Genomic DNA, 72,089 nt, shown 5'->3' on the forward strand with positions numbered 1-72,089 from the left:
CTGTTTGAATGTTGACCAAAAGTATGCAAGGGTAGAAGCATCGCGTTCGATCTGGGCTCGTTTTGAAAACTTCTTAAACCGAATTGTTAGTATGGATGAGACTTGGGTAGATTTCTATGATCCAGAAACAAAGCAACAATCGATGGAATGGCGACATCTGGTTTTCCAAGACCTAAGAAGTTTCGGGTCCAAAAATCTGCTGTAAAACTTCTTGCTTCAGTTTTTTGAGATTGCCATGGAGTAATCATGATTGATTTTTTGGATAAGGGTCGAACAATAACTAGAGATTACTATTCGACATTACTGACCACTCTACGGGAAAAAATTAGAGAAAAGACGCGGAAGCTATCCAAAGGTGTTTTGTTTTTTCAGGACAACGCCCCTGCACACAAATCTCATGTCATGCAAAAAATTTGCATGATTTAGGGTTTGAATTACTAGAACACCCCCCTTATTCATCAGATTTGGCTCCGTCCGACTACTCAACTGAAAAAAAGTTCAAAAGGTCGCATTTTTTTTCCAACGAGGAGGTAATAAAAGCTGTGGAGGTCTAGTGTGCAGAGGAAGAAGAAACATTTTTTTTAAAGGTCTAGAGACGTTGTAGGTTCGGTGTACTAAATGTATCTAATTAAGAGGGTAATGTTGGGTAATAAAATATTTTGACATTGAAATTTTGGTTGGTTCTATTGAAGGCTAAGAATTTTTCAATATATCTTCGTATATCTGTTAGTAATTGATAATTATGTTTCATACTATGAATAAATTATAACAACACTCAAAATTATAAATGATTAAAATTAAAAATGTTTGTTTCTCTTTTATAAGTATGGTAATAATATTTCTCAAATAAAAAAGTGAATCTGACCACAACAAAATACAACAATACAACAACAAAAATCCAATAATTTAATAATGGATTTGGAAATTCTGGACTCAAAGATTGCAGAAGCACCCTCATTAATACTTGCAAACTTTCTGGCTGACAACATTTGTAGAAATCTAATGATCCTATATAGATTTCGAATATGGAGATTATATTGTGATCACTCCATATAACATTCCCTAATTTCCCCAAATTTGTTGTTGGGAATAATGCCAATGAGTTAATTTACGTTAAGTAAATATTTAAATAAATACCTAAAAGAGATTTTTCGGATAACACATTACTACAGGTGAAAACTTGAAATTTCTGAAGAAAAAATATTCAAATATTGAAATTATCTAGATAATACTGTTCAAGTAAAAAATTCATTTCTCAATTGTTCATATTTCACCATGACATTCAAGTGGAGTTCCCAAATTTTTTCGCTTTCTTTCATCAATCAACATCCTGTGGTGAACGGTACATTTTAGATGAGAAATGTTTCATTAATATTGTCTATTAAACAGCTCTGACAAAGAATAAATCAGCATACACGCGAGAGATATAAATGGCCCTTCATGAATATGAAGACAACAAAATGTGCTAATGAATAGTAGTACATATGGTATACTGGAAAAAAGAATCATTGGCATAAATGATATACAGCAACAAGGCAATTGTATAATTACATCAAACACATAAATATCAAAATAAAATCACTTCTATCCATACCAAAATTCTACCCTTAGTTGTCATATCACAAAAAACCAACTTTCGGGCTTAGAATTGAAAATAAAATTTCAAATAATAACTCCTCAAACTATGAAAACAGACTTAGTTAACTTAGCTTTAAAACAGTGGAGAAGGGGAGGTTCACAAATACTTATACTGAAAAATTTTTGGTCTCTTCTGTTTTAAAATTAGTTTCTTTTTATTAATATTACCAAACTGGCTAGTTCGTATGCATTTACAATTACTACATAAAATACTACTTTTTTTTGAATTTCTAGAACAAAGACATAAAGCACTTCTGTTAGCCACATCATACAGTATATACACCTTCTTAAACGCAATCGAAACATGCAAAACAAGAATAGTCGGAACGATACTGAAACGCCAGCACCGTAGGTGTAAATAGGGCTGCCAGCACCGTAGGTGTAAATAGGGCTGCCAGCATTTGGGCTTAGAATTGAAAGTAAAATATTAAATAATTCCTCAGGCAACAAAAATATAAAACAGGAACAACAATCTCGAATGAGAAGAGGCCATATAGTTGGCGGTACATCGTAACCAAAGCACTGAAGTTAAGACGACTAATTTGACATTATTATAACCATTATTATTATTATGTTATAAGTATTAGACAAAGATTATATACTCGATAGATCTACCACTCTCAATAAAAATTTTACGACAAAGTTCGATCCTATCCACATCTCTCGGACTGGCTCCGTACCAAGAAAAAAGATTTCTATAATCAAAGATTTGATCTAAGGTTCATATCCATGCTAATTTCGCGGGAAATTTGAAAATAACTCGAGTAATTTTAAATGCTCGAAGCTCGTTGTCGCATCAAATTGTGAATGAAACAAAAGTATTATGCAAAATACTTTTATTTTACTAACATTTCAAATTTAAATATTGTTGTTTACAAGAAAATATAAATACCTGAAATTAAAATGCTGTTTAAATGAGGTATTTTGTAAAATATTTTGGTTTCATTTACAATTGACAACCTAACCTAACCAGGTCCGACTATCTAAATTTCATAATTAAATGGTTTATATTATATAAGATATAGGTAGATGGAATATTGTAACACAGGATGATAATTATATTTTTTATTTTGTTTTTGACATTTTATAATTATATCCACAAACAAAAAATTTTCCTCCACACTTTAGCAGGTTTAGGACTGTCAACAGTGAGATGTTGGTATGTTTAAAAAATGTTTCTGTTTATATATGGTACATAGAATGGTATATAAAAAACTGATTTTATAACCATTGTTAATTAATGATTACCGTTGTCTTTCTTGCAGCTTCCCTATATTTAACATATGCCATATTCGTCTTTATATTGTTGATCTTTGCCCTTCAAAATTTTATTAATAATACCTTTGTAATGAAAGATGCATATGTTAAAACTAATATTTACAAACATATTTACATAATTCTTATGATCTGAACAACACATTGAGGAAATGTCTGTCAAATCCTCCAAACGAAATATTTGCTCCTTTATGCCTAACGAATTGATTGGGGCAATCTTTTGAAAATTTTATCAGAAAAACTTATACATAAATATCACAAAATTTTGCTGAAGGCGCACATAAAACATATTTTTTATGTTACCTAGAATATATTAGTGAATTTGCCTTATTAATTTGTTTGACAATATTATAGTTTTACACAAGTGGCATTTGAGACTTTTAAATAATTTCTTCGCTACTGAACCTGCCACACAAGGAGTGACAAGATCTAATCCTGTATATTTTGAGCTTCTATTGAATGGTTTATAAATTGGGACATTAACCATTGGAGGAAATAGCCATTCTTTTCCTCTGCATAACTTCTCACTAGGATTCATAAGAGGTTTATTGTCATAATAAATATAAGTACTTACTAGTTGAATATGAATTTCACATATTCTATATGATGATAATACTGTAAATGCCAGCATTAACTTGAGGTTATTTATTCTTTGCAACCAAATTCTGCAAACGTCTTCATTCGTAGGAATGGAATGTCTATAAAAAAGTAAAATAGTAAAATAAGGATAAAATCATTCAAAATATTTAACCATTCAACAAAATGATTTCCTAAATACAATTTAATGAAGTTAGGAAGAAAAACAATATTCTCGTATAGATATGAACTTGATTTCAATTCAAATATTTTTATGTTGATAAATTGTAAATATTAATTACTCTCACCTTATAGCTTGCTTATTCCTGCATCCTGGTACACATCAGGTCTTTACTCCTATACTCATATTCAGTAAGTAAAGACAACAGCACAATTCGCAACAAATAATAACTTTTAAATGCACAAAAATGCAAATAGCTAATAAACAAACAATATCAAACACCTTTGCAAAGATTTTATTCACCGACGTTGTCCATTCAACAATCTTGGTTGTTTCTCGATGCATGATTACAACTTAGTTTCAGAATCCAGATTGACAAACATTTAAAAATAAAACACCAAAAAGTAAGCTTTTAGATGTGAGCCAGTAACAGAGATGGCGTTGAAAATTGTCCTGAACTTCTCCTACACCAGTGCACAGGCCCTGGTATTAGACGAACCTAATGTTTACTGCCGATTTCGAAGAACATATATTTTTTTTATCACATATCAAATTTATAAAAGTTTAAGGTCAAGGTCATTGGTTTCGATCAGAAATTTGTTTTTTCTTCGTGAGGTAGATGAAAAAATTACGAAAGTTCTGCATAGGTGACAGATACATTTACACCTCTTTCGTTGACCGGAACAAAATAATTCATCATTTTTAAATTCGTTGTTCTTTTGTCGAGCAAGATATAGTATTGAAATAGGTAATTACAAAACTTTTCAATTTGAGCCCCAATTTTTGAAAACATCTAATCTGCATCTCTGGATTTTTCACTCTGGAAAAAATCAAAGCTCTGCAAATCGAGCGAATAACATAGCTTGTTGATTCATGACGAAATTTTGGTTTGCAGCCAAATTTGAAGTAAGGAAATATTTGTTATTCACATCAACGCAATATAACAGTATACATAACAGTAGACTAGAATTTTTTGGTTTCAAAGTCGTCTTGTGGTGTATTCGTGATTTTCCGGTTGGGAAGTGTCTACTTCATTGTAACAATTTCCACGGCGAACTCAATTATCTAAATATTCTTAATTTTAGACCCCTTCTGTTTTAAAATCAGTTTTTTTTTGATAGTTTTTAAAAGAAAGATAAATTTTGACTTTTCGACTTTTCTGTAAGTCTTTATCAAAATATGATTTTGATATTAATGGTGCAGACGACTATTTGTAAATTTTGTATGGGATAATTATAAATTTAGAAATGTAGGTATCAACTTATCTTTTTTGTATATGAGTAGAAAAATTCTTCGGTTTTTCAGTTTTGCAATTTTGCAATATGCATCTAAATGTTCTTGATTTTAGGTCTCTTCTGTTTCACAATTAGTTTTTTTTATAGTTTTTAAAAGACAGATAAATTTTGACGTTTCGACTTCGCTTTAAGTCTTTATCAAAATATGATATTCACAATGACAATTTATCATGAATATCAAAATAAGGATGAAATCAACTTGGAACTTTGTTCCAATAAGAAAAATTAATTTTTTCTTTGGGTCCCCCATCTCAAATATACAGCGGTAATCAATTAAATTCATTAGAATTTACAAAATAGAGATATAAATTTTACTTAAATTATTTAGATCTTTTGTATCATTTATAGCTTTTTTGTTCTTATGGATGTGAACCATTTCTAAAAATTCTCTTTTTCGTTCATTAGATTCCGTTTCAAGAATTTTTAAATCTTTATAATTGAATTTATGTTTTTTTATATTCCATGGTTCGTTAATGCAGTTCTATTTTTTTTATCATATTGATGACCTCTTAGCTATTTTCTAAATACTGAGATGTTTGCCCTATGTAGACAGTGTCACAATTAGTACAAGTACAAAATGTATAGCAATAATAAAATTTTACTTACAATAATCAATTAAGATTTCTGGTGAGTTTGATATTATTTAAGCTTGTAAAAATTTTTAAACTCTTAGAATTCAATATTCAATATTCCAATTGGCTTTGATAGAAATATTGATCAATTGAAATATTTATTCTAGTTACTATAGTAATTTTTATTAATTTTTGATGGTTTGATTTAGAATGATGTTGAATTTTTATAGGTTGGATAAGGATAAGTTTATAACTAGATTTTTTTGGAAAGATCACAACTAAATGTGAAGTTTTCTTCATATTCGAAATTTGAACCGACAGTAAATTGTTGCCGATTTCACTTTTTATTACGAAAGTGACACAAATTACCTATTCGATAGGAATATTTACAATAGATAGATAGGGCGTATTTTGAAAAATGTTTCTAATAATGTTATAGCATGGATTCATCTCGAACCAAAAATAAACTTAATCTCAGTACCAAATATTTTTCACCAATTTGAATGTATAAAAAAAAGATTTTTGTAATAAGTTCGTGTAGCACTGGCAAATAATTTTTCATTAATCTCTTAATCACTTAAATTTAGGATAGAAAGGAGGATCTTTGCACAAAGGTATATAAAATATATATACTTTCCTTTGGTGACTGAAATAAAATGAATTTGCGATTTCAGAACCTCGGTCATGAATGTATTTTTGAAACATTCATATTTTGATGATATTTTGAAGAGGCGAAAAAATAAGTCCGGGCCGTGAACTACTTTATTTAATATTTCTGTTCGATATTTCTAATAAATTCATTTACTAAAACTTTGAATGTTTTATTTAGTGGAACAAAATCAAAAATATGTTTGCCAGGAAGAAAGGGGAAAATGGATAAACGACATAAATCAACAGAAAGGTAAAAAAAACATAAAATAGCCAGGACTTATTTTTTCGCCTCTTCAAAATATCATCAATTATGTCTTGAGCTAAGATTTTTGTTTTTTCAAAGTCCAATTCATTTTTTTCATGTATGTGTAAAGCAGTTGATGCATTCTTGGTGTATTTGTGACCAGTTATTCTGTTCTCCAAGTATTGTATAGTCATTCCATTACTGCTTCATCCATGATCCATCCATTATAGTTTTATGTTGATTATAGATATATAAACTATACTATATTTGTTTCATTCCTTTCTTTTATATTTTTTAATAAAAATTAATGATTTTAAATTATTATTCAAATATGAAGGATTACATACTATATTTTTATATATTTATAATTAACTTAACCATATATCGCTAATGGCAAACATTTAATTTAACAAGAAATTATTATTTTCATTCATTTTTTTTTATTTTGATGTATATCTTAACATTTGTAGAATTGTTCCGGTGATTTGTATAAATGAATAATTTCACTGACCTTAAGTTTATGATGGATTCGGCATTCTATAACCCTTCACTTTTTCCCCCAAAACGAGACACCTTAGTCCTTTCGACCGCTAAATACTTCTGAAACAAGAGAGCGAACTCACAAAAAACTTCTAAAGATGTGAATTCAAAAAATCTTTTGAAGAGAGCGAATTGAAAAAAACTTCAGAAGAGAGAGAAATGTTTTTTCCGTTTTTTCTCTTATATGTCCATATCGTTTCCTCCTTATAACTGGGATCCTTTTCTTATAACAATCTAAAGTCTTTATTTATGGTTCATATATACCATCACGTACTTCGTTAATATTTTAAATGTTCTTTTAAGACATATTTTAAAATTTTATCATCGATTTAAAGTGTATGATATTCGCATATATTAATTCTAATGACTAAATTTCAACAACCTAAATTCTAAATTTTATATATGTAACCTTCCTTATTCATAAATGTTTACGTTAAACATGAATAAACTCTTTCTCATTATTTCCTTTGAAATTATAAATCGATACATTTTTGTATAACAATAACTCTGTTTTTTACAATAGTACAAGACCGTTTTAATTTTAATTTTAAGGTTATATTGGACATTTGACGTTCATACTCTAAAATAAAAACATTATCATATTAAGAAGTATTGAGATGGTAAAATCAATTAGGTATCAAATATTCTTAATATGTGTATCAATTTGTTAATATAGATAAATTAATTATTATAGATTTGTCTAATAAATTGACTAGCATAGCTCATAAAATTTTTTGTTTAAATTGTGATAGACATTGGTCAGTCTAGGAGCTCACTCACCAAAGGTATAACCTCTCACAAAAGTAACATAACAATTTATACTCTGACAGATACTCATTAGTCGAATACGTTTTCTATAAAAGTCATTCTGTGAATTACAGAAAGTCTTGACAATCTAAAGTTATTTGTTCTCAGGACATTCACGATGTATTTGTTCAAATTTGTTTTATTCATTACGTTGCCATTGTTCAATGATATGTCATATCGGGTGTCTACTATAATATTTACTTTCTTCCTTCTGCAGGTGATCTTCTCAAAATAGAAACATGGTTGATTGTAACTATACAAATCACTACTGATACCCTCTAATGACAAAATTGGTCCAGAGTATTTGAGAGAACGTCTTCATATGGACGTTTCCCTCTACCTACTTAAGAATGATTATTTCTATTTGGATGAAGATGAATTCTCCATGATTACACTTTTGGGCATATCACAGCGATATCGAGGAGTGTTATTTTAACTATTTCAAAATTAGAGTTTCCAATGTAGATAAATCGTAGGTGCCACATGTCTACTTGTTACAAAAACCTAACCGATTGGTCTCAGAAAACACTGAGATGCTGCCATTAAGAAACCATTCATTTAGCGTGAATCAAAAGATTATTACTGAATGCTATTTTTGTTCCAATGATCTCAAAGAATAACCTGGCGTGAATTCATCGCTAGACAGTGAAACATAATGAGACAGCTATAAAACTGGCTATACAAAATTCAGCTATTATTTGTGTGAATGGATTAGTAGGAACCTTTACATATTGAGTTGAGTTTCATAAAAAACATCGTTAAGGTCATGGACCAAAATGATTCAGGGTTTCAATACTTGAAACATATATAACATTCCTTATCAAGCAATATTTAAAGTTCACAGTCATAATCCCTAATTACACGAAATCTAGTCGCCTCAACTCAATCTTGTTGAAATTCATACTAGCAGATTTTGCTGACAAGACCATATATACTGATGGATCTAAGACGAGGGTTGCAGTTGGATGTGTAGCATACATTCAGAATATAAAGCAATTTATACCAATCAAATTACCTGATATCTCTAGCATATATACTGCAGTGTTATCTTACGGGGTCTTTCTTGGTTGAAGTCAAATAAAAAAGATGGGGGTGTGATTTTATCTGACTCTAGATTAGCACTGTATGCCATAAAAGAAACCCATCTCGATAGAATGAAATGTCCTATTTTATGTGACATCAAAACTATATTGTTAAATTTGAGTATGACATTCACTTGGGTTGAATGACATGTTGGAATACATGGTAATGAAACAGCTGATCTATTAGCAAAAGATTCAGTATTAAATGGAGTTTTTTGTAACGTATATACAGGAAGAGATGTGATCAATTCAATAAAAGATAAAATGTAGGTATCCTGGCAGAAACACTAGGATACTGCCTCACGATCCTCAAATAACACCTATTTTCAAATTTATCCTACCTTACCCTCACACCCGAATTTATTTATATTTTCAAATACACAACGAAATTTCACTCAGCAAGTATACTTAAAATGAAGACTGGTCATGGGAAATATCCCGCCCATATTGCCAGGCTGGGTATTATACTGCAGTCGCATGCGGGAAAGTATCACTTTCCGTACTTGTTAAGAAAATAACTATTTTGGCTAGACAAAAAACTATTTTTAATTATGGATAAGTAAGCAGTCTTGCAGTCATGGGAGAATTTTAATATTGTGAACTTTTTTATGCTATACAACTTTCCAACGAATCTGCATCCATTTTCAAGGCTGTAATAAATACCAAAGAAACTGGTTCATGAAATAATAATTTTCTATATATTTATAACTTACTTGTATGGTAAGATTGTAAGTAAGTCGAAACCAATACCGCAACATTTCACAGGAAAACACATCATTTAGATTTTATTGCGAGCTACATTATCTTTGTATTCTTACTAATCTTACATGCCAACTTATTTAGAGTTGATTTTTGAGTCTCGTTTACGAGTCATTAAGAATTCAATGTACGGAGTGAGAGTTTGAAGAAAAGTTGTTTTTTCTTTATAAGAATCAAGATTTGAATTAATATAATAGTGGAAACGTGTATTCTACCCCAACGAAAAGGTTGAATAGTTACTCCACTGAAATCATATTTCATTATCGACAGTCGACACCTATCACTTTTGCAAAAATTAAAAAAGATATGACGAAATGAGTCAAATTGAGAAATTGACATCTATACTATAAATACTATGTTATTAAATGTTTCTTCAATTGTATAGTAGTCTCTGATATAATATTATTCTAAGATTTTGTCGAAATTGCAGTTTACCAAACAGTAAAAAGTTAAATGGGAAGTGTTTATTGATGCTACAATTAGTTCAGCTTATAATTGCAGTTCATTGATATTTGGTTAACAATAGAATTTACCTGAAATATGAGTGGAAAGCTTCTATCAGAAATTCATTTGATAAGTTAAAAGAAAAAAAAATTAATAAACAAAAGAAAAATGCGGAAGTTATAGCAGATATAAACTTTGCTGAAACCCTGTACGTATCCATGAAATAAAATTCAGAGCTCTCTTTACAACAATACCCAAAGAAACAAAAAAATATAATAAAAATTTCGGAACAAGCGAAAACTAAAAACACACTAGTAACTACCTTAAAGTTGTTAAAAGAATCCAGCAATTAACTGACAAAAAGACTCATGGCAAAACATTTTCGCAGGAAAACCTATACCATCTTCTCAAAATTCGGTGTATTCCGAATAACATATATTGTTCCGAATAATTAAAAAAATCAAGAGTCCGATTTTACACTATTATGAACACGTTTTACACATAGACTTAAATTTATTACTATTAGAAACGGACCCCTCTCGGAATGATTACCTTCATATCTTGAAAGCAAAAGAAAGCACTTTCTAATTTTCTAGTACAACTACAAAATCCATTACGGGAAATCTCGGATTTGAACTTAATAGAAAAGCACCAAATGGTACACACAAACTAGAGTAGTCACCTTTAGGGGCAAGGAATTGCCAGAAACGATTGCCGTAAATTACTTTGAGTCGATAGTACAGGTATATGTTGAACCAGTTATCCAATGCATGAACTGTTTAAGATTTGGGCACACAAAAAAATATGCCGGAGTCAGAAGAGGTGCTCCATATGTGGTAGTCAACACGAAGAAGAGGAATGTCAACTGAAGGAACCGAAATGCTTCTTCTGTAGTGCTCAACATAAATCCACAGAAACTGTAAGGAACATGAAAGACAAAAAAATATCTAAAAACTTATGACATTTGAAAATTGATCATACTTTGAAGCCAGCCAGAGGTTTCCTAGAATTGAAAGACAAAGAGATACAGTCATATTTACTGGTAGAGATTTTCCTGTATTAAGAACGCCGTGTCAAGGGCAACAAAATGTAATAGAAGTGCATCAAAGACGTAACAACTTTGAACAACTTTCTACATCAAAAATAGTAGATAGAAAAAGGAAACCACAATCTCCAACACCAGGTTATAATATGGAACTCCACAAAAGGTGCTTACTCCCACCACCATATAGAACTCTTATTCCAGAGATAGTCAATAAGTACCAACCAAACCCTATTTCACTAGTAGATTTTCTGAAAATATTACTAGAACATTCAAAAATTAAGGATATAGCAAAGAGGGAAGTACTTTCAGAAATTGAGAGAATTGCACATTCGAATATTCTAGAATCGCCTGAAGTGGCGGATATAGAAATGGAACAAAGACAACAGGATATGACTTTTGTAACGATACAAAAAATGAATACAGATGAGATGCCAATACCAAACAGCCCTGATGAATCTGACGCACAAAGTACATATTAATGACGCAAAAATGAAAAGGAGAAAAGAATTAATTATTCTACAATCAAAACATTAGAAGTTTATATACGAATTATTCGATTTAAGAGTTTTAGCCAAACATTATTCTTCTGAATGAAACATTTCTCAAACTGGATCAAAGCATTGCTTTCCCACATTATACAATCATACGGCAAGATAAAAATGACGGAAGGGGAGGCTTAGCTATCCTTATTAACATACCGTTTAGCCATAATAACATCTGTAACAGTTTACCCAACCGCTTTCAGATCTTAGGAGTAAAGGTTAAAGAAATTTCAGTAGTTACAAAACTAAAAAGTCCAAAACCAAAGTTGGGGATCAGGCACTACGAATACGAAAGGTATACACTTAATAGACGCAATTGAAGTGCAAAATCTAGTATACTTGAATACATAAGAAGCTACACGTTGTCACAACCAGGTCAAAATAGAAGTGTCACGGGCATAGCACTTGTGACTCCAGAATTAGCTTCATTTAGTCAGTGGGGAGTATTAGAAACAGCCTAAAATAGCGATCACATGCCCACAGCTACCACAATCAATCTAAGAGATGGGATCTATCCAATATATGGTAACCATTCCATAAGAAAATGAATGACAAAGAAAGCAGATTGGAATAAATACACGAAGGCACTGGAAAACGTTGAATTAGGCTTAACTTATGAGGAGTGGGAAATGAAAATTGAAGTAGGGGCTAATCCCTATAGCTATAATCCCAGAAACAAGAATCACGATGAGAACAAGAAAACAGTTACAAAAGCCAATATGGTAGGATAGTGATTGTGAAAAAGCTCGCAGCTTAAGAAGTAGCGCATTAAAGAAATATAAGAACGACTTTTCCGAGGAAAACTACGTAGAATATAAGAAAATGGTAGCCAGTGCTAGGAGACTCATGAAGAAAAGGAGAGTTTTGAATCCTCTATGCAATCATTAAGCAGAAACTATCCTATTGGAGAGGTTTGGAAGGTTGTGAGAAAATATGCAAAAGGAGGTAAAGAAAGTGGAACTCACTGTACAGAGTCGGAATAATGGCTAGAAACAATGTTGGACGAACAAGTTATTACATTTAGAAATTCAGTTCCTTCGCCACCAATTAGTGAGGATGAATTACGTTCGTTTCTAATGAAGGAAAAGAGGGATACAGGACCAGGAAAAGATCATATAACCTACTCGATGCTAGCGAACTTACCAGAGATCATGATCAAAAATTTGCTCATTATTCACAACAACACTATTAACGGACATATTCCCTTACCTGAACAATGGAAAACATCGATAATAATACCGATTCTAAAATCGGGTAAAGTCCCTAATTACCACGTTAACTACCGCCCAATCGCATTAACATCGTGCGTAAATAAAATGATAGAGAACGTAATACACATGAGAATAGATCACTTTTTAGAAAGCAACAAAACATTGAATGATCTAAGTCGGCTGCAGAAAAGGCAGAGGAATAATGGAATGCGTCACAAAATTAGCTCTACAGATTTATACGGTATTTATTAAAGGGAAAAGAACGTTATGCATATTCTTGGATATCTCTGCAGCGTATGATAATGTTCTTTTGCCAAATCGCCAAATTCTGGCCGGCTAATTGGTCCTAGACAATCTATGAAGGGGCTACTACAGGGCTCTCCCCTAAGTCCACTGCTTTCAATGTCTACACAGCAAGTTTGAGTAAGGTTGATAATTGTTCTATCAAAGTTATCCAGTATGCAGATAATATTGTACTGACTTACTCACACTCTAATATCGATCAATTAAGGTACAGTATGGAAGTCAATGAATGGCTTATCTAACATGGCATGGAAATTTCTGTTAACAAGACTAAGACGATGATATTCAGTAAGAGAAAACTTCGACCATACGTAGAACCTATTGGTCTACTAGATACTAATATAGAATGGGCTGACTCATAGAAGTATTTGGGGGTTATCTTTGATGCAAAAATGACTTGGAAAAAACATGTAAACAACAGCTGTCTGAAAGCAGGTGGAGGAATCAATGTGATGAAAGCTCTCACCAGAACCTATTGGGGAGCAGCTCTTCAGTTCTCCTCAATATCTACAGGGGAATTGTAAGACCACATCTTGAGTTTGGTATGGGAATAATCTGCAAGGCTTCAAAGGAGATATGGAAAAAGCTAGATGGGGTACAATATCAGGCAATTAGAACAGCCTTGGGATTTATGAAGTCAACCCCAAGCAACGTTTTACTTGCGGAGGCATAAGAAACTAGCCTATTTTATAGAAGAGTGTGGTTGAATGCGATATTCTGTTTTAAATTACTATCATTGAAAAATGATGAAATAGGAAGATCAATGATCACGTTTTATCAATTATATAATGAAGAGCCGACGTTTTGCAGAAAAGGACCTCCACCAAACTTACTGGAGGGTTTAGATTTAGCCTTACAATATATAGATAAACTGGAAGTCACAGAGGGATATCCATGCTACAACTACAAATATTGGCTGCAAATACGGAAACTGGAGTGGTCGAATTCCAACATTTCTAAGGGCTCAATAGGCTGCAATGAAAAATTTTTAGAAGTAATGAAGGAATACAATGAATATTCTATAATTTTCACGGAGCTTCTCTAGACAAAAGATCGGAAGCATGCGCAATTGTGGTCACCCAAAGGAACCAAAAAATGAACATTGCACGAAGAATCGGAAACCTCACTCCAATTTGTACAGCAGAGATGATTGCAACTGAAGAAGCTTTAGAAGAAAGTAGCGAAAAGGAGGATAAAATTATAATCGAGTGCCTTACAAAAATTATCTGCTTCTCATTTAATGGCCAAAATAGGTAATATCACTCTATATACCAGACAACTAATCATGTCTAATATGGAAAATGGAAAAGACGTCAAATTATTATGGGTACCAAGTCATCCAGGAATCACGGGAAATGAAAATGCGGATAAATTAGGCAACCAAGGAGGACAACAGAAGGGAAAATAAATTACATCATGTTGATATACGGCCAAGAATCAAAGAAGAATTATGGAAAAATTGGACTCAACTTTATCGAAGTAAGAGCAACATCAAAGGAAGAAATTTCTTCTCTATAGAAAATACGCGTAGGAAAATTCCATGGTTCAACAATGCTAAACTAACAAGAAAAGCGATTACAATTATCAAAAGAATGAGATCAACACATTGCAGCACCACACAACATCTATATAAAATAAATGCTAAGGAAGATCCTTACTGTGGACAATTAGGAGACTTGAACCACACTTTTCTTGGATGCACGATTAGATTATAACAAAAAGATGAATTGTATAAAGAGCTGCTTAATTATAATCAAGCCCCCATTAATATATATATTCGCTGCTTTTGGCGCCAGGCTCAAAGTCAGTTGAACTCTTAGTCAAATACCTAACGAGAAATGACTTAACACTCTAAGTAGACAGTAGGCACTTATAACCAACTATGTAATGCATGGTTTAGATTATAATAATTGTAGAATCATAGATAATCCTTTTACCTACATAGGAGCTACTTCCTAGAGCTATTTCCATATCCTACTCTCCCGGTGCAACCCTCTGTGAAATGTCCTGGATACACCACAAGACGAGAAGAGTCTCTATCTACCACCCTCTGTAATAACCTAATCCTATTTTGAAGGGCATGAAGCAGGTCTTCAGACGTACCATGAGGTACACTCTTCCAATAAACTGGTAACTAGCAAAACCCATATCCTGGCTGCATGTCGTCAGACAAAAGGCCAATAGAGAGAAGAAAAAGAAGATATATCATGGTTGAAGTGAATTAGTAAATAAACATATTTTAATAGTTTACAACATATAATTAATTATTTCATAAAGATAAATTCATTTTGACATGAAAACTTTATTTAGCACAATCACATCAAACGCTAGCGAAACCAATTATTCTGGGGGTAAAAATCCAAAATTTAACCGCAATTGTTCCAAAATTAGGAATAATAAAATAGTATGAGGAGCTAATCTCACAAAAGCTGGAATATATCCTTTGAAAAATCCCAATGGTCCCAGCTTTGCCGTGTAAAGAATTATTTCTCCCAAATGTTTGAATTCACCGGGTTTGGCATTCATGGACCTTGTCTTCAGTACATCTAATGGTTGTGTTAATGTTGTTGCAATTGCCCCCTGCAATACAATATTAATGAATCAATTATATAAATATATTTATTTCTTATTGTCATTTTGAAGGTTGTTGTTTGGATATAATAATTTACGTAGTCAACCTACGAGCTTAACAAATTTTTATTATTACTAAAACTCCTTGAGCTTGAAGGTTGATTTTTATTTGGATTCTATACACCCCACAAAACTTATCGCATCACTCATTATTTTCTAAATATTTTAAATGTGTTGTCTGTTTTTCGAATTTTATTATTATTACGAATTAAAACACCAATGGATACGCCTTTTGCAACATTTATTTTTTATCAGTTTAATATAGAGAGGACAAAAAGTTTGATTTGCTAAAATATGGAAAATATCAAAAAATTGTACAAAACATCTATTCAAAAAAATTAACAGTGCTTGAACTGAAACCAGCCAATGAATTTTTAATAGCGTATGTTGCCGCTCCTCGCTCTAATTAGAGCAGAACCACTATAGCAGCGTGTGGACGAGCATTATGGTGCATTAGCACAGAAATGTCACCGACATGAAGCATATAGGACACTATGTAGGATTCTGGGATATTGGTTATGTGGTTATGTACCTGTCAGCATTTAGTCTTCCATCATTCACTGGTACTAACTCCGTGCGACCCTCGAAAGAAATTCCTCCCCAAACCATGATAGAGCCACCACCAAAGCTTTCAGTTTGAACAAAATTAACCCGATCGTGCCGTTCACCACGTCGCCTATATACTGGTACACGCCTATCTGATGAATATAGAAAAAATCTTGATTCATCCGTGGATAAAATATTAGACCAATCTTGAATATTCCAATTTGTTAGTTCTCCAGTAAATTCCAATCTTGCTACTCGATGTTCTCTGGTAAGACGTGGACCTCTAGCTGGCACTCTGGCTCGTATACCTGCTTTTCTCAGCCTATTTCGAACTGTTTGTAGGCTTATTCGGACATTACGAGCAACCAACAGATCTGTTTGCAGCCTTCGAGCGGTGGTATACCTAATTCTTAAGCCGTTAATCTTAAAAAACGATCATCTACTACCGAAGTTACCGGGTCTTCTGGTTAACTGCCCTGTTTCTTGGTAGCGAATAATATGGTGGATATGGTGCGTTGTTAAACTCCAATTACCCCGGCGACATATCTTTAACTGCGGCCATCTTGTATGTGTGCGATTATTCTAGCGGCTTCTTCATACGTCACATGTCTTGTTAAACGTTGAGGCACATCCATTATTAACAAAATAAATTTAAATCTTCACTATACAATAATACAATTTGCTTAGAAAGTTCTTGATCTCAATGCATACTCCAAGACAGAAATGATTTAATCGAGCATTTTTGCTTCCAAAAAAATTTGTAAGAAATTGTGATATTTTTTGCCCATGATAAAAAACCAAAAATATCTATTGATTTGTTACATATACAGATTGTCCCAAAAAACTAAAATTAAGTATTAAAAATATCCTGAAAAACAGGGATGCGATAATTTTTGTGGGGTGTATATTTTTCTTCTCTTAATGTTTCGCTTCTCTCTAGGAGCTATATCAAAAGAATTATAATCACAATTATTTAAAAATATGGTTTAAACTGGACAAAACATGAATTAAAAATTTTTTCCAAAATGTCATACAGTATTGTAACGTAATGTGATAGAGAAAAGTAATATTGGATATTAGTCTACATAACTTAGACATATATAAGATATGTCTAAAAAATTTTGGATGATTTAATTGTAAGAAATTTTACTCAGGTTTTGTTAATTTTTATCTTGAGTTAATATTTTGGTGTTTTTAAAATCAAATTCGTGTTTTTCATTTTGTAAATAATAGGGATAGCGTTATTTCTGATTTATGACATACATTAATGTTGTATTTAGATTGGATATAATTCAGTTTTTCGTGTAATTGACTTGGGTAAGGTAAAGCTATATATGTATTATTTTTCCTTCTTGGTTAAGATTTGTTTGTAAATTTTAATTGTTGAATGATTCTAATTTGGTTTGATTCTTTCAAGAAGTCAATAGAGGTCTGGAATTAATTTCTTGATTGGTTATTTGTCTTAACAGGTCGTGCTCAGTTGATATTCTCCGTTTAGAGATCACCCCTCCAGGGAAAACGGTTATAAATATTTCCATCCAAAGGTTTGTAGTATGTGAGATGCCACCATCCTATCGACACCAAGTGCTCTTATCAGATTCTGCAAAATGATCGATCTCTGGTCTCAGTAAAGTGTTCAAGATCACCTGAATCGAAAAGTATCCGTGAGAGAAAGAGAGAGAGACAGAAAGAGAGAGAGAGAAGTCTAAAGGCACTCATTGCAGCCCATATCGTCACTTTGATATAGTGAAGTGGTCATTAATAATTTTCTTAATAGTTTTCAAGTGACTAGTAATGGTTCTGCTTATTCAAACCAAATGAAAAGGACCACGCTGCTTAATAAGATGCCGAAATATGGCTCCAAAATATTTAGTGATGTGAAGTGAGCAATTCTCAGCTTTTATGGTTTATACCAACTGAATTTTAAGGAGGGAAATTTGTTCAGTATGTTGTGAACAGCTATTTTTATAGATTCAAGGCTGCTGCATTTTTGTTGTCGAACGCCGAGAATTATGCGTTACTGCGAGACCAACGCGCTCGAAATTTTCAAGACTTTCATCGGAATTTATTGGAAGACCTGTAGATTTAGTATTTATAGAGATACCTTTCCGTTCAAATGTATCAACCCAGTATATGATTAACCTTGTCCACTCGTATTACACTAAAATGTATCCAGTTTGAAATAACAATTTACAAATGTCCACAAATGCGTCATTCGGAATTAATGGCGATATTTTGTAAAATTTTCGAAATTTACTTACCGCTGTGAGACTCGCTAAAAAATGCGTTACTGCATTATCATTGAAATAAGGAGTTCCTAGCATTAATATTTTCACTTGATCATAAAATGAAAGCTGTCCAATTGTCATAAAAATCGCTCGAGTAGTTGCTGTCGTTGCTCCTGAAAATAATCTCGTTGGGCCTTCTTCTCTAAACACTCGTATGAGTCCGTCAATTGCGTGTTTGTAACTAAAAAAAAAACAATAATATTCGTATAAAAATAATAAGTGACTCTGATATATTAAAAACAATAGACTGCTCCTGTGAATTACTTTGAATCAGTTTTTATTGTATTATTGTCATATGTTCATTTTTACTATATATTATATAGAGTAAACTATAATTGAATGATAAAGTAAATAATATATTATTGAAATGAAGCCCCATTTGTAATGTTATAACTGCATTGATTACATATCTTAGTAGTGCTTGTGTGTCTAGTGATATAGAATACTTTAAATAGAAAATACTATATTATCTACTATAAAGCAAAACAATTTTGGATGAAATAAAAATGAAGAAAATTTTTAGACGCATTACATAATTCTAATAATTATAAAACATATCCTATCCAAACACAACATCAATGTATGTCATCAGAATCAGAAAGTACATTGTCCCCATTATAAACAAAATTAAAAAGCAACTAAAAATACAAAAAAATCGAATGTTATTTACTCTGTACCATGTTTAAATTGTCCAAAAAATTATATAGGAACGACTATGCAATATCTAGAAAATAGGCTAAATGGCCACAAATATACTAAAAATGCATCAACGGCATTACATAAACATGAATAAAATTAAAAGCATGAATTTGATGTCAAAAATACTAAAATATTATCAGAATTAACATAATAAATTAAAAGAATTAACAATAAAAGAAATGATCTTCATAAAACAAAATAAATTGTATCAGTTAACGATAAACAAGACATAAAAACTCAAGTAAAATTTATTATAATTTAAGCAATTAAATTTTCAAAGTTATATACCATTAAGTGTTTGAGGTAAGTACACTGAAATCCAATATTAATCTTCTCTAATATCATTCTGACATTTAAAAAATACCCTATCATAATGAATTTCGAACTCTCATCCAATATCTCAACTTTCTGCTAATGAATGATTTTGATTCTAGGTCTCGGTTAATAAATAATAGATTTTTAATATGTTTGACATAAGCATTGTTATTTTATTAACAACATCCAACTGACAGTTTATTATCAAAAATTGAGCGTAATTGAAATTATTGATTTGTGTAACAGCAAATGGATATAGAATATCAGCAAATATTGCTTATCTGTCGCTGTAGCCAGAAAAATGGAGGAAGAAGTATGAAACAACTTATCCTGCTTTTTGCATACTTCTACGAAAAATCTCTGTGTTAAAGTCTTCGTCAAGCCTAGGGTGTGAATATTCCATACTGACGTGCATGACATGAAGGAAAACATATATATTTCCATGTATCCCAAACTTCGAGCAGTTAAAAAAAAAGAATAAACCATTGCTAGTTGGATGTTGTTGAGTAAGTAAAAAATCAGAGGTATTCACTATGTTTGTAGTAGCAACCTAATGAATAAAGAGTGTTTTTCAAGTAAATCATATACACATTATATATGGCATAAATTATTACCACTTGAGGGTGGAAAATTGATTACAACCCGTTGTCTAGTTGAATTACAGCTCATCTTCAAAGGCAATAGATACCTTTATAGTCGTAGTTACTTACGTCCTTCAAAACAGTGTCAAAACGTATTGTTTACAGTACAGGGTGTTGTTGACATGGTGTAAGTGATTTTGAGCCGAAATTTGTATATAGATTATAAAACTAGCGTGAATATTTTAATCCTGTTGGGATGTCATACAAATAGCTGATCAGACAATCAATAGCTCAAAAACTTCGGTCGATGGCCTTTTGATACAGTAGTATCAATCAAGCTCATTTGTGTTAGTCAATTAATGTTAAATTTAGAAATTAAGTTCCATGTATTATTTTGTTCTCAGTTCATATTTAAATATCAATCACAGATTCCAGATCTTCGGTTTTCGTAAAAATACTTACTTCCTTCGTTTTTCTACGGGTAATTTAATATCGTTTTGCATTCTGACGTTTATCATATCAGCGGGAGTACCAACGATACCTCCTGCGCCTCCAGCCAATGCAGCTATAGCAATCTTAGAAGTGAATGTATCGCTTCTTGTGTTCTGCTTCAACACTTCATACATACCAAACCTAGTAGTAGAATATGTTCCCTGTCTTAGAAGTGAAGCAGATAGACCAGCATATAAAGCTAAAATCCCTAAAAATAATGGAAGATCTGATTACTCCTCGGTTCAAAATTTACCTAATATAAGTTGTGACGCAACAAAACATAAAAATATAATAATAATAATAATAATAATAATAATAATAATAATAATAATAATAACAATAATAATAATAATAATAATAATAATAATAATAATAATAATAATAATAATAAACGTACAAAAATAAGCACCTAATATTTCAATACATTCGTTGCCAAAAGGTTCGTTGCCTCTTATGCCTAATTAAAAAATATCATAATCAGTGTTTTTGATTATTTACAAATATGTACTTTCGTATCCCCAGTAGAGATTGTTTCACTGCCAGTTTTAATCTCCTATCTGCTTCCTTATTGCCTGGTGTACCCTGCTAGCCTAGCAACCGCATTAAAATTACTTTGTTTCTCTCAGCTAGTACTTTTAGAGTTTGTTTGCAGTTCCATACTATCTTAGACGTGCACTCAATAGCCTTCAGAACTTTGAAGGCTGCTTGGCTATTAGAGAGAATGTGGTTCTAGAGAGGCTCCTAGCCAAATACTCTTGAGCTCTTATGTTTATTGTTAGCAGCTCTACCTGAAAAATAGTAGAAGATTTTCTCAGTCGTATGGAGAGCTAATATTTTGGTTCAAAAGTGCCGTCTCTAGCCCTGGTGCTGGCTTCGAACCATCTGTATAAGATACAGATGCATTTCGAGCTTGCGGAAGATATTTATTTATCATGCAATACATTTATCCATTGGTTTGCCACTGGTTTCTAGCTTTATCAATTCTATTATCCTTAAATGAACTATCATATTCCCTGGCTTTTATTTTTCTGACTGGATTAGTTTGTGGGCACCCCTGTATGCCTCTTTATCTTTCACTCTAAGGTGAAGGGTGAGTAGTTCCACCAGAGCCTCTGGGACATGTTAACATTACTCCTATGACACCCTAGCAGATCAGCCTTTGAATTTCATTCAGTTTCTTCTGAGCTGCTGTATGATTTTCAAATACCAATCAAGCAATGCGTATGTAATCATGGTTTTGATGACTGTATTAGACTATATTAGACTCAACTTACTATTTCTTGCACACGAGATTGCGACAAGTCCATGTGTGCAGTGGGTTTGGAGGTTATCTTTATATATTTATAAATGTTTTATCCAGGATGAACACTAGATAATTTACTCAATTGGATAATAACAGTTGAGTTCCATTCCAAGTATAGATGTCTCTCTTCTCCGTGAAGTGGCACAGAGTTGAGATACCAGATTTTAATTGTGTTTAGAACCGTTTGCCGCCTTGCGGACAGCCCTCATTGTTGTAATAGTGTAGAGGTTTCTATTTATTTTAGTATGCGCTGTATTTTATAATATTTTTTGAATAAACTGTACAATCAGAAACCTAGCGCAATCACTAATCATGACAATTTGCTGCACTAAGATACTACTAGCCTGAGCGTGGACTAGCTTCTCTTCAAACCATCATCATTCTGTTGCACATAATTTTTAACATGAAAAAACAATTGAAAAAACCGGATAAACGTTATGTGAATATTATCCTGATGTTCATCGTCGAATAGAATAAATTGTAGGTGATTTTCTGGCCATATGAACAGAAAGGATACTAAATGACCGTTTTGATATTTACTTTAAATTTATTATTAATATTTTTTTTTTTTTAGTTTTACTTGTCTTATTTAATTTTGATTTTATACAAAAATATTTCTCCAATTCTCAATGAACAGAATTGTTCATTTGTTGTTCATTGTTTACCTAGAAAAATTTTCGATTAAATGGTTGTTGGTGTAGAATTTATTTTTTATCTCTTAGATTCAAGACATGTATTATGGAGTGTGGCATCATTATTGACAATATTTTTTGTCTAAGATTTTAAGAATTAAATTAATACACACGTCTACAAAAGTCTTGGTCCCCCTTGTAAACTTTTAAGTTTGCCTATGTAAAGAGCCAATTTTATTTAAATTTTGTGGCACCTTATCATAAAAATAGAACTTAACAGCGAGTTCATTTAAATTTTGTTGCAAATATCAAACTAATATGATCGAGTTTGATCGAGCAAGAATAGTGGCTTTACATCAAGACGGTTTATCTAATCAACACATTGCCCTTCGTCTAAATATATCAAGGACTTCGGTGAAGCGGATAGTGGCCCTTTTCCAGGAAACTCGTAGCGTTGCACGAAAAATCTAAGCCTAGTCTTTCACGACAACACATAGCTGCCTATTTTCAATAAGCTCAAGAGCACAGGGATTGAGATTTACAACAATGACGTAACGTTATTTTTTCCGACTGGTCCCGATTTCGTTTCTACAGTGATAGTCGGCGGGAAAGGGTATGGAGAGGCCCAGGTAGACAGGAACGACTCAATTTTACCAGAGATATTGTTTCCTATCATGAGAATGTTTTGGGGGGTATAATGTATGGTCGCCGTACACCACTTGTTGTCATTGAGCGAACAATGACAGGTACCGTATACACTGAAAACATTATAAGACCGATAATTGAACCCTTGCGCAATAAATATTGAGCAAATTTCATTTTTCAAGATGATAATGCCCGACCACATTGCTCGGAAATTGTACAAAATATACTAGAAAAAGGAGATATCCAAATAATGAATTGGACAGCAAATTCACCAAACATGAATTCCATTGAACATGTGCATTATGCGGATTATATTAGCAGAGCAATATCCAATGGAGGAAACCCACTTGTAACCCTTCAAGACCTGACTGCTGCCGTTCAAGGGGAGTGAGACAATATGGCTGACCATGTTATCGATATCTTGATTAGCGGGATACCGAGAGGCGCTGGCCAATTAATTGCAAGAAGACGCGGTCATACGAACAATTAATTTTTTTTTATTACATTATATCTTTTTTCTCAAAATAAAAATTTTCACATTTCAGTATTTTGCACATTTTTCCTCACTTAGTTTACAGTATATTCTTGGTTACGTAAATTAACTGCAAATCTCGTGATTCTATTAAACATCATCAAAATTGTGAAATTCGTAAAAGATTAATTGAATGAAATAATTATTTCAAGTTCGTGAAACGCAGGTTTGATATAAAAATAGTTCACTCCATAAAGTAGCTAATAAGGTGACTTTAGGTCAGTATATAATTTCTGGGTAGAAATTTTCTATTATTGAGGTTACTATTGCAAATATAAACTAATGGTTTCATATTGTTTTCTATTAATTACGTGTATTGTGAATGGTTGATTTGATCTAAAAATAATTCTTGGTGGATCAAATACTTGACGGTTATCTTTTAAAAATTATTCCGGCGTAACAACGATTTCAATAGAAAAAATGCATCAACCCATGGACCACTATACATAGAAGTCACGACAATAATTATAAAAACTTTAAACGCCTATATTGCATAATATCGGCATACATGAGTAGAAGAAGGAACAGACAAGAAAAAAACCTGGAGAGGATCACCCCTAGTCGTGCCTATGGATATCAAGAGCACCAAAGGCAGCGACTCTATGCACTGATTATCCTCACCAGAAACTATTGCGATTGATAACGGAAATTTTCGTCATAAAAATTTTAAAAGAACAATTCCCTTTCTTTGAAGAATCACTATCTATCAGAAGCGATAGAAAAAAATATGCGCGTCGATCTGGAAATTTGGATAGTGAGGAAAGGTCAAGAGAAAATCAAGAAGTAAATACAATAAAACTACAAGAGCAAAGGAGCGTAGAGTAGAACGAAAGGGTCGATAAAGTGGACAAGCAAAAGCTAGCATATGGAATATAGCGAAAATCCTAAGAGAGGATAGGATACTGATGCCACCAATACACGGTACCAACGGGATTGTATACACCGAACACGAATGTGCACATAATAAACCCATACTAAGGACGAAGAACTTACGTCGAGAAAGAATCTATCGGATATTGTCATGTTGAGAAAATCCCACTTTTTCATGGAATTATAGACCAATAAGTTTGGTACCCGCTATAAATAAAAGCGCCGAGAGTTTGGATTTAGAATACAACACCAAACAACATATTTTGAAACTTGAGAAATACACAACTCTAGTTTTCAATCAGAAAAAATCAACAAAGTGATTTCCTCGACATAAGAAAAGCTTTCGATCGAATGTGGTAAGACAGATTGATTTATAAGATAAGAAGAGGTAAACAATAACAAAGTCCCAGCTGTCCTCTAAAGAAAATAAATGAGCCACTGTACTTACCACAACATAAAAATCATTGACAAAAAAATCACTTTTAATAAACACCGCGGCCAAAGTGTGAAAAGTGAGGATAACAATTCATGGAGAGCATCTTAATACCGATAAGCACGTATACCTCAGTAGTATAAAGACACATATGCGAAACGAACGACAATGAATATCCACTGGACCACAAGCTGCGAAGAAATATACGGCGAAACAGGATCATAAGAAATATTAGATATAATAGAAGCTAGAGCAAAAAAGCTATAGAGTTATAGATCGGATACCGCTTTATAGTCTATTTTTACAAGAGTCTTTATAGGTTTTTTCCACATAGTAAAGAGATCTAAGTTGACAGTTTGGTTTAGTTGCAGCTTGCAAGGTGCAGGGTGCAATCTATTGTTCTATTTTTGAAAAGAATTTTCAACAATAGGCAGTTCTTGTCACGGTTCGAGGTGATAGGTAAACTGAGTCAAAGCACACTATGGAAACTTTCAAAATAAATATTTTTTCACAGGAAACAGCATTCCAGAAAATCTATTTCATTATGAAATGAGAAACTAAAGAAGGAATATATTTTATTTAAATGTAACATATATCATTGAGGGACATACACCAATTAAATTTTGTAAGGATGAAACTATTACAAGTAGATAAGTTTTCAAATTATTTATCCACTGGTTTAAATTCACCAAAGGAAAAGGGGTGCAGACTTATAATAGTACACATCGGCAGGTGAAACGGTTTTGTTAAAGGTTTATTGACTTTTGAATCTATTCGTTTCGGTGACTACCATGAAGACACGAATTCTGATGGTTTTAAAGAATAGTTCAAACAAATGATAGATATTCTTCCACGGAACTGCATATTTGTAATGGATAATGCAAGTTATCACTCGACCTAACCAAGTGATTTAAAAAAGGTTTACAGAATTCGCTAAATCAAAGAAGATATAGTTCCGTCCTATAAGAAAAGAGCTGTATTTTTTGTGTTCCCATCTTGAAGAGAAATTCAAAAAATAAGAAATTGCAGAAAATCGTGGAGAGAGTGTGGTCAAATCTCCACCATATCATGGCGACCTAAACCCGATTGAACTGGTATGAGCACAAATAAATGGAGAAGTTTCAAAAAAAAATAAATCTGTTAAAATGAGTTATGTTAAATATAGAAGTTGGGCAATATTAATGATAAAGTTGTAGTCACTTATTGTGAATTTGGGTTGCAGCAGTTCATCTTCTGATTTCGATTTGTAAAAAGTAGATCTACTTATACTAGTGAGTTTTTTGTTCTTTATGAACTTAAGGTTGTTTGAAAATCAGAGTTCAAGCCCTTATACCTATATATCCAGTATGATTCAATATTCTTCATACCTTGTAGAAAAAAGGAACATTTTTGAAAAAATTGCACTTTATTACCTTCAGAAGTTATAAGCTGGTTATTTGGGTGAAAATATAAGTGTACTCTAGATGTATTCATTATATTTATACAAATGTTATTTCATTTGAGGATACTCGAGATATAACTAGAAAAAATATTTGAACTGTCTACTAAAAGATACGCCTATGAAATACAAATGCTTCATCATGTTATTACTCTCCCATTCATAAAAATAGACTATGAAGAACCGCTAAACTTAAATTGTTCAGATAGTTTTTAGGAAACAAAATTAAAAGTTTCATTAATTGAAACACGACAGAAATTTAAAAATTCTCGTTTCCCCCCTCTTCTTTTGATAAAGGCTTCATAATAGGAGCCAAAACGTCAATTGGTTTGAAATTTATCTACTGTCAAAAATTCTTTCAAAACTCATAATTATACACTCCTACTAGAAAAGTTTCTATAAAAAAAAAAGAATAGCAGACTTCCTGAGAGCAGAAAAATATAGTTTTTCTAAAGTGATGTATTTTCAGTATTCATATCATACCAGTTTCAGGTTATTCTCCTTAAATTTCAGATGATATGATTTTTAAGTCTCTAAATCAAATAACCCTCATAAAAATTTGCATGAAATTTGAGAAATATTATACATAACTAATTAACCTTGCTTTTTGATAATATTTGTGGTCATTCCTATAATAGAAAGCTTTCCTTCTTGTTGTGTTTGTAAATGTACTTTTATAAGATCCAATGGATGTGTAAAACAGGCAGCACCTGCGGATGCTGTTCCTCCAAAGTACCATCTGGATAACTTCTCCTGATTTTTCTTCATGATCTATTGTTTACTTGATTCCTAAAATATAAACATATAATTTGAAACTAATCTACTAATCTCATCATAAATCCAACAAATGTAACCTCAATAAATAATAGTGTTAATATATCTTGAATCAACACATTTCTATTTAGAGTAACGTCTTTGGTCTTAACCTTTTCTGAGATTCTGTTACAAAATTTCAATTATACTGTATATCCATTCATTGGGATGTTTCCAAAAAGCAATCATTAATACTAGTTATTGTATGTTGTGTCATTGAAAATATCAGTAAACTGTTATATTTGGATGATTTTATTCACAAATTAAGTAGGTGATCAATAAACTACTAAAGTACCACTAAAGTAAAGCATCGTATTGAGAAACACTTTTTGTACACTTCCAAGGGCTGAAATAGTCTTACATAACAGAGGTTCTCCATAAAAAGTAAACTTAAGGAGTGTCCGAGTTTGCCATTTCATTCGGAAAAGTTGTATAATGTACTACTGTTGATAAAGTTCGCCAGTTTTTTCATTTGATATTTTACGGTCAAGAAGTGGATAGAATTCATTCGGATAAAGTACGCGAGTTTTCGAAGTAATTTTCAAGACTAATTACGTATACTTTGATTGTTGTTGAAATTCACTGAAACTTTTAGTTCCATAAGAACTGTCATAAACAAACAAATACTTATTTATACCTGCACATTAATAAAATTATTAAAATTTGTATTGCCCTTCTAGAAAAATTAGTGATTTTTTAAATTATCTTCCATGAATACAAAATTATTTCGTATAATTCTTTAGATGAAGAATAATTCTTCACAAGAATAATATGATTTTCATAAGTTTCTTGAACATTGGTATAAATTCTTTTAAGAGTCACTTTAAGAACTTGGTCTCTCAAAACATTAGGAAGTAGTCTAGAACTCTAGATGATAAAATATTGAGCCTAGAAAAACGAGACACTCAAAATAACATATGTCGATAGTTAAAAAATTATTAACAAAATCTAAATTGTCATCATTTTCCTCAGATTCTAAAAACTATGTGAAATGATATGATTTAGTATGAAAATCAATTTCAAATACTCCATTCATTGTTTGCATGGAGAAGACGCCTCTGATTAGTCATATTTCTTATACGTTTCTGTAATTGACTCAATGGAAATGTGGAATAAAATAGAAACAACATAAACATATATATTACGCAATCCTTGGAAATTGTCAGTTAACTTCCATTTAAGAAACATTTCTAGCTGCACAAAACCAAAATATACAGTACAATTTGCACAATATGCTAATTGGTTAATAATAGTTAAACTACGCCTTCTCGAATCCAACAAACTTTTCAACAAATCGATGCACTACTGATAATCTTGTAATGTTGGCAACGGGCATGGCTCATGCGCTTGGAAACAAAATAATTGTAGGTACGGCTATGAAAAATGGGATTAGAGAAAAAATTCTTTTGCACAATGAATAAACTTGAAAATAAACTTTTGAGATAAGTCAAAGCTGCTAAAAATTTATCTAATATTCACTTTTTTACCATCCAGATGCTTGTATTTTTCACCGCCTATTTTAAATATTCAACTAACTGCTCTGCTGTAAGCTCCTGCCTTATAAATGCTTTTGTAATATTTTCAGAATATCATAGAACCTTTTGCCTAGTTACAGCTACAGTTTTTTTCAAGAAACATCTAGAACAAAACTTTAACGATTATCAGTAAACAGTATGTAGGCAAAAGTTATGAATGGAACGCAGATACTGAGCGCTGTAGAATAACGATAGGCGACTTAATAAGCCCGTTCAATTTAAAAAAACTTTTAAATTGACTGGGGTACATTTTATTCAACATCTTTGACAAAACTGGTTGCAATTTCATTGCACAGCGAATACTAAATACTATCTCAAAAAATGTTAATATCCTAAAATGTTGGGTTAGTTAGATTGTTCAAAAATATTTTTACATAACAAATAAGATGAATTACTACACTAATAAAAATAATTGTTATTGTTAAAATATTATAGCATGTAAAACAAAACAAAACTAGACAGAGAATTAAATTTGCCGGTGTGCAATTTAGTTCATTAATGACATAAAATGTAAGAACTAGCAGGTTATAGGCCATATCACCAACAATCTAATACAGCAAAAAACGACTCCGTGCGAGAAATATAGAATCTTACGGGTTAAAGAGAGAGAGAATGCTTCTCAGACATCTCTGGATATTATTAGATATAAATTTAAATCTACACATAATGCAATGGATTTCTCTTGTTGAAAAATTTCTTTAGAGATATTTTTCTGCACCTGGAAAATACTATGAAATATATTGAAAGTTGAAAAGCGTATTCTTTTCTTCTAGGTGAGACCATCTGTAGAAGATCCATTGCTCTTACCTGTACCAAAGACGCAGTTTTCTCTATTCTTTTCTCCAGATTTTGAAGGTCCCAAAACAGGAATAAACAAAAAGTATGGATCTTCTAGTGGTTTGGAGTGTCGCCTACGATTCAACATCTCAGAATAAATTCCTTATACTAGAAAATTGCAAGAAATATTTTGTAAAATAGTGTCTACAAATTTTCGTTGATATGTCTGTTGATTCGCCGTATACTGTACGTTTTTTCCTTTTTTATACTCAGTAATATAGAGATATTTAATAAACATTATTTGTGCAATTTACAAAAAAACTGGCGAAAAATTTTACTGATTGACACATTAGAAAAATTGAATAAATGTAGTTGAATGTTAGCCGTTCTTAAGTAACATCAAAGCGGTTTTTCGATGTGGTTGTACTGGATGATATTAACATTAATAATGGATATCATGCAAATTTTACTGCCTTAGTTCAAAAATATTTAGACGAAGAATGTATTGTGAGTGCCACATCGGAAACTCGTCCGATGTCACCTCAGCCATCGACTTTGCATAAATCTATGGAATCCGAGAAAACGGAACAAGATGCTATCAATTATAAAGGACACGAGGATGAAAATAATGAAGAAAAGAAAACTATATCGTGGTAAAGAATAAAAAAACTTATTCAAAAATATTCTCAATCAAATGATGAAGATAATCTAGGGGAACGATTCCAACATTTGAATAGGGAGACATTTTTTATCATTATTTTTGTAAAATGTCGATCTTTAATAAATATGAGATAGCCTTTGAATTGAGTGAATGTATTGAAGAAAATATTTTCACACAAAATTAATTGAAATTATTAACCTGTACGGGCATTGTTGTATTTATCACACAATATAAGAAATAGAAACGGAAGCAACTTTTTCATCATCAAATTCATCAACTTTATGTTCACCAGGAATTATTCAATCACCAAATTCACATTCTGGTTGCATTGGATAATTTTGACAGATATGTTGAAGCTGTAAATGGTAAAGACACCCTCCATGATACTGTTGACAGAAATTTACCAGAATATAACGTCACAAACAAATGAAGGAGAAGAATCTGCAGAAGAATTTGAAAGAGGACTCTAAGTACATCCCAAGCAAACACGAATACAACAGAAACGATCAATCGACCAAAACGAAGAAGCGATAACATCTGAACTAACACCTTACTTATAAAAGATGATAGATCTTTTATTAATAATAGATGATTCGCATCAATTATTAGCTGATAAATTAGACATTACAAGTTCCTAATCTTCCGAAGTGGGCTGGGCTGGATTTAATAGACAAATCGTAGACGATCAAAGTCTTCCACAAAAAATGTGTTACTTAACTGCCGTAAACTCATCTCCTACAGATAAAACTGTCGTTTTTAAAATTTAAAAAAAACCAAAAGAATTGCAGCAGAAGTAAAACAGCCCTTCATTCAAGTGACTTATGACTTGGCTATTGCAAGAATCGCTATACATATTCAAGCTCAAGAAAAACCACGATTTGACAATATTTCTATTCATTTGCGTGGGTTTCACATATTTATAGCATATTTTAAAACAATTGGCAAAATGATCAATGATTGTGGTTTAACAACAATTATGATGGAGGTGATCTGTTGGCGAGTGGACCTATCTCAGGATTCTTTAAAGGCAAACACTTCAATAGAGGTAACCGTCTCCATCCGATGATGGTCTTAGGACTAGATACTGTGAATATCAGGAAGTTAAATTGGAACGAGAATTTGGATTGACAACAAAATTTTACATGATTTATATCAAATTAGTACATTACGAGGATTGTCTCAGAAATACCTTGCTCAACAAAGAAAACAAAAATTTTGGAAAAAATATATTTATTTCTCTCCTTTTAGATCCATACAATTTTTCTCAGCGATGTTCAACGAATTCGATAACCTTTTCATAATAAGAATCGTCAAGCTCCTCAAAATCATCTCTCCTCTTCATTATCCAAAAATCTTCGACCACAGAGCCATTTTTGCTGGGAATAGAAATGGATCCTAAAGGGCTAAATCTGGCGAATAGGGTGCATGAGGTGGCAATTCAAACTTTAATTCATTAATTTGAGCCATGCAATAACGGATGTGTGAGCCTATGCATTGTCTTGATGAAACAACACTTTCTTCGCAGATAAACGCGGCCATTTTTCTCAATTTCTTCACTCAAACATTGCAATAAGTTTGCATAATACTCGCCGTGGATAGTTTTTCCTTTTTCAAGATTGTCAATGAAAATTATTCCACGCGCCATGACCTTAACGGCAATTGGAACGGACTTTGTTTCCTTTTGAGCCGGTTCTCCCTTTTAGGTGCATTGTTTTGATTGATATTTCGTTTCAGATGTGAAGTGATGGACCTACGTTTCACACATGGTTATGAAACAGCGAAAACATTTGGCTTTATTTCTGTGAAACATTGCCAAACACTAATTGGAAACGTCTTCACGACGCAACTCTAAATTTTCCGTTAATATGCACCACAATTTCTTCAACATTTCTGGAGTCGACAACTGCGATGCTGGTCTTCGCAGGTCGTATGATCTTGTTTAAACTCTACTACCCAATATTTTACTGTTGATAACAGCTCTTATATTGGTTGGGTAAGGTTACACTAGTAGAATAGGACTAGCAAAATCCGAACAAATTGATTTGATTATTCCATCCCTATTTCTTGTGTTTTTTATGTGAAACTTCTACTTCGCACTCATTTTCCTCTTTTACCATAATGTGCATTATTGAGTTTTCTTCCGTCTTTTTGTATATTACTATACCATCGTCACTGATGTTAACACTCGCTTGCTTCAAAATTTTATTTTCAAATATAACTCGATGGGATGTAGCTACCTCGGGAATTACACGTAATTTTAGATCGAACATTTCATCATTGTTCTCAGCCTGAATATTGAATGATCCAAGTGTTTTGACTCTGATATTTTCGCCTAAGCCTTTTAACATTATATTTTCAGGCATCAATACTAAATTTTTAAAATGTGCATTATAAACATCTCTGATCGAACACACAGTATCAAATAGAGCTGAAATCCTTACTCCTCCTATGTTCAGATTAATGGCATTTTTTGATTGAGCTTCTACTACATTCACGCTAGAATTTCCAGCAGTAGATTTTGCAACGTTCTTTTTCGGACATTTATTTGACACATGGCCATATTTATTACAGCAGAAACACTTCGTAGCCTTCGATTTATCTGGGCAAATTTTGGATTAATGTCCCCGAGCTCCACAGTTGAAGCAGGTGAAGCGATCTACTTTTTGAAACTTTGAACTATTTCTTGGGTATCTCTCTCTTTTCGATAGATTCTTCATTTTTTCTAAATGTCTATTTCCTTGTTTGTACATGAGCATTACTCTTCTTTATCCGCTCATAAAGTTTCAGTTTTTTTGAATTAGTTGAAATCTTTTGCGCCATAGAGTGTTACATAACAACTTCTTTATCTATATAAGCTCGAATAGTAATTTCTCGCATCTATATAATATAATCTTCCACATTCTATGTATGTATGCACTAATCACATGCACTCCAAATGCTTCGGCTATCGTTTTATAAGCTCACACCAACTTCTGATACCTTTCTGAAATTGTTAAAATAATTTAGCCAGACCTCGTAAATATTTCTTTGCGTATATGAGTTTTTGTAAATAGTTCCAACCCGTAATTTCTGCAACTTCTTCAAATTCACAAATCCACGTTTGAATTGGATATACGTCATGGCCGTCAAAAGGTCTGATTTTCATCACTTCGCCTTCTTGCTTCGTTTTCACGCCTTACTTCTCTTCTTCTTCATTCTTCATACCGTCGTCTCTCTTCAAATTCACGCGTTCTCTCTAGCTCAAGTGTCCTATAGTCTTCATTTTTCTTCCTCTCTTCGTCTTCCATGATCATACGGTCTTTCTTCAAATATTCGTCTTTCCCTATCTCTTCGTCTATCTTAAGATGATCATCAATTTTCATCTCTTCATCTGTCTTCATGTTGTTTTTGTACCTTTTTAACGTCGTTTCATCCCAAATCGCCCCATTGATCACAATTGATCCATGGGGCCTGACCGGGATAAAGGTCAGGCCCTCAAAAATGTAGGGATTTCTTGATTGTCTGTTAAAAGGCCGGTTAGAAGAAAAACAATTTTATTATATAATTTAAACAATGGAAACACTTGACTTATGTACAATGTAAATAAGAAAACTAAAGTTGATAGTAAAAATATTTTATTTATTTATGTATATATAAGTCATTATGAGTATATATGTATCAACTTGATAAATGGCCTACAAACAGTTCGAAATAGGCTGAGAGAAGCAGGTATACGAGCCAGAGTGCCAGCTAGAGGTCCACGTCTTACCACGTCTATTCAAAATATGTCCAATATTTTATTCACGGATCAATAAGATTTTATCTGTATTCATCAGATAGGCGTGTACCAGTATATAGGCGACGTGGTGAACGGCAAGATCACGTTAATTTTTGTCAAACTGAAAGCTTTGGTGGTGGCTTTATCATGGTTTGGGGAGGAATTTCTTTCGAGGGTCGCACGGAGTTAGTACCAGTGAATGATGGAAGACTAAATGCTGACAGGTACATAACCACATAACCAATATCCCAGAACCCCATGTAGTGTCCTATATGCCTCATGTCGGTGACATTTCTGTGCTAATGCACCATAATGCTCGTCCACACGCTGCTATAGTGGTTCGGCAGTATTTAGAAGAGGTCGAGATACCCACCCTGAATTGGCCTGCACGTAGCCCGGACCTTAACCCAATAGAGCATGTCTGGGACCATCTAGGATGGCAAATTCAGCAACATCCGGCACAAATAAGAACATTAGATGATCTTTAAAATGTTCTTTTCAAATTCTGGGAAAACATGCCGCAAGGATACGTCCAGAACCTGTTTAGAAGCTTTCCAAGACTAATGGAAGCTTTAATGAGAGCCAAGGGCGTCAACACACACTATCAGAAATTCATTGGCTAGTTTTAGTTTAAGCACCGTTCATTTTTTGTATAGGGTAAACCAGGCAAACGTGCCCCAGTCGGATATGTGCCCCACTCGCGAAACTCAGTGAAGCATTTTAAATTTGGCGCTTATTTGATCCTAGCTGGTCAGTGTTCCAAGTATGGCCTCGATGTAAACAACACTGTGCTGGTTTTTATTTAGTTTTAGTGAGAAAAAGTGATTAAAAGGTTTGTATTACTACATGAATTTGTTTTATATCTATTTTCACGTTGATTAAAAGTATTTGCTCCATATTATTTCGTGTTTTTAAAGTTTTTATCGAAAACTAACCTCATTTAACTTTTATTTGCCTATAATTACGTTCCGTTTTTCGTAACAAATATCAGAATTATTTAAGTGGGGCACATTACACTGTACATCGTCTAATGCGCCCCGATTTTTTTCGGCTAATGTGCCCCATTTGGAGATAATTCCTGAATTCTTATTTTGATTACTTTTTAATATTTTTTTTTTAGGAAATGGGAAAGGTTAAAGCTGTTGATCCAAGAAAATGGACGGAAAAAAATATGCAGAAGGCGGTGGAGGATGTAATAAATAAGAAAATGGGAGTAAATGAAGCGAGTCGTTTATATGAAATACCTTCGCGCACATTGCGAAAACACATCCTCAAGGGTTGGAGGTCTAAGCAGAGAATTGGAAGACCTTCTGAATTGGGATATGAGAACGAACTAAAACTTGTAGCTCACATTAAAAAGCTTGAATCCATCGGATTTCCCTTGGAGCCATCGAGACTGCAGTCTATAGCTTACGACTTTGCTGAAAATCTTCGATTGCCACATCGATTCAATAATGAGAAGAAGTCAGCAGGCTGGGATTGGTTTCAAGGATTTATGAAGCGTCATCCAGACCTGAGTAAACGTAAAGCAGAAGGCCTGTCATTGGCAAGAGCTAGTGGTATGAATAGACAGGATGTCGATAAATATTTTGAAATGTTGTTGAAGGTATTGACTGATAACGATTTGATTAGTAAACCAGAAAGAATCTACAACATGGACGAAAGCGGAATACAAGTTAACAATAAAACTGGACGCGTAATTGCTAGCAAGGGTGCGAAATGTGTAAATACTGTAACCAGTACCGAAAAAGGTGAAAATATATCTTTGATTGCGAGCTGCAATGCGGAAGGTACTTTCCTTCCGCCTATTTTGATACTGAAGGGTAAATACAAAAAACCTGAATTTTGTGAGGGTCTACCACCTGGCTCAAATGTATACATGAATCAGAAATCATCTTACATCAACGCTGAACTATTTTTGAAGTGGATGAAAGAGCATTTTATACCACGAAAGCAAGATGGCAAGGTTCTTCTGATTTTAGATGGGCATTCTTCGCATTCCAATTCATATGAAATGCTACAATTGGCATCTGAAAACGATGTGATTATCCTCTGTCTACCAAGTCATACTACTCAGGCTCTTCAACCATTGGATAGAAGTTTTTTTAAGCCATTCAAAAGTTACTTGTCTAAAGAAGTTTCCACTTGGTTTATCAACAACAAAGGCCGACCTTTTAATCGATACCACATTTCAAAAATGATTGGTGATGCCTGGTTCAAGTCTGCTATACCAGCAATTGGCGTTTCAGGATTTAAAGCGACAGGGATTTGCCCTTATGATCCCAATGCTGTGCCTGAATATTTCTTCAGAATTTCTGATGCATCAATGGGAAGTATTCAGAATAATGATGATTCGCAAGCAATTAATAATCATTCACAGCCAACTCAGAACACTATTGCTCTTTCCTTGCCAAGTACATCCACATCTCTGATTAGTAATAATAATAATCAAGCCATTCAAATGTCCATATCAGAATCTTCTGAGACTGCACAAGAATTAACACCATCTAAGACCTTACAAATAATTAGTCCATTGCCTATTATTCAACAAAAAGTAAGTAAAAGGAAGCAATCTGTTAAGGTTTTGACATCAAAAATTCATTTGACAACTCGTAAACTGTTTGAAGACAAAAAAAAATTCAGGAGAAAAAACGTAAGAAGACTGTTGTGAGGGATTTATCATCGTCATCAGAAAGTGAAGTAGAGTTGCAGCTTAGTGAATCTAGCGAAGAATGTTCTGATGAAAATGAAAACACATGTGTAGAATGTCACGAGAATTACTACCGTACCAAGAAGAAGAGCGAATGGATTCGATGTTTGCAGTGTTCTGGCTGGTTATATGAAGACTGTACAAGTTATAGAGAGAAATGCAATAACTGCGGTACCAAAGAAAAAGGAAAAGGGAAAGGAAAAAGAACCTCTAAATGAGAGGTTTTGCTGGGGCACATAAGACGGATCTATCCTTGTAATGTGCCCCACCCTAAGTTTCACAAAATTGTTGATCTCAGTTATATTCAATTATATTTTAGAAGATTTTTTAGTTTTTTTTATGCCAATTGAGTCAGAGGTTAAGACTGATTACTTTAATAAACATGTTCTAAACAAAAAATGATTTTTATTTCGATTTTTCGAATAGTGGGGCACATTTGCCTGTTTTACCCTAGATGTTTTGTACAATTTTCTTGATATTTTCTATATTTTGGTAAATCAAACTTTTTGTCTTCTGTAGATAAAACTGATATAAAATAAATATTGCAAAAGGCGTATCTATTGGTGTTTTAATTCGTAATAATAATAAAATTCGAAAAACAGGCAACACCTTTAAAATATTTAAAAAATAATGAGTGCGATAATTGTGTTGTATATACATATATATATATATTATATATATATATATATATATATATATATATATATATATATATATATATATATATATATATTATATATATATGCATCTAAATGTTCTTGATTCATCTGATTTAAAATTAGTTTTTTTTGAAAATTTTTAAGAGGAAGATGAATTTATGTATATGTATGTATATATAAACGGTCTTATTGGGAACGTGGCAAGGAAACACCAAAGTGGACTGACTAACTTTAATATATTTTCTGAGCTTTCGAATACTTATGTATTCATCGTCTGGGAAATTATTAATTAGAATTTACGGCGGTTTTTGATTGTATTAATGCTTGTATGAATTTTCAAACTAGGAATTCAGAATTCAATATTCAAATTTCTATTTTCGCTCGGAAAATATATTAAAGTTAGTCCACTTTGGTGTTTCCTTGCCACGTTCCCAATAAGAAACCACTTATAAATATATACATAAATTTCTTCAATTTCTTATTTCTTAAACCTTTAGATATATTAATGCATCTAAATATTCTTGATTTCAGGTCTCTTCTGTTTCAAAATTATTTTTTTTTATAGTTTTTAAAAGAAAGATAAATTATGACGTTTCGACTTTTCTTTAAGTCTTTATCAAAATATGATATTGACACTGACAATTTGCTTATTTATATTGATCTATAGATCACCTTCATCATGAGTATCAAAATAAGGATGAAATCAACTTAGAAATTTGTTCTAATAAGAAAAATTAATTTTTCCTTGGTTTCCACATCCCAAATATATTAAATTTATCTTTCTTCTAAAAACTATCAAAAAAAACTAAGTTTGAAAGCGAAGAGAGCTAAAATCAAGAACCTTTATATATAGATTTAGATATAGATATATATACATATGTAATATATATCTATATATATACAGGGTGATTCATTAAGAATATCCAATCTCTGAACTGTAGATTCTAGACCTAAAAATATGATGATTCTGTTCAACATACCTTATGCAAATATTGCTAGTTTCAGAGTTCTGAGTTCAGTTGTAAGTTCAGCTAAAAAAAAGTTGACTTTGATTTAATTAACACAAATAAGTGTAACTAGCCCCCTCTATGAGCAATGTCAAATTAGAGTGCAAATTATGATTTCTCATGCCAAAAAACGTAAAATTGCCAATTTTCAAAGAGAAATTGTGAAAACATAAACAATTATTGTGAAAATCAAAATTTAAATTCAAACTTTGAACTCGGAACTCGGAAACTAGCAATATTTGCATGAGGCATGTTGAGCAGAATCATCATATTTTGAGGTCTAGAATCTACAGTTCAGAGATTGGACATTCTTAATAAATATATATATTTATTTATTTTTTTTCTCTTTCTAATTTCTTGGGTTCGTAGGTTGTTTCACATTTTTATGTATAACTTAAGGTTTCGCTCCTACCTTGAGAGCATTTTTAAAAGAATAATTAATATTTGATGATTAAAATATTTGTAGATAGATAAAACATATTAGTAGATATCTTGAAAACATTATTAAGAACATAGTATTAGAATCAGTGTATTTACCTCGAAATTTTAATGAAAAGATATTTTACCAGGTAGATTGAAATAAATTAATTGATCAAATTATGGTAAATTTGGCTGAGGTTTTTTACATCTTGTTTATCATTTACAGAACATGTATCTTGTTTTATGTGTATCATTTCTTTGATTAATAATTTTTGATAGTTAGTGTCATGAGCAAAGATTTATGTTTTTTTAAAAACAAATTCATGATGTTCATTTTTTTCGTGTTTATGTAGAGCAGTCGATGCATTTTTTGTGTATTTGTGACCATTTATTCTGTTTTCTAAATATTCCGTAGTCATTCCTATATAATTTTTAGGACAATTTAAACATGGTGTGGAAGTGAGGGGAGTGCTATGTATGTATATTTTTCTTTACTTGAATTATTGAAGTTATTAAATTTAACTCAAATATCCAATTCACTTCAGAAATTGAAAACAACAAAATTAATTTCAGAGAGAGTATTAAAATTAACTTCTCCACAATATCACCGAGAAGTAATAAAAAAAAACTCAAAAATACTTTGAAGAATAATCAATATCCAGAAAATCAAATTAATTGAATCATCCAACAACGTACATATAAATTACACAATAAGAACAATATAAATCCAATCACACAAATAAAGTAAAAAAAATAAACATACAATTTAGCACTCCCCTATACATACCAACTATCAGAAAAATTGAAATACATTTTATCGAAACATAACATCAATATCAATCATAGATCACATAACACATCACCAGTTCATTTTTCTTTACTTGAATTTATTTGTGTAGTTGGATTTATATTGTTCTTATTGTGTAATTTATATGTACCGGGTATCCCAATTAGAATGGCTCACGGCCATATCTCGGAAACCGATTATAGTACAGCTTCGTAAAAAAAATTTATAACAAAAGTGACCTCGAGAAAAACCTAGAAATTATTTACAGAGTTGTAGGTCCACCGCCAGAGGGCGTAATTAAATACCAAAAATTATAAAATGAATAATTTTGCCTAATTAAGATACATTTAAACTATGACGATCGTATTCTTCAAGAAATTCAGCGTATATTTCATTTTACAAGTTTTACATTTCCAGTCGTTCTTAAACGGTGTATGAGTCGACGAAAACTCTGCTACCGGGATGACGTCTTTGGTGATATTCTATGGCATATACCCTAGCCGCAACAGTTGCATTTCTCATACATTCAAAGTAAATGCCTATCATATCAAATCGCAATGACACGTAAAAGAACTAATTTCTAGGTTTATTAATTTGACACAAGACATATCTTTTTGTTTTGTTTTTTTCATGACCCACTACTTGTTTTTATATATTTCCACTTTAACTTCTATAACGCAGTTTCCTGGTGATAGCATAAGTAATATTGACATAATAATTGGAACTATTAATAATAGAACAAGGAAAGACAATTTTGTGGAGTCAAAAAATGTTAAAATCCGTTCAGAGTAATTTATGTTTAAAGGAAAATTCTTAAAATTTACACATAGCGCCCTCTAGCGTATACGTTAATCATTCGGTTGTTTCGAAATTATAACTCTTACATTGGTAGAAAGGAGCTCTCTTCAAAAAGACTAAGTTTGCATAAATAGGTTAAGTAGAACTGGAATTACAGGTGTTTTTTCATAATAACGTTCCCCACCTCTTATTTGAAGAGATAGACTAAAACTTGTAAGATCAAATATACGCTGAATTTCTTGAAGAATACAATCATCATAGTTTAAATGCATCTTAATTAGGCAAATTTGTAAATTATTCATTTTATAATTTTTGGTATATAATTACGCCCTCTGGCAATGGATCTACAATTCTGTAAATAATTTCAAGGTTTTTCTCCAGCTAATTTTTAGGACAATTCAAACATGGTATGGAATATATAATATTTGATTTCCTAGTTTCTTTAGTTTTGTTTTTTAGTGTAGTGAATAGAGGTGATAATGTCTTATGTGATCTATGACTTATATTGATGTTATGTTTCGATAAAATGTATTTCAATTTTTCTGATAGTTGCTATGTATAGGGGAGTGCTATGTATGTTTATTTTTCTTTACTTGAATTTATTTGTGTGGTTGGATTTATATTGTTCTTATTGTGTAATTTGTATGTACGTTGTTGGATGATTCAATTAATTTGATTTTATGGGTATTGATTTTTCTTCAAAGTATTTTTGAGTTTTTTTTATTACTTCTCAGTGATATTCTGGAGAAGTTGATTTTAACCCTCTCTCTGTTAATCCTATAACGACGCTGTTTTTTGTGATTTGGGATGGCATGAGTTATAATTAAGATATCTTCCAGACCATGTTTCTTTTGTATAATATTTAGTTTTTATTTTATTATTGATTTTAATAAGTGTCATGTCTAAGAAATTAATTTTTCTAAAGTGAATTGGGTATTTGAGTTAAATTTAATAACTTTAATAAATTTAATAACTTCAATAATTCAAGTTAAGAAAAATATACATACATAGCACTCCCCTATACAAACCCACTATCAGAAAAATTGAAATACATTTTATCGAATATAAGTCATAGATCACACAACACATTATCACCACTTTTCACTACACAAAAAAACAAAACTAAAGACACTAAGAAATCAAATATTATATATTCCATACCATGTTTGAATTGTCCTAAAAATTATATAGGAATGACTAAGCAATATTTAGAAAACAGAATAAATGGTCACAAATACACCAAAAATGCATCGACTGCTCTACATAAACACGAAAAAAATGAACATCATGAATTTGATTTTAAAAAAAACCAAAATCATTGCTCATGACACTAACTATCAAAAATTATTAATCAAAGAAATGATACACATAAAACAATATAAATGTTCTGTAAATGATAGACAAGATATAAAAAACCTCAGCCAAATTTACCATAGTTTGATCAATTAATTTATTTCAATCTACCTGGTATAATATCTTTTTATTGAAATTTCGAGGCAAATACACTGATTCTAATACTATGTTTTTAATAATGTTTTTAAGATATCTACTAATATGTTTCATCTATTCTACAAATATTTTAATCATCAAATATTATATATTCTTTTGAAAATACTTCCAAGAAGGAGCAAAACGTTAAGTTATACATAAAAATGTGATATTTTATCGAAATTTCATTATTTTATCCAAACAACCTACGAACCCAAGAAATTAGAAACTCAAATAGATGAAGAAATCTAGTAAATAAATATATGAAATATCCAGAAAATCCAGAAAATAGGAGTAATAGTTACAAATATACTAAAAATGCATCAACCACACTACATAAAGGTGATCAAATGAAAAGCATGATTTTTATTTCATAAATACCAAAATATGAACTCAAGATAAAAATTATCAAAACTTGACAATTGAAGAAATTATTTTTATAAAACAAAATAAATTATCAGTTAATGATAAACAGGCCATAAAAAACTAGAATAAAATTGATTATAATTTAATCAATTGCTTTTCAAACTTACATAAAGTAAGTATCTGAAGTAGGTAAACTGATATTTAATATTAATCTTCTCTATCATATATGACATTATTTTTCTAACATTTAAAAAACATAATTCTAACAAAAATTTTATTTCATATTTGGTGGAATTTATATAATATTTATTATTTTTAATCATAAGTCATTTGATAATGCTTCTAGTCAGGAGCGAAACGTCAAGGTGAGATAACTTTCTAATAAAAAATCAACAAATGAGAAAACAACTACTTTCCTGGCTAATGCCTCGTCGAATATTGAGTTACATCTTCTCTAAGAGCGTGATGTCAATCTACCTTTTTGTCGATATTAACATCCCCAATGTCTCGCAATTGCAAAGATAGGTTCTAACTACTGACTAGTTTCGACGACATTCGACTTGAGATCCGAACTGAAGACATTGTCAAAGATCAGCTATTTGGTCCATGTAGTTATCAAACATTTCCCAGCGAACTCTATCTGGCGCCATCCTCACTTCCAGCTGTGAACCACTGGCCAGGTAGAAATATAGCGTTGATGTATAAAAATTTTATGTCATTTATAATCTTACCAATAAATATTTAACTTAATTCATAACGACACAAACTAATCTAACTAATGAACCAATGAAAAAACCAAATTCAAGACACTACAATTCTCAATTAATTTAAGTAATTTTTAATATTGTCATATCTTTATACATATTTTTACATTGAACTTTTACCATAATTTTAGTTGCTTATGATAAAAGAAAGAAGGAAAATCAATACAACGCAATTCTCAATTAATTAAGTAATGTTACACTTTCATACAAATTTTTACATTGTACTTGACTATAGCATCAGTCCCCGATGATGAATACATAAGCATTCGAAAGCTCGAAAAGAATTAATTATTTTAATTAATTTATTTATATAAATATTTTACAAAGTTGATTGTGAGAGAATATTTGTTTGTCTTTAGAAAATAGTAATTTAAATTTAAATGTACACACCTTAGATGATTGAATCAATTACAGAAAATTAATTCCATTGAATATATAGTTACCAGTGGACCAGCAAGACATTAGACAAACGTACATTTAGTCATAATCATAACCAAATAGCTTTATTGTGACACAACTACTTGTGACAATTTAAATTTTAGGTTAATGTAGTATTAGCTATGAATATTATAAAAACTTTCCTTACCTTTTAAAATGTGTCTTTTTTAATACTTCTGATTATTAGTTTGAACCATTGTGTTTACCCGGTAAGAATTTTTCAATTCATTTTAGATATCTTCACCTTATTTATTTAGTATTAGATACTGAAATATGTGTGAGAATAATCGTTTTAAAATATTTGCTTCATAATCAATGATATTAGTTACTTTACCAAGGTCATAATCCACTTGAATACGTCATTAGAGGTTACAGAAATATTAGAAAACATGTAAAAACAGAAATTAAACTCGTTACCTTGAACTAAAAGGGTTAATTGATGACTTTCAATATCCTCAACGAAGTTTACAGGCAATCCATATGTCTCTCATCATAATAAAGTATCTGTTAAATGTTTGTTATAAGCTTACATTTTGGGTACCAAAATAAAGCAATCAACATTTTATCTTACATGCTGAATAAAAAATTGTTTTCCATAAGAATCTCAAGATCAAATTCTTGTAGTTTTAGTTTCAATCTTATTAAATTGATTCGGTTTTTTTTAATAAAATGTAACCTAAAATTGACTAATTTCAATCATATTTTTTTATTATTGATAAAATGTTTACAGCTTTTGATTATTGTTTTTTGATGGTACTATAGAGTACTTTGAGTTGAATTTAGTGTTCGGGAATAAAATTCTATTGGATTAGAATCTTGTGAAATTTCTATAGCGATTTAAAGCATCCATCGTTTAAGTAAATGTAAAGTTTGAAGAAATAGTGGATGAGTTGTCTTTCACTTCCATTGTGAATTTGATACAGGCGTCTACACTATTCAGATCTAGTACAAAGGAATCATAAATATTAGTTTCGAAGCAATTGTGGGCAAGTGTGACAATATCAATACTTTATGAATGAAGTGAAATAAGTATTAGGCTTTCTGGTTTGGTAGAAGGTGAAAAATATCATATTTTAATGGTTTCATATGAATGGAAAATATTACAAAAATTTTCTCTTAATATTCTTCATTTTGTCCATTTATCGTGTTACGTTGTTTAAAATTTCTTTTTAAGCATTCAAATATGCCTTTATTTAAATTTTATATGAAAAGTCAATATTAAAACCTTTTTAGATCTGGTATAATGAATTTATTTTATGAAATTTTTGGAAGAAAAAGCGAAATTTTAATATTTTTATCAGGATAATATTCCAAATATCCTTGGTCAAACTTTCATATGTGTAATAACAATGGCTGAAGATTGAAGAGTGATAATTTAATGAACAATACAGCATAGTTTGATCTTCATGAAATAAGCAATGAGAAACGAACTCAAAATTTGGCTACTTTGAATTTACTGTACAAGGAGAAATTCGAGGTGATAAATATAATGTAATCCAAAATAATATAGGAGGTACGGACAATTTCAGCCTAAAAGTGGTGTATATCCCAAAATACTAGCTGTTGATTAGAAAGATATTTTAGTGAGAGTTGCAGATAATCCTCAACGTTTAACAGGAGCAATTGGAGTAAGCCAATCTCCAGTTTTTTTCTTCTAATACTGAAAAATACCTTTTCATTTCAAACCTCTTTAAATTTTATTGTTTGGATATTCCCTTTTATGACTGAATATAGTTCAATGGAAGATAAATAACTTAAAAATTTCAATTTTGTTAATAAAATTTATACTGAAAGGGTTAAGTGGCAATTCTTGTAAAAATTATAAATGTGATTTACCATTCAACTTTGCTGGTAATTCGTGTGAATCCATCAAACTGTTTCAACATTCTCCACACACATTACTTATAAATAAATAAATGAATAAATAAGAATGTCTTATATCCCAATTATGGCCGTTTTTCCAATTGGAAATCCTCTATAATTTACTGAACTTGTTAGTATGACAATTTTTTTAAATAAACTGCTATTTTATTCACTTATTGTCCATTGACAAAATTCAAAAAAATATCTAGGCAATAAATTTTGTGTGAAGTGGTAATAAGTAATAGCTTGTTAATGTTTGCCAAATTGAAGAGTAAGTCATTGCTGTTAAGTTAAACGCAGCAGAGTACTCGAGTACTTAATGCTGTATTATTAGCAATTCACACTGAAATATATTGAACTTTGTTTGGGTATATTTAGCTACAGCAATATAGGAATAGTTATCTTATACATCAATAAAAAGTAGTATTTTAACTTAATAAATGTTTCACATCTTACAAGATGTTTTTAATAAGACGGTATTTGGGACAGAAAAATTGCTGAAGACATGAATGGAAGTATACAACTTGTTAACAGTACTTAATATATGGAAGTGAAATCTAGTTAATAAACGATAAGACACGAAGAAGAATAATAGCAGAAGGGATGAATCAACGGAAAAAAATAGTGTGGAAACGATAATAGGCATAGGCAAAAAAATATTTTGATTTGAAAGTTCTTGTAATTCAGTTTCCTCTAATATTTCATTGTTGAGAGTAAATTACCTAACAGTCCATATTTTATAATTTAAGATTTTCAAGATATTTTCTACTTTTAAGGATTTAGAATATCCTTATATACATTTTTAATTTTATAATTCATAGAAGCTTCTACTATATTCGGTATCCTACATTTATTATATTTTATCCTTAGATGCACATTTTTTTTAGATTATTTTTAGAAAGATTAATTTTTCTTTACAGGTGAGATGATATCCTTGGGAGATCCACTTACATCAAATGCCGTTCTTTCGGCTCTGCAAATCAATAGTCAAGACAAAATAATTTCTATAAAAGAAAATATAAATGCAGACTCCAATTTCGTAATTACACATCTCATAAAACAAGTAATGTACGAGAAGAATAGGTTATGCTTAGTTAACTTTCATAACACCATAGAACATTACCAATGTATTGGTAAAAAGTTAGGTTATGATTTATTAAAAGCTGTGAATGAAGGAATTGTAAAAATTATAGATCCTCTTAAAGATATAGCGGAAAGTACCGATCTAGATAGTGAATATTTACAAGAAAACAAAGAGACTTTAGTGAAGCAGTTGTATTTCGACATAAAAAGAAATCTTGATTCAGTAAAAATTGACAACAAATTAGTTTACTTGATAATCGACGACTTCAGCCATCTTCATGATCTAGATGTTGGAATTAAGGAGACATTGAGGTTTCTCCATTATTGTATTAACCTTATTAAATCTGATAATATATGTGTGATCTTTAACAACCATGTATCCACAATAATCGATGATATCATTTCAAATAATCTAGAATATCTAGCTGATGTCCACATTGAAGTATCAACTTTAAAGACTGGGTATTCTCAAGAAATTACTGGATTTCTAACTATCAGAAGAAAATCATCAATTAATCAATATCAATATAAAGCATTTGATAGAGGGGTTAAAACATTCCATCCTGGAGAATCTATTTACCATTTGTATAAGTAATTTGGAATTCCTTCACTAATAAAAACAATGTGAATTTTATTTTGATGGTATTCGTGGAAACTAAAGTGCCTTGAAATTAATCAATGTCATAATATTTCGGCCTATTTACTTAAATACATTTTTAAAACATTTGTAAACTATCTTGGAAAAAATGTATATATATTGATATCAATGATTGTTGATGGCATCATCCAAATTATATATTTAACTTTCGAAATTTCATTTTTAAACATTTTATCAACACAAAAACCACAAATTACAATATTACAATTATACAAATGAATGAACTCTAATTTCAAGCGATTGAATTAACAAGAGTCATTGATAAGTCTTTACAATAATCTTATTTTTATATATAAATAAATGTTGACACATGTTTACAAAATATGATCATTTTGCTTATTAATTTTCAGAATATTCTAGATTTCTCTTCATGTAACTTCTCTATCCCTAAGAATGAAAAACAGTGGAGGTATTTTTCAATTCCTGCTCTATAGCTCCTCTTCTTTCTTTAAATTCATATTTTTTAAATTGTGTATTAGTCGAGAAAATCTCGTTTTCTATTTGATCATTACTATTCTTTGGAATTCTAATACTTGATGGAAGTTTTATTTTCAAATAACAGATTTGGATAACACACAGTTTGTAAATTTGGAATTACTAAAATTTCACTGTTTGTAACTTGTTGTATTATAGTTTCTTGAAGATTCACACCACTAACGAAACAGTTTCTACGAGAGCGGCCATTTAACAGTTCTATAGTACAATTGTCATTTAATTTAAATTTTTCTTTGCAATAATATTTTTATTCAAAAACGGGACATTCTTCTTTAATCAAAATTACTTTTTCCGGTTTCTTGGCCAAGTAAGGTTGAGAAGGAATAAATATTTTTTAGTTTTGGATAACGGAAAAAATTCAGAGACTTGGGATTTTAATATTAGAATATGGGTAGCAAATATTATTTTGGATTTGGAAAAAGTTACCTGTGAGCCCAAAAAGATATAATATTTTAGAATAAAATTAAATTTTGGAATTATTCTTTATAAATAGGATTTAAATATTTTATCATTTCAAAAATTTCTTGACTAGATATTTCTGAACTATGGATTGTATTTAATTTAGAAAATGTTTTTGCGTTTTCAATATTATCAGTTAGTGTAATTAATTCTGATAATCCAGATTAATTTGTGAAATGGTATTATAGAATGTAATGAAATTGTTTTTATTTTATTTTCTAATTATATGTGAAATTTTTCTAAATTATTCTGGAGTTTTTGTTGGGTGTACCATAAAGTTGTGTATTGTGTATTATAATGATAAATCAATTTTTTATGTAATCATATTTATAGATTTACTTCATGAATTATTTGTTTTTGATTTTGTTGTAGAACATTTATTGCGTTATCATATCTTTCTTCATCATTTGAATCCAGAGTTCCAAAAAGCCATTTATCTATTTTTCCTGCTGCATTTATTAAACCTCATTTTAATCCAATATGTGGATAAATAGCTTCTGATTTTCAATCTAAAATAATTTTTGTTCTGCTCGTCATTTGTTGAGACAAGTTATGGTGTGAAATAGGATTTGTTACATTCACTTGTATTCTATTTCTTAAAGTATAAAAATATTATTTTAAATTGTCTATCTGCTTATTTAGATCTTATGTTTATTATATATAAGTTTGCATGGTCCTAAATTAACTGGTAACAACAAATTTTTTATCTGTGTAATTTCTACATCCTCAGTTGTAATCTTCTTGTAAATCAAGTTCATTTTTCTGTGACAATTTTTTAGAATTCATTTTAGGTTTTCTGATTGTATTTTTATGATAAGTTCCTTTATTTGTTTCCAAAAGTATACGAGAGTCTTTTGTAATTTCAGCTTTTTTGATAATTTTATTCTTACATATGCTATTTCTTGATTTGAATATGAGGGAGGATCAGTTCTATTTTAATTTCTTTTATTAATTATTCTGTTTTTCACTTCAGTGTTTTTATCTTTAATTTTATAGTATAATAATTTTCAAGCTTCTTTATGATTTTGGATATACTGAGATATTACCAAATGGTTGTTTAAATCGAAACGATCTGGACTATTTATATGACCTTTAATTATTTCAAAGGGTGTAAATTAGCTAACAGAATGAATAGAATTATTATATGCAAGAATTGAATTTTCATTATTTGATCTGGTGTCAAATCTTTATTTGTTTATCTTAAATATCTAAAATATTCAATTAGACTAGAATGAAATCTTTCGATAGGTGAATTAGAATTACTGTTACTTGCATACACTATATAACAGCAATTTAATTTCATATACTTTACAAAAGTCTTGTAGGTCATTGTTTTTAAACTCTGAACCACAGTCAGCTGTTATTTTATACCATAAACCGTGATGAGTGATATAGTTTAATAGATTATCAACAATGGAAACTCCATTTACACTTGAAATGAGATATGCTTGACCATAACGAGAGAAACATTGAACTCATTGATCTGTTCTGTTTAATTTAGGTATTGTTTTTTGCATTGTATTTGTATTTTTTATATTATTTTCTTCTTTTTTTTAGTTAAACAAAATTATAAATTATATTATTAAATTTCTTATATATTCTAATCAATAATAATTGTTTTTATTTTTTTAATCAATTCTAGTTTCTAAAAGTATCTTAACTATTCTATATATTTTACTTATTCTAATTTCTATTGATTCTAAATCTTATCTATTTCTATAACATATTAAAAAAGAATGAAAGGTCTTAATATTAAAAAAATGATAATATTTATGGTTCCAAAATAGTTCTTCTATTTTCTTTTCATTTAGTATCGCATTTAATTTTTTGTATTCAAATCAAATACTCATATTATTATTATTCCTATCAAATTGTTTGTTAATTGTTTCCCTCTCAATTTTCTCATTTTCATTGTTCATTTCTCTTTTATCATATTATTTTGATTGAGTATATTCAATATATTTGTATTTAACTCAGGTTCTATAATATAACATTCGTTTTCTTATATTTAATTATCCATCTTTATTACATTATTTATTTTTTTTCTTCCATTGTCATATCATTATTTATTTCAATTATTTTTTTAACTTCATTGAATTAATTTCTACTTAAATTTTAGTATTATTCCCATTCATTTTTAATTCATCTAATCCCGTATATTGTAATTCTACATCTAACTTCACTTTATCAAATAATTTTATTTCTAATTCTTCTATTATATCATTATTCATTTCTTTTACCATTATAATTTTTTCTTCTGAGTTCTTTTCTTTTCTGGATTGTTTTTCTCTTCTTTTATATTTAATTTAGTAAATGTATTCAATAAAGTATCTCTACCTTACTCAACTGATTCATAGAATAAAAAAAAAAAAAAAATTGTAAAAGTAAGGACACTTGGCACTTACCGCGATCTGAAGTTGCTGTACCCTCGAAGAAAACGTAGAATACTCTCTTCTGTATTGAAATACTTAGACGAATTTTTCACCGCACTACCGCACTATGCGTAAAATCGCGACTGCACGAATCTTATTACGACTGCGCCAATTATATATTTAACTTTCGAAGCTCCATTTTTAAAAATTTTATTAACATAAAAAACACAAATTGCAATATTACAATTATACAAATGAATGAACTCTATTAATTTCAAGCAATTGAATTAACAAGATTCATTGCATAGTGTTTACAACAATCCTATTTTTATATTAAAATAAATGCTGACATGTGTTTACAAAATATGATCTTTTTGCTTATTAAGTTTTAGAATATTCTAGATTTTTCTTCATGTAACTTCCACAAATTTTTTTGTGTATAAAAAGAGATAAAATATAATAAGTGAAACATTTTTTTATTTTATTATTCCGTGTACTCCTCAGTGTTGGTATATTCGAGAACACAATTTATTTTGCAGAAACTCTTCCTTTTATGGTTAATTGCAGTGGCAAGCTTGACAATAGGGATGATCGATATTAGAAAAATATCGATGTCAACATCGAAATAAAAGTATCGATTTACGATATACATCGATTGAGAATGATGTATATAAAACATCGATATTTTTGGTAACTAACAAATCAAACAGTTTAGATTTTTTATGAAATGTATCTTTATTTATATAAGTATCTGAAACCAAAAATAGTATCGTTCAGGCTATCGTAGAATTCTCTGTCGATTGATTATTGTCATTTTGTTTCATGCATCTCAATTTCTGAAATCGATTCCTTGATACTTCTAATGGGCTACTGCATCTTGAAAATGTATATTTTTAAATCGAGGATCCAAAAGAGTGACCACTGCAAGGATATTAAAGTGTTCCGTTTGTAGCAAACGGTTCTTGATTTCTCCTTAATTTATTCTTTATTTTTTAATTTATCTCCGATTGTCTGTTTTGGTTAGAAACCTAACTCCTTTAAAATAAGTATTCTAGCGAGTGGTATTACTTTACTGCAGGTTACATATTTTTCACGAGTAGTTGTTTCTGTTGGTCGTAAAGTTTAATAAACTTTAGTTAAATCAATAATTAGTTTTGTATTCAACATTTCTGGTGCAATGGTGTGGTCATTAATAATATTATTGATTGCAGGGTGCAGTTTTAAGAATCTTTATCATAAGAAACGTTGAGTCCCAGTGGACACATCTTGGATTAGCTTCAAGTCATATTCTCGTCTTAATTCATCACTAGCAGCAACACATTGTTTAAACTATGTTAAATTTTTTTGACAACATTAGGTCATTCCTGCTATGTATTCCGTAGTATGAGATTGAGTTAAATCATAAACTCCTAACGATACAGATTCTAATTGTTCCTGCTCATTACAAAAAACTCATTTTCTGAAGTTTTCCTTTGAAGTGTTCTTTAATAACGTCATATTTGGTGTCTTAACATCCTTTTCAAAGTGAATCGTGAAGGAATTTTGTACGATGGACTTTCTTCAAATCCAGAAAATCTTCATTCTCTACAATTTGAAAAAGTTGAGAGTCTTCACATGTATAAAATGCTATGTGTAAACTGAATTCCCATGGAGGCCATATTAGCATATTGAGATATTTTACTGAAACTAAACGTTAGAGTTGGTTATGACAGTATTTTCTTGAACTATCTGTGTCACTCGAATCATGACAATTCTAACATAACATTAGCGGTACTAGTTGAAGGCACAACCCTAGACTTTCTATTAAACGTTGTTGGGCTTGAGGGTGGTGTATTTCAAGAAAACAATATTAAGAGAGGAATTACAAAATTTTAGATTAGAGACATAGAATAGAAATAGAGTTAGTTCGCAAATATCGATCAATATCGCTAATTCCCAATGCAATCCTTCCGTTACTTTCTCGTCCAGGCACCATACAATGCAAGACAAAAAGCAAAGATTTAATCTCGAGTACTTTTTTCACTATTTTTTTTTTGTTCAAGACCACCTAAAAATTGAATAACAAATAACGAAGCTGACTTTTGGAACATCACAAAAGTATGTAGCAGCTATCAGTCAAATCAGTAGTTGTATTAAAATTTACAAAATAGAGGAGCTGTAAATTTTACTTAAATCATTAAGTAAAATTTTAATTTAATTCTAAATCTTTAGCTCTTGACCAGCAATGATTGTGTTAGAGTCAACAGTGATCTCAGTGGTGAGCATATTTTTTTCTATTTTATTCATTTCATATTTTATTGTTCTAGCTTTGTTCTTAATGTTAGGTCTCTTAGGTATATAGCAGTAATCAATTAAATTATTTGTAGTTTTATTAGAATTTACAAAATAGAGCTATAAATTTTTGAATCTTTATAATTGAATTTATGTTTTTCTGATATTTCATGGTCCGTTAATGCAATTTTATTTATTTTTATCGTATTGATGAAATTTAGTCTTTTTTCTCAATATTGAGAGGTCTGCCCTATGTTGATAGCGTCACAATTAGTACAAGGCACTTTATATATAATATTACTTTTGTTTTTTGGTGTTTTATATTTTAATTTTAGTGAAATATTTGGATAACATATTATATTCTTTATGACTTATACTAATATCATATTTATTGAAATAATTCTATAGTTGTTGGGAAATTCTTTGTACATATGGTAAGAAAAAATGTTTTGTTTTGAAAATTATAACAAAAGTGATCTCGAGAAAAATCTGGAAATTATTTACAGAGTTGTAGGTCCACCGCCAGAGGGCGTAATTAAATACCAAAAATTATAAAATGAATTGTTTATAAATTTTGCCCAATTGGGATGCATTTAAACTATGATTATCGTATTCTTCAAGAAATTCAGCGTATATTTGATCTCACAAGTTTTAGTCCATCTCTTCAAATAAGATGTGGGGGGAAGCAGGAACTTTATTATGAGAAAACGCATGTAAGTCCAGTTCTACTTAACCTATCTATGCAAACTTAGTCTTTTTCAAGAGAGCTCCTTTCTATCAATGTAAGAGTTATAATTTCGAAACAACCTAATGAGTAACGTATACGCTAGAGGGCGCTATTTTTTTTAAATCTAGCTATCCTTGAAAAATGTTGAATGGAACCATGCAGTTTTAGTTAAAGAATATAGAAGTAGACCAATTTAGCAATAGAATAGCGAAAACCGCATGTCGATATCTTTTTCGTATTACGAGATATCATAAGAAATGTGTAAATTTTAAGCATTTTCCTTTGAACATAAATTACTCCGGTTTGACTGAACGGATTTTAACATTTTTCAACTCCTCAAAATTATCTTTCTTCGCTTTTTTTAATAATAGTTGCGGCTAGGGTATAGCCATACAATATCCCCAAAGATGTCATCCCGTTAGCAGTGTTTTTCGTCGACTCATACACCGTTTAAGAACGACTGGAAATGTAAATCTTCCTGTATTTAGAAGACGCCGCAGAGGTCGTTCAGAGGAAAACACAATAAAAGTTGGTTGATCTTGATTACGACAGAATGTTGGATTATTGCAACTAGTTACTACATATGATATATGACGACCCTCAATTAGGTACTGTCACGTATTTTGTGTTCAGACGAAGCTACATTTAGTAGTGATGGTACGTTTAACCGGCATAATATGCACTATTGGTCACAAAATAATCCACGCTGGATGGAAGATGTTCAGTATCAGGGGAGATTGTCGGTGAATGTATGGTGTGGTATTGTAGATGGTCAGATAATTGGACCTTTTATTTTTGACAACGCAATTAACGGGGAACGCTACCTAAATTTTATAAGGGATGAATTACCACTATACCATTCTTCTAGAAGATATATCACTAGCAACCGTAGGTCTATGTTGTTTCAGCACGATGGGTATCCGGCGCATTTCTCCAGACAAGTTAGAGAATTTTTAGATAATGCTTACCCTGATAGGTGGATAGGACGTGGAGACCTATTTTTTTGGCCAGCCAGGTCACCAGACTTAACCGTCTTAGATATCTTTCTCTGGGGCCGGATTAAAGACCTTGTTTTTACAATTAGACCCACTACTAAAGATAACATGAAGAGAATATCAAACGCCATTCAGAGTATTTCGAGAGCAGAAATTGAGGCTGCTGTTTAATTTACTCTTCAAATTATAAACGCTTGTATCGAATATGATGAGCGACAATTTGAACATTTAGGTCGTCACTGGCGAGGTACCTCAAGTTATTTTTCCATTTTAACTTCCATAACGCAGTTTCCCGGTGATAGCATACGTAATATTGACATAATAATTGGAACTATTATTAATAGAACAAAGAAAGACCATTTTGAGAAGTCAAAAAATGTTAAAATCCGTGCAGAGTAATTTATGTTTTAAAGGAAAATGCTTAAAATTTACACATAGCGCATTTTAGCGTATACGTTACTCATTAGGTTGTTTCGAAATTATAACTCTTACATTGGTAGAAAGGAGCTCTCTTCAAAAAGACTAAGTTCCCGCTTCCCCCTACCTCTTATTTGAAGAGATAGACTAAAACTTGTAAGATCAAATATACGCTGAATTTCTTGAAGAATACGATAATAATAGTTTAAATGCATCTTACTTAGACAAAATTTGTAAATTATTCATTTTATAATTTTTGATATTTAATTACGCCCTCTGGCGGTGGAACTACAACTCTGTAAATAATTTCCAGGTTTTTCTCGAGGTCACCTTTGTTATAATTTTTTTTCCCGCACCTGTACTATAAACGGTTCCCGAGATATGGCCGAGAGCCATTCTTATTGGAAACCCGGTACAAGGACATTCCCAACAATTATCATAGTATTTCGATAAATATGATATTAGTATAAGTCATAAAGGACAAGATACATTATCCAAATATTTCACAAAATTAAAATCTAAAACTCCAAAAAACGAAAAAATTAATCAAGTGCCTTGTACTTATTGTGACGCTGTCTACATAGGGCAAACATCTTAGTATTTAACAAATAGACTAAAAGATCATCAATACGATAAAAAAAAAATAGAACTGCATTAACGAACCATGAAATATCAAAAACATATAAATTCATTGATAAAGATTCAAAAATTCTTGTAACGGAATCTAATACACGAAAAAGAGATTTTTTAGAAATGGTTCACATTCATAAGAACGAAAAAGCTATAAATGATAAAAAAGATCCGAATAAATTAAGTAAAATTTATAGTTCTATTTTGTAAATTCTAATAAAACTACAAATAATTCAATTGATTACTGCTATATATTTGAGATGTAGGGACCAACGAAACATTAGTTTTTCTTATTAGAACAAAGTTCTAAGTTGATTTCATCCTTATTTTGATATTCATGATGGTGATCTACAGATCAATATAAATAAGCAAATTGTCAGTGTCAATATTATATTTTATATATTATATAATTTTAAAACAGAAGAGACCTAAAATCAAGAACCAATCAGCGAACAGTTCACAATTTGACGATTTGATGATGATAGATTATAAACTATCGAGAAATAAACGTAAAATTGTAAATAATGTTTGATTGCAGTCATACGGTGACATGTTCTTGTGATTTTCAATAAGTGTTTTATATATGTTTTTAAGTTTTAAATAGTAGATTCACTGTTTTCATATTTAAAGTAACATTTTTAGTGTATAAGAAATATTATTATTTGTGATTTGTGAGGCTATATCCAATTATAACAAGTCAAAAAATACATAGTGTGATCAAATTGTTGGAAGACTATAATTCAGCTAAATCTCAGGGAAGGCGCCCAACAAATAAACAATACCATCAGGCAAATAAATATGATATTATGAATGTTGGTAACCAAAAGGTTTTAATAATAAAAAGAAAACAGATCTCAGATCCATTAGTACAAATAATTCCAACAGAAGCATATTATCAAATAATACTCGACGCACATATTGCTACAGGTCATGGACGACGAGGCAAAATTGTTCACGCCTTGAGAAATAGATATGTAGTGCCAATATTTGCGATAACAATATTTCTTAACCTGTGTAGACATGTCTTTCAAAAAAAAGCTTTCCTAAAACAGGGATAGTCGTAAAGCCGTTGATTTCTGACGACTTTAATCGAAGAGGTCAGATAGATCTTGTGGACTTTCAAACATCTCCAAATGGAGAGTACAAATGGTTACTGCAGTATCAGGATCACAAAATTTCGCTTTTTGCGACCATTAAAAAGCAAACAGGCAAAAGAAGTGGCAGTCGAGATTCTTAAGATATTTTTAGAAGTTGGCTGTCCACATATTCTTCAAAGTGATAATGAACGTGAGTTTACTGCATGCTTATTAAAAGAAATCATTAGTTTGTGGCCTGCTTGTAAGATTTCCATGGGAGACCTAGATATCCTCAAAGCCAAGAAAGTATAGAACGTTCAAACCAAGATGTAAAAAATATGATTCGAGCTTGGAAGGTGGATAACAAATCTACTAATTGGTCTATAGGCCACTATTTCGTTCAATTTCAGAAAAATTCTTCTTACTATTCAACAATTGCAAGGACTCCATATAAAGCCTAGTTTGGAGAGGATCCATAACTAGGACTCTGGTCCACGTGTTTGTCTAAAAATATTATATCCAACTTTGAAGAAACTGAAGAAGACATGGAGAGAGTTTTTGAGGAGATTAATAACGATGACAAGCAAAATAATTCACAAAAGGACCAATAGGCGAATGAACAAGAAGAAGTACCTATATTAGGCCAGTAAATAGATATCCAAGAATCAAAACAATATTTCAAACAGTCCTGAAATGCCTCCTGAAGTACGTGTGAAACCTGTGATAATTTTGGATATTATACATAAATCGGATAATGAAGAGGAGGAAATATCTGCAGTTAGTAAGGAAATCCTCACCACAGAATCCCTATATCAAGTCAATAACGAATCCATCATTTCTAACAAGTTTGACACATTGACTAACATATTATTCCTATAACTATTGAGGAGATCAAAAATATGGTGTGTTACATTTGCAATAAAGAAGATTCTGGAGCACATACATATATGAAATGCAAACAGTTGGTTCACACAATATGTGGAGTTGGGTCAGAAGAAAATGAGGGTTATGGCTCACGATTGCTATGTAATCTGTGTCTGAATGAACGTAACATAGTGCAAGAAAGAAAACAGACGCAAATAAATTTAAAAAGAGTAGCAGATCAAATGATAGCAACATCATCTAAGAAATTTAAAGAGATCAGTGTTGGTTCGCCAGTACTAGTTGGCACTGCTTTTGGAGTCATTAAAGATTGGATATCCCGAAATGCTGTTCTTTCATCTCCAAGAGCGACACTACTTAATTATATTCCAGAGGTCAGTATTAATTTAACTAGTTAATATCACATAAAAATAGTTTTTAGAAATGTATTTCATTCTCTGTCTAATACATTACAACTAAATAATAACCTTACTTGCTGAAATAGATAGGTCACTTCGTCATCATCAGTAGTTACACCTTTATGTTTCATTTTTTATTTTATACAATTTTGCCACATTAAACTATGACATATAAACCACGTGAGCTAAGACAGTTGATTTACTCAAAGAAATTATTTCATTCGCCCCACGGACTCATGAGCTTAAAACTTTTTTTCGTAAATAAACTATGCTTTAGCTCACTTGGTGTATAAATAACTATCATTCAACACAAATTAAGTTAAAATTATACAGAATGAGTAAGTAATTGTAAACACCACATTTACTACTTTTTCAGGTCACATTGCCGTTAAGAACTGTAGCATCAATTCCTCTGCTTTCGGCGGACAAGGCATGAAACAGAGCAATTGCAGAAATAATGAAAAAGGACAATGTGTATCTAACAAATGTAATATTGTAAAAAAAATAACGTTTTATGTAATTCCAGATGTCACAGTTCTCTGACATGTTGCAATAAATGAACATCTTTTACTGCTTATTTTTTTATTTTGCTACCACACGGGACATATATAGCTATTAACATAAAACGTAAATACCTGATATCACACAATTAATTGTGAATTTTCTTTTCTTGCCTCTCTCTTGCCTAAGTTTGTTTCTTAACTCCATGGATACAGAACGAGCTACCGCCAAGACCCACCAATCGGAACCGGTTCATAATTTGACGGATGATAAAACCGGACATATTATGAACTGTGCATGTTATTTCACGATTTGACATTGACAGATTGTAAACTATCGAGAAATAATACGTAAACTGTTAATGGTTGGTTGCAGTTCACAATTATTCGTCAGTTTATAATATCGCGAAAGTGTTGATGTGATGTTCACAATCATACGGTGACTTTATAGGTTAGGTGAGGTTAGTTAGTTGTTAATGGCGTTGAATTTTCATAGAATTTTATTTTGAAAAATCTAAAAGATATAATATATAACACTAAGGTTATTTAAAGCAGTTTTCTTATAGATGCATTGATCATTTTGACCAATATATGTTTTTAAAAATAAACGTTTTCTGTAGTTTTTTTAAGTTGTCAAAACTTTGGCAGATTCATAATTCATTTGTATCCTTCGTGATAGACATAAGTCGCTAATGAACATATATGAAGATGTAATCTGCTATCACTCTTGTGAGAAGTTATCCAACTGATCATTGACCTTTTCGGCTGACCAATGTACATTTTTTCACAATTTAAACAAAGTATTCCATATACTATGTTTGCAACTTATTGATTGATGTTTTATCTTTTACTTTAGTAACAATAGATTGAATATTAAGTTTTTGACTGTATGCTATTTTAATATTGTGTTGGTTAAAGATTCCAGAAAGTTTAGGAGTAACTAATTTTATATATGGTAAAGGTACTATATAAATATACGGAATAGAAATGTCAGAAACGACGCCGACGTTTGAAATGATGATTAAATGTTTGTGTCAATGTCAAATGAATTATACAAAATTCGTTTCAAAAGATATAGAGGATATGAGTTTTCATAAAAAAGTTTGTAAAGTATTTCTTGATAAATTCTGCGCGTAATCTAGCTTTATCAAAATTTTGTTCTCTTTTTCAATATTTCCCACTACTACTACATCTCTACTTGTAATAATGGAGTTAGTCTGTGGATTGAACAATCGATATCTCTTGACTGATTCACCATAACCAACAAAAATCATTTTTTCTACGACCGTGCGTTTTAACCCACTTTCCCGCACGCATTTTAGTTTTGAAAGTGTCACTTTCCCGCACTAGTGCGGGAAAGTAAAATGATGCACATTTTGACCATATTAGATAGTTTTTAAATTTTGAGATTATAACTATTGTTACTACAGGTAAATAAATATTTACGAAATAGTCCATCAAACAAAATTTAAACCTTTTCTAGCTTTTTGTAGCATTTTTAATTTTTTGAAAATATAAAATAATACAGATATTTTTTATATAACCATGTAATTGTTACTAAAACGTCAAAGTTGTTCAAAACGTCTTGGAAGTGACCGAAGTGACGCTCCGCGTCGTTCGGGACAACTACAGTCGCGTGCGGGAAAGTATCACTTTCCGCACTTGTTAGGAAAATAACTATTCTCAGACTTTCTGTCAAATTTTCTTCTTTTACTTTGGGGTACGTGAACCATTACAGTGGAACCAATTATTTTTGAATGACTTAAGTTTGGCTTAAGACCACTTCAAATTTCGTATGGTGTATTGTCACTTACTCCAGATGTATGGATTTGTGGTTTGATGTTTTTAAAAAATTCTTTTAATTCTCTTCTACAGAACTCCCCACCGTTATCTATGCAAAAAATTTTGATTTTCTTCCCTAATGCCTAATCCTCTAGTGCTAAAAAATATCCTTCATGGGTCCACAAACCATGCACTCCTCCAATAACTCCTAGGCCCTTCTACCAATATGGTTCAATGATAGTCGACTTTGTTTCCCTTCACAACATATATTGCAGATTCCTTTTTCTATCTTACCATTACAAACTATTCCATCAACTATGCCAATATTCAATTTCTTTAAAACTGCAAAATTGATGTGCCCCAACCTTCTGTTCCAAGTATTAATAGCAACTAGACAACAGTTTGTAAAAATTGTCAAATAAATCAGCTATAGCTATTAAAAATTGTTTTGATCATAAATTTTGCAACAATTTTTCTCAAAAACAACAGAATTTCCATTTTTAATGAGCTGACTCACTGATGTAAGATTTGTTGTTATAGTCCAGGAGTCCCGTCATAGCGGAATCAAAAAATTTTCATTTAAATGAATAGAACATAAGTATAGGAATAAATTAAGCTCGGTATGCGTGGATTCCTATTGACAAAATAATTTAAAAAAAATTATTGAAAAAATGCTTTACTGTCATCAGGGACATCAATTTTTTTTAATGTATTCAACAATTTTTCTCTGCTTAGATTTAATATGAGGATTAATATGATTTAAGTAAGAATCGCGATGCTAGCTTTTTCTGAAAATTCAAATATAATAAACTCCTGAAAATACATTAGTTGTTGACAAAAATTCATTAAAAAAATTTTGATTCAGTTATACATGCACTATTATTGAACAATAATTAAAATATAAAAAATATTTTTACTCACAGCTCGGATCCACAAGGTATATTCTTCTCTACAATTACATAAAAATAAATGAAATAGAAGAAAGTTTCCTGCATGATGGAGAAATTTCAGCCCTCGTCATACACATTTTCATTGAAAAAAGAATTCCGCAACTTCCCAGTTTTTTTTCATGCACGCCACGCACCTGGGCCCTTAACCTGTTGTACGAAAAAAAAACGTAATGCGATCACCCAAAAAATTGTCAAATTATTCGAACATTAAAAAATATAAACACACATTTAATTTTAAACTGGCCATGGTGGCCGAAACAGATTAATGAAAGAAATTAACAACAAATACAACAACATTAATACTGAAGCACTTATGTTGTATTTATCTTTATGTGAAGCATTTCAAAAAAAGGCAAAGGGTAAGAAAAATGGAATTGTGATAAAACCAATTTTGACGAGTGAAATGAATTGCAGGTATCAAGCGGACCTTACAGATTTATTCCAAATTATCGAGATCATTTAACTAAATTTGTTGTACTGCGCCCACTAAAAACAAAAACTACGTCAGAAATAGCAAAACAACTTATGGACATTTTCACTCTTTTGGGAGCCCCATCCATTCTTCAATGCGATAATGGTAGAGAGTTTGCAAATAATATTATCCAAGAATTAGCAAATATGTGGGATGGTGGGAAAATAATACACGGGAAGCCTCGCCATTCCTAAAGCCAGGGCTTATAATCTGGCTTATCACTAACCAAACAACCAAGTGGTCAGAAGGTTTAACATATCTTCAACTTATTGAAAATAGAGCATTTCATGAGGGTTTAAAGTAAACTCCCTATGAAGCTTTATTCGGAGCAAGAATGAAATTGGGTTTGAGAACATCAAATTTCCCTATCTTATTTGTTAAACAGCTAGAAACAGAAGAAGAGCTAGAGCAATTACTAGAAGGAGTACACACAGCAAAGTCGCAGAAAATGATGAGTTTTCCATTGAAACATTAGACATAATTTTGGATGATGGTTTATTATGTAACCAAATTGAAGAAAAAGATAAGACTGTTTTAAACCAGAAGAAAATTTTAATTGATAATGCTCGAAAGAAAGAAGGAGAAAATTAAGAAAATCAAGCCATCAAAATGTGTAATTGGTGAAAATTTTGGTGAGTTTCCATTCCGGACGTTGATTCTAGACATGAATTCGTCATTTGCGAACAAAAGTTTATATCGTATGAAGATGTTGAGAAACCGACAAGAGAAATTATAGGAATGCAGTCTCTTAATGGTGGAAAAGTTTTTAAAAAATGCATCTGTAAAGGAACATGTTCCTCAAAAAAATGCAGTTGTAAAAATGCTGGAATATTATGTAATTCCAAGTGCCACAATAGCAATTCTTGCTTAAATAAATAAAACTTTTTCAAGATGAAATTTCTGTATGTTCCTCTATAGTTTTATAAAATTTAACTGTTATAATAAAGAAAAGAGTGTTATTATCTCCATATACTATTTCCATAGTATTGGTCCTGAAAAACTAAAACGAAAATTGTGTATAGAAATTTTAGGATCATAACCTACGACATATTAATAATATTCAAAGAAAAATATGTTTTGTTTGTCATTTACATTTTTTAATTAAAATAATTTTCATTATTAAAGCCTTTTGTATTATGTTTAAAATGTTGCGTGAAATTTTAGTCTAAAACCTTTTTTCGAGAAATGCATACTTTTTAAGTTATTAATTTTTTAGTAAAAAATTTGACCCTTGCAGACCCTTATAAAATATTTTTTACGAAGATACCTTTGATACCTTAAAAGATATGAAAATGGTTTCTGTTCGGGTACTTTTAGCAAGGTCAGACGTATTTGAATCTATGTTAAAAAATTTTTCATTTTATCAGGATGTGTATAAAAAGTGTTCAAGGTTCCACTTCATAAATATTTCTTTTTATTTTTTTAAATAGAGCCACCCAGTTTGTTCTATTTTAATGCATTCAGAGTTAAAAAATAAGGCAAATTCATGTGTACTTTCCTATACCTAAACCTTGCCGTTATCTAGATATCAAATGTTTTCTATAAATTTTTAGAGATGCAGGTGTGGTCTAAATTTTATTTTGACCCGTTGATACAAGCACTAAGAAATATAAAAAAATATTTTTCTATATCTTGTCAAGGTGTGTGAAAAAAATCAAATGAAATTGTATTTACTAATCCTATCCCAACTTTTAGTCGTTTCCGTGATATTTGAAGATTTAAATTATTATTGTATTTTTTAACAAGTTTTATTTATACTTTTAGTAGGCTTTGTAATAAATGATACTTATTTAACTGTCATTAGTCAATTGTTGATACTTTCTAAAATCGTTAAAATGGCTTGTTCTCAATTAAATAATGAATAAATAAAATTTAGACCACACTTGCAACTCTAAAAATTTACAGAAAACATTTAATATCTGGACAACGGTAAGGTTTAGGTATCGATAAGTATACATGAATTTGCCTTATTTTTTACCCCTGAATGCATTAAAATAGAAATAACCAGATGGCTCTATTTAAAAAAATAAAGAAATTTGATATTTTTGAAGTTGAACCTAGAACACTTTTTATACACACCCTGATGAAATGAAAAATTGTTTAACATAGATTCAAATACGTCTGACCTTGCTAAAAGTAACCGAAAAAATTAATAATTCAAGAAGTATGCTAAATTGAAATATTGATTCTTATTAAAAAAAAGAAAGAATCAATATTTCAATTAATCAATATTTCTATCAACGTCAATTTGCATATTGAATTTTGAATTCTATGAGTTTAAAAATTTTTACAAGCTTTAATAATATTAAAAATCAGCGGCAATCTTAATTAATTATTGTAAGTGAAATTTTATTATTGTTGTACATTTATACCTATTACTTATATTGTATTTGACCATAATTTCACAGACGATGGATACATAAGTATTCGAAAGCTCGGAAAATATATTAAAGTTAGTCCACTTTGGTGTTTCCTTGCCACGTTCTCAATAAAAAACTACTCATAATATATATATATATATATATATATATATATATATATATATATATATATATATATATATATATATATATATATATATAATGAACTTGCAAGAGGAATCAAATAAAACAACTCTTCAATAATTTTCTCATGGATAATTTCTCAGTTTAATATGGAAGATATATTAAGTAGTTAAACAAATTTAACCCCGGGCATTGATTAGTATAAGTATTTCGAGAATGAATAATTCAATTCAAACATATCGTTAATTATGAAATCACTCTAAATGAAGCTGACTAGTGCCGAAATCTCATTTCATTTCACCGAAATAAAATAGATTGAGTGAATTTATTAAGTTTATTGTCCTTATCGCCCTTTCTTATCATATATTCCAACAATATATATATTTGGAAAAAATGTAAGTAATAATATACTATATTTTATTACAAACTATCTCAGAATCGTACATCTAATACTAATTGTAACAACTAAACTGTAATAAATGTTGTAGATTTGATAAAGAAATTAATTAATTTCGAAATATTGGTGTAGTAAAAAAATTTAACTCAAACCAAACCCAGTAATTCAGAAGAGATAAGTTTATTATGTATTTTATTGTTCACACCGCGAATCAAAATCTAGTATTTAAAAAATTGTTGGAACAGCGGTAAAAGTCTTTCGATCGAACATCATTATTTCAAAATACAAATTATGTAGGGTAAATGCGCCAGTGAGTTGGCCACCTCCTGTAGTCGGCCCCAGGAGGTTTAATTTTATAATAACTTTAATTGCATTTCAAGAATGGGCAGTTTTTCTGTAATTTTGTCATGTCATGTAATTTGTTTGATTGTTCATGTGCAAGTGAAAACATCCACAGTGAAAACTTTAAAGGTAAGCTGAAATTGATTCCTTCAGGTCAGTGCGTTATTTTATATCATTTGATGATAAATATACTTCCAAATTACCTAAGTCCAATTCGATCACACCAAATTCTGAAGATTATATTATAATTAGCATGGCCGGTTACTGGCATAATGATCTGCCACGGAAGCTAGTAATCGGCCCCAGAGGCCGAGTACTGGTATACTTTCAAAATTAGAATTCTATTCAAAGACGGAAGACCAGGTCAAAAATGGTATTCTTCCTTCATGAGAAGGCATCCACAACTTTCTATGCGAATACCAGAATCTATAGATAAATCTCGAGCTAGGGTAAATGAAGAGTTTATAAAATCTTGGTTCAGAGACCTTGGAGATTTTTTAGGAAGAATTGGCGCCCTTGATATCTTGAAATCCCCGTCCAGAATATTTAATACGGATGAGGCAGGAATCAGCCTGTGCCTAAAATCAGGAAAGGTTATTGGTTCTAGGGGGTACAAGAATTTATTTGAGGTTAAAAAGGGATCAGAAAAGGATAACAGTTCTTGTTATATTTTCGGCGGATGGAGAGTTATGTCCTCCATGTATTGTTTATCCCTATGTGAAGTCACCATCGGCAATTGCAGAAAGCATGCCACCAAATTGGATTTTAGGGAAGTTAGAAAATGGGTGGATGCGTGTTGATATATTTTATGAATATGTAGCAAACATACTGAACAAATGAATTCTGAGTCGAAATATAAAGAAACCAGTTTTGTTTTTCGTCGATGGACATCGTTCACATATGTCAATTGAACTCAATGAATATTGCGATGAGAATGGCATCATCTAGTATGCATTGCCCCCGAATTCAACGCATATAATGCAACCAGCTGATGTGGCTGTATTTAAGCCTTAAGCAAAACGAAAATATGGATAAAATATTATCCAAGGCATTATTCGCACCTGTTTTCCAACAAGCTCTTTCAATCATAAACATAAAAGAGCATATCCGCCAAGGATTCAAGCGATGCGGATTGTTTCCTCTGCCGATTTTCAAAGCACCTACAAGGTTTTGATGGCGTTCAGATCAAGTCTTGTGGAAAAAGTAGCAGAAGTGGATTGGATGCTCGAAAAGCTCCAAACATTTGAATATGAAGTCCTAGCTGACAAGAATACTGATGATTATTTAGCTGAAACTGTCTTATCGGAATATGAAATTTTACAGATGGATGTCATAAAACCAAGAAGTCGTATTACTAATGGGGACAGATCTGTGGAAACAAGACCAACTGGTACTGATAAGAGTGATGAGACTGGACAAATTTATAATGTATCCTCAACCACACCAAGCATGATGATTAACGAGATTTTAAATAATCGAGAATCAGGACCAGATAGGTTCTGCCGAATCCAGTTCTAACCCTAAAACCGAACCAAAAACAATAGATTAGGTCAATGAACACTTAAAATATCCGAGAACAATGCAAAAATCCTGACGATGCAGATCAGGACAATCTACGAGCGTACCAGATGATCAGGACAGACATATGATGACGTCAGACTTTTAGATTTCTATTGTTATTATTGCTCCAACGATTAATCATTCATTATCATTCCTTGATTAATTTTTTTGTATGATTCTATGTGAAGATAGATACCTCTACACTCAACGTAAGAATACTTTTCTGTCTGTTTATTTATTCAAATTACTTATATTTGTTATTTGTTCACCCAGAATTAGTTTTTCTTATTATTTAAGTATATTTAGTTATTGATTTCGTTTGTTTTGAATTTATTCATGTTCTTCCACAAATTGAATGTTTCTTTTTAATTCATCTGTTCATATTTAATATATATATATATATATATATATATATATATATATATATATATATATATATATATATATATATATATAGATTTCACTAGGGCTGTAATACTTGACCATTATATCAGTATTAAATGAAATATTTTCGATTCTTTCATTAAACATTAATTTGTTTTCGTGTACCTATTTCATTTATGCCCATATCATTTAATACGGGCCTGGTAAAAATCAGTCTCATTTGGTGCGGCCGACCACTGGTATAGCCCTGGCCGACTATAGTGTTATACACGGTCGATTACTAGCGAAACTGTCATTTCTTCAAAGAATTAATTAAGAAAATTGTAGATTGACCTAGAAGCTAGTTTTCTTTTTCTCACTTTGTTCTTTAATATACATGCTTCAAGATTGTTGAGGTAAAATCTGTGCAGCCCAAGACACATCTGTGGTATTCATTGGGGGAAGGCTGACTACTGGCACATTCACCCTATTCCAATAATTAGCTGAACTATATTACAAGTTTCTCTTATTCCTAGATTTTTAAATTCATCCATGTTTCTCACTTTGAGGAAACGGCTAAAGAAATCTGGCTTAGTTACAAAGTGTACGTTTCAACTTCAACAAAAATTTAAACTATGAACAGACTTCAGAGACTGATGTCAAAAAATTATTGACATATGACTTGTACCTAACCTAACTAAGAAATTGTTTTTTTTTTAACTGAAAGCGAGGTTTAGACCATTTTGGTCAAATATATGACAGAGATTTATTAAAATTTAGGAATACACTATTTTGATATTTCTATTTTAGTGATGGGAACTAAGGTCAAATTAAAAGAACAGTAAGTATGCACAACAATGTTAGTTAATAAGTATTACATGAGGGAATGTTTTTAGTTTTGAAGTTGAATCCAAGCATGGTGCTTTCTACACAGGAAGTAATTTGGAATGGATCGGAGATTTATTATATTGCCAAACTAATTCTTCTATAAACTTATTAAATACAATAACAGGGAAAATTGAAAAGAGACTTGGCAATGCAGATTTTGAAGACACAATTCAAACATTCACAACAGATGGTATTAAAGTTATTACTTCACACAGAAGTGGTTTATTGAAGCTATGGAATGAACAAGGCGAATTAATAAATATGTGGAAGTACATACATAAAGGACCCATAGCTAGGTTAACATTAAAAGCTAACAAATTGGCTAGTGGTGGTTGTGATGGTATCGTCAGATTATGGGACCTTCAAAATCAAATATGTTTGCTTGGTCTTAAAGGATGTCAAGGTGTTATAAATGTAGTAGAATTTCATCCACAAGAAAATATATTGTTTGCTTCAGGAGATGATGGAAAAATTAATTCCTATGAATTAACAAAAGGTGAATTAAAAGTTATATACTCTGGACATTATAGCAAAGTTACATCTTTTGTGTTCTCCCATGATGTATCATTTTTTGTTACCTGCAGTAGAGATAAGGTAATAGTACTTTGGGAAGTGGGTAAAATAGAACCTCGAAAAATAATTCCACAGTATGAAGCAATTGAAACTATAGTTAAGTTACCTGTTACATTCAAATTACCAAATTTCAAATCTGAATCCAAAGGAATTTATATAGCAGCTGCCGGAGAAAAAGGTATTATTACAGTATGGGATGTTGAAAAAGCCAAACAAGTATATGTGCAAGATAACTCTTTAGTTAGTAGAGCTACAGAAGAAGGTGGCTTAGCTATAACTTTACTCAAGTGTAATTATAAAGATAAATCTATTGCAATATCAACTGTAGATCACAATATTATAATTCACCATTTGAAATCATTTGTATGTCTCAAACAATTTATAGGATTTTCTGATGATATTTTGGATATTACATTTATTGGTAAAGATGATTCACATTTGGCAGTAGCTACCAATTCCAAAGATATTAAATTATATTGTAATTCTACTATGAACTGTCAGATTTTAAAAGGACACACTGATATAGTTTTATCTTTAGCCTCTTGTCCAATAAACCCTGAACTCATGTTATCCTCGGGTAAAGATAACTCTGTGAAACTATGGAAATTAATGGATAATAGTATTATGATTTGCATGGCTACTGGTCTAAGACATACAAGCTCTGTGGGTTCTGTAGCTTTCAGTAAAACTGATTGTACGTTTGGTGTGTCTGTAAGTAAAGATATGTGTGTGAAAATATGGGAAATTCCAGAAAACTTGGAAACTGCAACACTAAATTGTACTCGGACAGTTCTTGCTCATCAAAAAGATATCAATTATGTTGCAGTATCACCAAATGACAAAATAATAGGAACTGCTTCTCAAGATAAAACTGCTAAACTTTGGAATTCATCATTAGAATTAATAGGTACATTAAGAGCACATAAAAAAAGTCTATGGTGCATACAATTTTCACCTGTTGATCAGGTAGTTGCTACTTCTTCCTCTGACTGCACAATTAAACTCTGGTCAATTCTCGATTTAAGTTGTCTCAAAACATTTGAAGGACATGATGCCAGTGTATTAAAGATTCATTTTCTTTCTTCTGGTATGCAACTTGTAAGTTCCGGAGGAGATGGTCTCATAAAGCTATTTTCTCTTAAATCTTCTGAATGTATCAATACATTTGATGAACATGAAGCTCAAGTATGGGCACTTGCTATAAAGCATGATGAAAGTGCTATAGTGACAGGTGGTGGTGATTCAATTCTCATAAAATGGAAAGATGTTACAGAACAACGTAAACTTGAAAAATTGAAAGAAGCTGAAGAATTGGCAGTTCATGAACAGAAGTTGAACAATTATGTTCTCAATGGTAATTATTTAAAGGCACTCAAAGAAGCTTTGAAATTAAATAAACCCTTTCAAGTTTTGAAAATCGTAGATTCCATAATTAAAAATGACAATTCAGGTTTGAGTGATACAATAAAAAGTTTAAGAAATGATCAAAAAGACAATTTACTTAAAACTGCTATTATGTGGAACATGAACAGTAAATATCTATATCCTTCACAGTATGTTATAAATATTTTATTGAATGAAATGCAAACTGACAATTTTAGACCACATGGTCTTGACTCTGTACTTGAAGGATCTTTACCTTACACTGAAAGGCATATGAAAAGGTTAACACAATTATTGCAAGAATTGCAATTTGTAAATTATGTTGTAAAGTGTATGAAACCCCATGTTTAGAATTTTGTTTATTGTTTTCAAAGTGTGAAAAAATTCTTTATAAAATAAAACCTTTGGAATTTGATCTCATCGAATTTTATTTCTGATATTTGCAACTTATACTCCTTATACTACTTTGGTTATTAATTATTTTGGTTTTATTCTTATTTTAATGTTCATGATGTAGGTGATCTATTGATTAATATAAATATACAAATTGTCCCTGTCAATATCATATTTTGAAAAAGACTGGATATATATATATATATATATATATATATATATATATATATATATATATATATATTTCTTTAATTTCTTAGATCTTTTGATATATAATTGCATCTAAATGTTCTTGATTTTAGGTTTCTTCTGTTTTAACATTAGTTTCGATTTTTTTTTTCGAGTTTTTATCAGAATATGATATTGAAACTGACAATTTGCTTATTTATATTGATCTATAGATCACATACTTCATGAACCTTGAAATAAGGATAAAATCAACTTAGAATACTGTTCTAATGTTCTAATAAGAAAAATTATTTTTTTCTACGACCATGCGTTTTAACTCACTTTCCCACACGCATTTTAGTTTTGAAAGTATCCCGCGCTAGTGCGGGAAAGTAAAATTATGCAAATTTTGACCTTATTAGATAGTTTTTTACTTCGGAGGTTATAACTATTGTTACTACAGGTAAATAAATATTTACGAAATAGTCCATCAAATAAAATTTAAACCTTTTCTAGCTTTTTATAGCATTTTTAATATTTTGAAAATATAAAATAATAAAGATATTTTTTATATAACCATGTACATTCTTCAAAGGAGTGTCACAAAACAACTATCAAACTATCCGGGTTTGATATCAGTTGCTATGACAACCCAGGCGTGTAATTGTTACTAAAACGTCAAAGTTGTTCAAAACTTCTTGGAAGTGAACGAATAAGAACAATCTTCTAATTTAAACCACATTAAATCGAATCCGATACAATAATATTAATGGATTCATCCGACGAAGAACTTTCCGGAGTCATTTTGAAGGCTGCAAATGAAGCTAATTCCGAGCTGTTACCTGCCAAATCCAGACTAAGGTATGAGAAGCAATACGACCATTTTGTTACATGGTGTAAGGAGAAAGGGGCCAAAACTTATAAGGAAGAGGTATTTTTGGCGTATTTCTCAGACCTAAGTAAGGTTTTGAAATACTTTATGGTCCCATTATTCGATGGTAAAAAGTTTAGTAAAAATAAAACAAAATTTGGATATAGGAAACTTCCATAAGCTAACGTCGTTTTTTAAACAAACAAATATTGGTTTTCGAGCACAGAAAGCGCAAGTTTTTACCAAAGAAAATATATCCAGCTCACGATGAGGTATATCTGATGATTAAAGTGAGTACCATTTTTGCACTGGCTGGCGCTCTCCGCAGATCCGAGCTTGTAAATATCACTGTCGACGACATTGAAGATAAAGGCAACCTAATTGTTGTGGAAATTTCTGATTCCAAAAATCATTTGTTTTATCTGAAGAAGTAAATGATGGAACATATTTTACGGTGTACAGAAAGTATGCAGATTTATGACCACCTACCACTCCACACCGTCGATTTTTTATTCACTATAAGAATGGAAAATGCTCAGCTCAATGCGTTGGCGTAAACACTTTTGGTAAGATGCCAGCAGATATTACTGCATATTTACGCCTACCTAATCCGGAACGTTATACAGGACACAGTTTCAGACGTTCTTCGGCAACGTTACTAGCGAAGAAATAACCAACCTAAAGCGCCTCGGTGGCTGGAAGTCTACTACTGTCGCTGAAGCCTATTTGGAGGACACCAAGAATCAGAAGAAAAAAATATCAAATAAAATTCTCTGTACTACAAATGACTTAAAACCGTTGCAGTCATCTTTATGCGACCTGCAACCAATGCCATCCTCATCGACGTCATCTACCTTCCAGTTGAAACCAAATAACTCCACTGGACCGACAATTCTTACTAGTCTACAGAATGCAACAAATTGTGATTTCAATATTAATATTTATAATAATTAGTAGTTTTTAGTTAAAGTTTTGTATATTATTATGTTTGTTAGAATAAAATAATTTTTGAAAAATGGCTCAAGTCGATTATTCGTCTTTTGGAATTAGGGCTTGTGTAATGGAAA

At 31.0% G+C, this 72,089-nt stretch overlaps 4 protein-coding genes across 12 annotated transcripts; 3 read left to right on the forward strand and 1 right to left on the reverse strand.

Annotated features, from left to right (window-relative positions):
* Positions 1–15,402: 15,402 nt before the first annotated feature.
* Positions 15,403–43,988, reverse strand: LOC130890693 (mitochondrial dicarboxylate carrier). Of its 6 annotated transcripts, XM_057794911.1 has the most exons (7): positions 43,699–43,868; positions 29,726–29,829; positions 29,513–29,636; positions 27,170–27,359; positions 20,688–20,925; positions 18,604–18,811; positions 15,403–15,745 (listed from the first exon to the last, which is right to left on the reverse strand). In XM_057794911.1, exons 4-7 carry the CDS (start codon positions 27,336–27,338, stop codon positions 15,506–15,508), a joined length of 855 nt encoding a protein of 284 aa, XP_057650894.1. In that variant the 5' UTR covers positions 27,339–27,359; positions 29,513–29,636; positions 29,726–29,829; positions 43,699–43,868; the 3' UTR covers positions 15,403–15,505. The 6 variants fall into 6 exon arrangements, with proteins under 6 accessions (XP_057650894.1, XP_057650898.1, XP_057650897.1 ...); XM_057794915.1 differs by lacking the exons at positions 29,513–29,636; positions 29,726–29,829 and adding an exon at positions 43,885–43,988 and having other exon boundaries at positions 43,699–43,816; XM_057794914.1 differs by lacking the exons at positions 29,513–29,636; positions 29,726–29,829 and adding an exon at positions 43,968–43,985 and having other exon boundaries at positions 43,699–43,816.
* Positions 33,800–37,041, forward strand: LOC130903748 (uncharacterized). The gene is made up of 3 exons (XM_057816001.1): positions 33,800–33,838; positions 35,234–36,667; positions 36,757–37,041. Exons 1-3 carry the CDS (start codon positions 33,800–33,802, stop codon positions 37,039–37,041), a joined length of 1,758 nt encoding a protein of 585 aa, XP_057671984.1.
* On the forward strand, positions 43,597–48,355 carry LOC130890694 (elongator complex protein 6-like). 4 transcript variants are annotated; one of them, XM_057794919.1, is made up of 3 exons: positions 43,643–43,759; positions 44,784–45,178; positions 46,334–48,355. In XM_057794919.1, exon 3 carries the CDS (start codon positions 46,339–46,341, stop codon positions 47,089–47,091), a length of 753 nt encoding a protein of 250 aa, XP_057650902.1. In that variant the 5' UTR covers positions 43,643–43,759; positions 44,784–45,178; positions 46,334–46,338; the 3' UTR covers positions 47,092–48,355. The 4 variants fall into 4 exon arrangements, with proteins under 4 accessions (XP_057650901.1, XP_057650902.1, XP_057650903.1 ...); XM_057794920.1 differs by having other exon boundaries at positions 44,784–45,063; XM_057794921.1 differs by having other exon boundaries at positions 44,784–45,027.
* Positions 48,356–67,008: 18,653 nt separating this feature from the next.
* On the forward strand, positions 67,009–70,005 carry LOC130890695 (transducin beta-like protein 3). The gene is made up of 2 exons (XM_057794922.1): positions 67,009–67,587; positions 67,643–70,005. The coding sequence occupies exons 1-2, from the start codon at positions 67,559–67,561 to the stop codon at positions 69,939–69,941; spliced, it is 2,328 nt and encodes a 775-aa protein (XP_057650905.1). The 5' UTR covers positions 67,009–67,558; the 3' UTR covers positions 69,942–70,005.
* The last annotated feature ends 2,084 nt before the right edge of the window (positions 70,006–72,089 follow it).

The sequence above is a fragment of the Diorhabda carinulata genome, chromosome 2 (assembly GCF_026250575.1).
Source record: "Diorhabda carinulata isolate Delta chromosome 2, icDioCari1.1, whole genome shotgun sequence".
Classification (NCBI taxonomy): domain Eukaryota; kingdom Metazoa; phylum Arthropoda; class Insecta; order Coleoptera; family Chrysomelidae; genus Diorhabda; species Diorhabda carinulata.

Coding starts and splice junctions, on each gene's coding strand:
- LOC130890693 (XM_057794915.1), bottom strand. CDS start 27,338: ATGAAGAAAAATCAGGAGAAGTTATCCAGATGGTACTTTGGAGGAACA. Junction 20,926..27,169: donor AAATATTATCAAAAAGCAAG/GTTAATTAGTTA, acceptor CATTATTTTTAG/GGATTTTAGCTTTATATGCT. Junction 15,746..18,603: donor TTTTAGCGAGTCTCACAGCG/GTAAGTAAATTT, acceptor ATTGTATTGCAG/GGGGCAATTGCAACAACATT.
- LOC130903748 (XM_057816001.1), top strand. CDS start 33,800: ATGGGGCCTGACCGGGATAAAGGTCAGGCCCTCAAAAAT. Junction 33,839..35,233: donor AAGGTCAGGCCCTCAAAAAT/GTAGGGATTTCT, acceptor TTTTTTTTTTAG/GAAATGGGAAAGGTTAAAGC. Junction 36,668..36,756: donor TGCCTATTATTCAACAAAAA/GTAAGTAAAAGG, acceptor AAAAAAATTCAG/GAGAAAAAACGTAAGAAGAC.
- LOC130890694 (XM_057794918.1), top strand. CDS start 46,339: ATGATATCCTTGGGAGATCCACTTACATCAAATGCCGTTCTTTCGGCT.
- LOC130890695 (XM_057794922.1), top strand. CDS start 67,559: ATGGGAACTAAGGTCAAATTAAAAGAACA. Junction 67,588..67,642: donor AAGGTCAAATTAAAAGAACA/GTAAGTATGCAC, acceptor GAATGTTTTTAG/TTTTGAAGTTGAATCCAAGC.